This window comes from Hordeum vulgare, chromosome 7H (genome assembly GCF_904849725.1).
Source record: "Hordeum vulgare subsp. vulgare chromosome 7H, MorexV3_pseudomolecules_assembly, whole genome shotgun sequence".
Classification (NCBI taxonomy): Eukaryota; Viridiplantae; Streptophyta; class Magnoliopsida; order Poales; family Poaceae; genus Hordeum; species Hordeum vulgare.
Window position 1 is genome coordinate 163279891 of NC_058524.1, and position 72089 is coordinate 163351979.

Consider the following 72089-nt stretch of genomic DNA (forward strand, 5'->3'; position numbering starts at 1 on the left):
AACAAAGTGCTAAACGCATACTCCTAGGGGAAGGGTTGGTAGGTGTTAACCATCGCGTGATCCCAACCGCAACACAAAGGATGACAATCAATAAATCAATTATGCTCCGACTTCCTAACATAGTGGTTCACCATACGTGCATGTTACGGGAATCACTAACTTCAACAAAAGTATTTCTAAACTCACAACACCTTACTAACATGACTCTTGATATTACCAAATCCATGTCTCAAAAGTAATTGAGAGGAATCAGACTTCTCTTTCTAATCAATGCACAAGAATATGGAAGTTTTATTGTATCCTCTTTGGACGCCTATGATCTTTAGGACTACTTTCATAGCACAAGCCAACTACCAAGTTACTCAGAGAGAGCACTCTCAAAAAGATATAAGTGAAGATTGAGAGTTCTTATTTCTCCAAAATATGACACCGCCGTGCTCTAAAAGATCTAAGTGAAGCACTAGAGCAAAGTTATCTGGCTCAAAAGATATAAGTGAAGCACATGTGAGCTAAATTGCCTAACTCAAAAGATATAAGCGAAGCTCAATGAGTATTCTAGCAAATTCACGATGAGCGTATGTCTCTCTCAAAAGGTGTGCAGCAAGGATGATTGTGACACAACAAAAAGAAAAGGACTCCTATAATACACGACGCTCCAAGCAAAACACATATCATGTGGTGAATAAAAATATAGCTCCAAGTAATGTTACTGATGGATTAAAGACGAAAGAGAGGATGCCTTCCCGGGGCATCCCCAAGCTTAGGCTTTTTGGTGTCCTTGAATTTGGCTTGGGATGCCTTGTGCATCCCCAAGCTTGAACTCTTTCCACTCTTTATCCCTTTGTCCATGAGAACATCATCCAAAACGTGAAAACTTCACAACACAAAACTTAAACAGAAACTCGTGATATCATTAGCACAAGAAAACAAACTACCACCTCTTTAGGTACTGTGGAAAACTTGATTTCTATTTATATTGGTGTTAGATTACTTTATTCTCACTTTTCCATGGCTAGTACCCCCCGATACTATCCATAGTTTCATCAAAATAAGCAATCAACACAACAAAAACAGAATCTGTCAAAAACAGACCAGTCTGTAGAAATCTGTATACTTCTTATACTTCTGGTATCCCAAAAATTCTGAAAAATTCCGACAATTTGAGAAATTGGCATATCAACTAGCAGCAAAAAGAATCAACTCAAAAGCTCTTTCTGGATAAAAATGGAAAATAATTTCGTTAGCGAAAATTTTCTGTCTTTTTCCAGCATGATCAAACAACCATCATCAAAACTAGTCATAAAGGTTTTACTTGGCTCAAACACAAAAAGAAACACAAAAGACACAATCATAACAGAATTATGATGGTGTGGACGCAACAAAACACAAAACAAAAAGCAAAGATAAATTCATTGGGTTGCCTCCCAACAAGCGTTATTGTTTAACACCCTTAGCTAGGCATAAGGCGATAGAATCACGTATCGTCGTCTTTGGTACTCAAACCATAAGTAGCCATCATCATGGATTCATAAGGCAATCTTATTTTATTTCTAGGAAAATGTTCCATGCCCTTATTTAATGGAAATTGAAATCTAATATTCCCTTCCTTCATATCGATGACAGCACCAATAGTCCTTAGGAAAGGTCTACCAAGAATGATAGGACATGTCGGATTGCAATCAATATCAAGCACAATGAAATACACGGGTACATAGTTCCTATTTGCAATAATAAGAACATCATTGATCCTTCCCATGGGTTTCTTAACAATAGAATCCGCAAGATGCAAATTAAGAGAGCATCCATCAATCTCAATGAAGCCTAGAACATCACATAAAGACTTTGGAATCGTGGAGACACTAGCACCCAAATCACACAAAGCATTGCATTCATAGTTTTTGATATTGATTTTGATAGTAGGTTCCCACTCATCATGAAGTTTTCTAGGGATAAAAACTTCCAACTCAAGTTTCTCTTCAAGATATTTCATCATAGCATCGACGATATGATCGGTAAAGGCCTTGTTTTGGCTATAAGCGTGTGGAGGGTTTAGCATGGATTGCATCAAGGAAATACATTCAATCGAAGAGCAACTATCATAATTGAATTCCTTGAAATCCAAAGTAGTAGTTTCATTACTACTCAAAGTTTTGATATCCTCTACTCCACTTTCAATGCTTTTAGCATCAAGATAGATGGACTCCGAATCATTGGGGCGTTTTTCAACCATAGTGTCCGGCCCCATCATCATTAGGTTTGACACTAGAAAACAAGGATTCAATGGGAGTCACACCAAGCACTTTAAGATCTTTGTGATTCTCATCACGAGAACACACCTTTTTAAGCCATTCATGTCTAGCACGAATTTGGGCGGTTCTTTCTTTACTCTCATTCATGGAAACACGCATAGCTTTCAAAGTTTCATCCATATTGATCTTGGGAGGAGCACATCTAACTTTCAAAGCATCAATATCAAGAGACATTCTATCAACACTCCTAGCCAAATCATTTAGTAGTTTTTCTTCTGTGGACGCATTGAAAATCTTTTGCGAGTTGATAAACTCTTTAATATTACTCTCTAGATCAGAGGGTGATTTATTGTAATTTCCATGAGCATTGTTGTAGGAGTTTCCAAAGTTATTAGAGGGATTACTAGGGAAAGGCCTAGGAATATAGTTTCCTCTAAAAGCATTGTTGTTGCCAAAATTATTCCTGGCAACAAAATTAACATCCAAGCTTTCATTGCTACTATCAATCAAGGAAGACAAGGGTATATCATTTGGATCTAAAGGAGCACCTTTACTAGCAAACAATTTCATTAACTCATCCATCTTAGCACTCAATGAGTTAATTTCTTCTATAGCGTGTACCTTTTTACTAGTAGGTGACCTTTCAGTGTGCCATTGAGAATAGTTTGTCATGGTATTGTCTAGGAGTTTTGTGGCTTCTCCTAATGTGATTTCCATGAAGGTTCCACCGGAGGCGGAGTCCAAGATATTTCTAGAAGCAAAATTCAAACCAGCATAGAAGATTTGTATAATCATCCAAAGACTCAAGCCATGAGCGGGACAATTTCTAATCATCAATTTCATTCTCTCCCAAGATTGTGCAATATGTTCATGATCAAGTTGCTTAACATTCATGATATCATTACAGAGAGAGATAATCTTAGCCGGCGGAAAATACTTGGATATATAAGCATCTTTGCACTTGTTCCAAGAATCAATACTATTTTTGGGCAAAGATGAAAACCAAGTTTTTGCTCGATCTCGCAATGAGAACGGAAATAGCTTCAATTTAATCACATCATTATCCACATATTTCTTCTTTTGCATATCGCATAACTCAATGAAGGTATAAAGATGGGATGCGACATCTTCACTACGAAGGCCGGAGAATTGCTCTTTCATAACAAGATTCAGCAAAGTAGCATTGATTTCATATGATTCCGCACTAGTGGCGGGAGCAACCGGAGTACTAATAAAATCATTATTATTAGTATTCGAGAAGTCACAAAGTTTGGTGTTTTCAGTCATGGTGACTTCAGCAAGCAGACAAGCACACAAGCGAATAGAAAGCAAGCGAAAGAAAAGGGCGAACAAAAAAGGGAAATATTTTTGTAAATTTTTGTTTTTCAGAAGTGGGGGAGAGCAAAACGAGAGGCAAAAAAAAGTAAATGCAAGAGATGAGTTTGCGACGGTTACTTGGATAAGCTTCACTTGATGCTCCCCGGCAACGGCGCCAGAAATTGGCACGTTGATGGGAGACTATTCTTGACTTGATCCTCCTCCCCGGCAACGGCGCCAGAAATTCTTCTTGCTACCTCTTGAGCTTGTGTTGGTTTTCCCTTGAAAAGGAAAGGGTGATGCGGCACAGTAGCAGTAAGTATTTCCCTCAGTTTGAGAACCAAGGTGTCAATCCAGTAGGAGTATCAAGCCAAGTCTCCACCGTACCTGCGCAAAAAACAGCAAACTTGCACCCAACGCTACAAAGGGGTTGTCAATCCCTTCACGATTGATTGCAAGGTGAGATCTGAAGGTGAAAAGTGCAACAAAGTAAAAGTGTAAGGCTGAAAATATGATGTGAAGTAGACCCGGGGGCCATAGTGTTCACTAGAGGCTTCTCTCATGATAGCAAATATTACGGTGGGTGAACGAATTACTATCGAGCAATTGATGGAACCGCGCAAAATCATGACGATATCTAAGGTAATGATCATATATATAGGCATCACGTCCGAGACAAGTAGACCGATACTTTCTGCATCTACTACTATTACTCCACACATCGACCGCTATCCAGCATGCATCTAGTGTATTGAGTTCATGACAAACAGAGTAACGCCTTAAGGAAGATGACATGATGTATAGGGATAAATTCATGCAATAGATATAAACCCCATCTTTTTACCCTTGATGGCAACAACACGATGCGTGCCTCGCTACCCCTTCGGTCACTGGGTGAGGTCACCGCATGGTATGAACCCAAAACCAAGCACTTCTCCCATTGCAAGAATCATAGATCAAGTTGGCCAAACAAAACCTCCAACTAGAAGAGAATTACAAGGATATGAAATCATGCATATAAGAGATCAGAAGAAACTCAAATAAGATTCATAGGTAATCTGGTCATAAATCCACAATTCATCAGATCTCGACAAACACACCGCAAAAGAAGATTACATCGGATAGATCTCCATGAAGATCATGGAGAACTCTATATTGAAGATCCAAGAGAGAGAAGAAGCCATCTAGCTACTAGCTATGGACCCGAAGGTCTATGGTGAACTACTCACGCATCATCGGAGAGGCAATGGTTTTGATGAAGAAGCCCTCCGTGTCTGAATCCCCCCTCCGGCAGGGCACCAGAACGTGCCTCAGATGGGATCTTGCGAAGACAGAAGCTTGCGGCAGCGGAAAAGTATTTTCGTGGCCCTCTCTCGTGGTTTTGGATTTTTCGGGTATTTATAGGTGGAAGAAGTAGGGCAGAGGAGCCACAGGGGGCACACAAGCCTGCTAGGCGCCCCCCAGGCCATGGCTAGGGGGCTTGTGGCCTCCCCTGGTGCCCTCTGCCTTGGTTCTCAAGCTCCCTGTGTATCTTCTGTTCCAGAAAAAAATCTTTTTGGAGGTTTTATTCCGTTTGGACTCCGTTTAATATTCTCCTCTGAAAAGGGTCAAAAACATGGAAAAAACAGGAACTGGCACTTGGCACTGAGTTAATAAGTTAGTCCCAAAAAAGAAATAAAAGGCATACAAAACATCCAAAGTTTGACAAGATAATAGCATGGAACCATAAAAATTATAGATACGTTGGAGACGTATCAGTGCCTCCCATGGGGGCTATAGGCCCGGGGTGGGCCGTTGGGCCTAGTTGTGTCGGCTCCTAGTGGTGGGGGGGATGGGCCCCGGGGGAGAGGGGGTGGCTGGGCCGGCCTGGGTTGCACCTGTGGTCTAAGGCCCACACAGAGAGGGGAGCTTTTGTTTTATTTTTATTTTTAGTTTTCTTTTTAATATATTCTTTCTTTTTTATTTAATTCTAATGTCAAAAATACTTTTATAAAAATATGGGACTTGGCCCATAATTAGTGTTGTAATCTTATACACTACCACAAAAAGTTTGGGAGGTATTTGCAAAACTTAGGATTCTCCTTAATAGAAAAGGCATTTAATTAAAAGTTTTGGCCTCTCTTTTAATTGTTTTGAGGCACTAAAGTGCTTGGTAAAATGTTTGTTTCAATTTTATAAACACCAGGAGAATATTGTAAGCCAAACATAATTTTTGTTTTCAGGTTTGCCAAAATATTAATTCCACTTATGATCTGAATTTTGAATTTCAAAAAGGAATTTGAAAGAATAGTTATCAAACACTGTTTAGAAGAAGGTCCATTAGCTTAACCTGAGAGGTTACTATAGCTTAACTACAAGGATTAGTGTAGCATAATTCGGGGATGTCACCCTCTTCTTTGTAATATGATGAATTGTGATTGTCTCAATAACTAAGAAATAGTTTGTTGATTGTCAACAAAGTTTATGCTTCATACTTCAACAATTTTTAATAGATTGTTACGTATTTATGAGAAGTCATGTGATGAAAAACTTGTTGCTATGTTAATATTCATGATGCTCTCATGTCTGTATTTTGTTTTTGACACCTTCTTTGAATTTATGTGGTCATTATTATCGACTTCGGCTTTCACTTAAGGACAAGCAAGGTCTAAGGTTGGTGGAGTTGATACGTCCATTTTTTACATCATGCTATTGATGTTTATATTATTTTTGGTCATTATTCCACTTTATGATACAATTATTATGCCTTTTCTCTCTGAATTTACAAGGTACATCACACAGAGGGAAATTGCCGGAAACTGGAATTCTGGACCTGAAAACCAGGAAAAAGGTTGAAGATTCACTCGACTCCAAATGATGTAAAAATATACCAGAGGGGGCACCTGTTGGTGTCAAGCCAACACGGCGCGCCCACCCCCTTGGCGCGCCCTGATGGCTTGGGACCACCTCCCATGTGCCCTAGTCTCTCTCTTCTGCTATAAGTTGGGTTTTCACCTAGAAAAACTAATAAGATACTTTCGGGACGAAGCTCCGCCATCTCGAGGCGGAAACCTGGGCAGATGCTCTTTTGCTCTCTCGTAGAGCGATTCTGTCGGGAAAACTTCCCTCTGGGAGGGGGAAATCAAAGCCATCCTCATCATCCACGCTTCCTCCTTCGTGGGAGGATAAATCTTCATCAACATCTTCATCAACACCATCTCGTCTCAAACCCTAGTTAATCTCTTGTATTAAATCTTTGTCTCAAAACCTCAGATTGGAACGTGTGGGTTACTAGTAGTGTTGATTACATCTTGTAGTTGATGATAATTAGTTTACTTGGTAGAAGATAATATGTTCAGGTCCTTATTTATAATTACTGTACCTCTGATGTTGAACATGGTGATGATTTGTGAGTAGTTACTTTTGTTCCCAATGACATGGGAGAAGTCTTATTATAAGTAATCATGTGAAGTTGGTATTCGTTCGATATTTTGATGATATGTATGTTGTTGCTTCTCTTAGTGGTGTCGTGTGAACGTCGACTACACGGCACTTCACCATGTTATGGGCCTAAGGGAAGGCATTGTGGAGTAATAGTAGATAATGGGTTGCTTGAGTAATACAAGCTTAAACCCTAGTTTATGCATTATTTCATAAGGGACTGATGTGGATCCACATGTTTCATGCTATGGTTAGATTTATCTTAATTCTTATTTTGTAGATGCGGATGCCTGCGAGAGGGGGTAATCATAAGTAGGTTGCTCGTTCAAGTAATAACAACACCTAAGCACCGTTCCACACAGATATCAAAATTATCAAAGTAACGAATGTGAATCAACTCAACATGAAGGACATGACTAGACAGAAATTCCCATGTGTCCTCGGGAGCACTTTTCCTTATATAAGAGTACTTTCAGGCTTGTCCTTTTCTACAAAAAGGATTGTACTATCTTCTTGCGCGCTTACTACTATTGTTAATTGACACTCGTTACAAATTATCTTGTTACAAAACTATCTATCATTGTTACTCACATCACTTGTAGAGAATATCTTGCTGAAAACTGCTTATCACTTCCTTTTGCTCCTCGTTGGGTTTGACACTCTTACTTATCGAAAGGACTACAATTGATCCCCTATACTTTTGGTTCGTCATTACACTATGACATAGGTTGCGTTCATTATCAGGATCCTTCATATGAAAACATAAACCATATGACTAACATGACATTCAACATGATTTTCATATATTGAATCTTGCTTTGCCTCATGCAAACTTTTTGAAATCTTATGTTGATGCCAAGAGAGCTCTTCCTAAGATTAGTCGTGGTTATGAGATAGTTCATGTATGTAAGTATGAATGCATTTTGTGTTGGGAAGACAATGTCAATAATACTCATTATCCCGAGTGTGGTACATAAAGGAGGAGGCACGTCGATTTGAAGAAAAAGGTTTCTCACAAGATCCTTCGATACTTTCCTATAATCCCATGGTACAAAGATTTTTTTAGGGTTTGCACTACCGCTTGGGTATGAAAAATGTATTCACTTTATCAGTTCAAGGCAAAGGTGAAGGTCTAGCCATGTTCTCAGATGAGCTCTATTCTTTGGAATCAAATAAATTTGGGAATCACCTCATCGACGTGTATATTCACAATGTGGATGGATCTTCATGGAGATGCACCTTTGTTTATGGGGAGCCGAAAGAGATTCAAATGTACGTTATGTGGGATCTTTTAAGGCATGTCAAACCTCTTAGTGTTGGTTCGTGGTTTTTAGTCATTGATTTTAACGAATCTATGTGGTAGAATGAGCACTTTTCTTGTCATAAAATATTACCTCGACTTATGGCTAATTTTAAGGAAGTCATATCAGATTGCAATTTATTTGACTTGGGTTATCATGGTATCCCGTGGACGTTCGATAATAAACAAGAAGGCAATGATAATATGAAGGTTCGTCTGGACTACGTGGTGGCTTGTCCTCCTTGGTCTTCTATTTTTCCTAAGTGCAAGATACCTGATATTATCGGCTCCAGCCGAGACCACTGCCCTCTATTTATTGAGATGTTGGGTCTCCTTCCTCAGGACGGTCTTTCTTCTAAACAATTGAGATACGAGTCCTATTGGGAGAGGGGAGGTTCTGTTTTGGATGATCAAATTAAATCTCTTGGAATTCTGGGCATTGGATTAATGATCTAAATAATGTGGCTGGAAACTTGTACGGGTTAATGAAATCCCTTCATGGATGGAGTCGAGAGCATGTTGGTTCTCTTCCTAAAATAATAGATGGGGCTCATAAGAGGTTATTTTTTGTTTCTAATAAAAATGATCGGTCTATTTTATCAAAGAGGAAGAAAATCTTTAGGGAGATGGATGAGCTCCTTGTTAAGGAGGAGCTTGTGTTGAAGCACAGATCTTGTTCGGATAAAATGCAGTGGAGTTCGTAGAAAGGCTTCTTGGAGAGCAAAAAATAATAATATGTCTTCTCTCAGGAAAAGTGATGGAACTCTTATGGAGAATTTGGAGGAAATCAAGTGTATTGAGAATTATTTATTCCGCTTGTATTATCCTGCTTATACAACCTTCGGTGAGTGATGATAGGTGTTTTATAAACCTTGCTCGGAGTAGGAGATTAGTGAGGCTTTCTTCCAAATTGGGCCTTTGAAAATTCAGGGTCCTCCTGGTTTTCCTGCAAGCTTTTTCAACGAAACTGGGTTATTTGATCAGGCTACTTTGGCAAAACAAGAGTAGCTTTTATTGATATTTCTGGAGTCACTTGGTGAACAATTTATGAAGGCAAAAGTTACATTCGAGGTCATCTTCTTGACACACTTTTCCCTGGTCAACTTTGGTGACTTGGCAAGGTATTATGCATGGTATTGATCTCCTTATAAAAGGTGTTATCTAGAGTTTTTTTATGGCTACAGTATAAATATTTGGAGATATAGCCGTCTGCCTAGCATTTCGAACTAAAAATATCAAAGAAAACGAATAGAACCCAGATCAAATGGGTATCAGAATTATTCATGACCAGATCAAGGAGATGGGGTGTAAATTTAGCGAATCACTTATTTTATCCACATGATGTTGATGAGGTTCTAAAGGTGCTTATTCAGTCCTCTCATGAGGGTGATTTTATTGCTTGGCTCTTTGAAAAGAATGAATTGTCTCTGTAAAAAGTGGGTATAGTTTGGCACTTAATATCAAGGAGGAGAAGGGGGGTGTGGACAGTCTAGTGGAGATGCCTATGGGGAAAGGAAGCTATGGAATGACATTTGGAAGGCCAACGTCCCTCGAGAAATGAGAATTTTTGTGTGGCGTGCGACGTGTGATAGCTTGGCGGTTCAGGTTAATAGAGTTAAACATCATCAGGTGACTTCGGTCTTATGCTCTATTTGTGGATTGGAGGATGAAAGTATGTTTCATGCTTTGGTGTCTTGTGTAAGGCAAGAGTTGTGTGTATGGAGTTGAGGGGCGTGTGGAATACGTCGAGGGAAGAGGTTTACAAATGCCGAGGGCCTGATTGGCTGGTTATCTCGTTGGATCAATTAACCCATCCAACACGTGAAAAAATCTTATTCATGTTCTGGAGAGCTTGGCACTTAAGCAATGATTGATTAACCATTTCCTAAGGGATAGGAGTCTGCTTTGTGGATAACTATTAGATGATGTACTAGTCCTACCATTTCAATGTTGAGTTCGTGCCTAGCGGCAAAGGAAAGGGAGTTCAAGAGGATTTAAAGTCTCATGGTGACCTTCTGAGTATCGACGAGGTATGCCAGCCTTCGCCTTTTTAATCATATTAGAATTAACGTGGACACCAATTTTGTTGAAAAGCAATTGTACTGTGAGTGTGGAGGTCGTTCCGAGAGATACGGCGGGCGAAGTTATTGTCTCCTCATGGTATCATATTGGTTTATGTATCAGCGTTGATGAAGCGGAGCTTCGGTCGTGTCTCGTAGGTCTTTGTATCGGCATCACTTTAAATAAGCATGTTATTTTGGAATCGAATTGCGCTTTTGTGGTCTCCTTCCTTGCACACAATAAATTAAAAGGTCTTCTCTCCCATTTTTTTTGGAAAAGGTCTTTTCTCTCATTAATTTAAAGAAGGAAGTTGTTGCCATAATCAATATTTTTCCAAATTTTAAGCTCGCGAAGATTAGCAAACATGCAAAGTTTGGTTTTGATACTAGGTCTGATGGTTTTCTCTGTAATAGTTTTCCGCCTTGCGTAACGAGTGATGTAAAGAATGATTGTATTCAACCATTTTATAATTTTAATATGTGAGGCTTTTCATAAAACATTTTTTTTACCATGGTAATCCCATGGTTTCGATATTTTTCGATAATCCTATAGTTACAAGGTTCCTCACAAGACAAGGAGTGTGGTACATCAAGGTTGTCCGGACTGTACCCTGTAGCCAACAAGCACAATGTTGATTGTAGCAATGGTATCCCGCTGCAACTACAGTACCCACTATAGATATAAGGCTTGCCTCATAGAGTATGCAAAAAGATCTTGGCCACGACATGAAGAAGCCCTGGAACTAACGTAAAATGTGTTGCGAGGCCAAGAATTGGGGTCCAGCGGACGCAAATCATTTGTGTCATATCAAAATCAGGAGGATAGGCTTTTGTGTTTTAACTGCCAAGCTGTTCTCACATTCTCGCTTTATTAATGGATGCGGCAAGCCTTTTGCCCTTCCAAAGCAAAAGAAAAACCAAAGGAGAGAGGAAGCCATTTTTTCTTTTGCAATATAGAGGAAGCGACCTTGCAGGTCCGTTGCAGCGACCAGTAGTCTTTTTGTTTTTATTTTTTGCGGGGATACCGCCAGTAGTGTGTAGTTGTGTACACAAAGGACACCACAGAATCATCTACAGAGAAGCAAGGCCAGTCTGATGGCTGATTTTGTCCGATCTCCAAGGGAGTGCACCTGCGGCGCATCATATGATTCTTCTTATCCATGCACGAACTACGCATCTTGCATGTGGCTTTGGCCGCTTTGGCCGTCTCCATGCTTGGCTGCGTGGACTGGCCACCCGGTAGGTAACACAAACGCAAATGGATACTGAAATTCTGTATTTGTTTTTGGTCCATACTAATGTCCGTACTCGCTGTGCATACGATTAGCAGAATCCAGAAAAGGAGAAAATCAAGAAGATTTTTCCAACGGAAGTTTAACGATCTCCTACGAAATCCAGGGGAAAGCTCATTTTTTTCTAGTGTTATTTTTAGAAACAGCTCAAAATAGTTTTCTTTTTTGGACGTGACTATGCAGCCGCGCCGCACGCAAGGCTTGCCATGCGACAGCCACTTCCCTAATTACAGATTCAGTGCGATCCGGTTAAAACCGAGTTCGTGTGAACGTCCTCACCTAATAAAGCACAAAATCATGTGCTTCAAAGACCAAATAGCGTATTGGACCCAATGCGGCACATGCACAAGACAACAAATTTCCATAAAAAAGAAATTGCATGCGCTCCACGTCATGAGCCTGGACGTCCCTTGCAGCTCTTATTTAGAAGAAACGTGTCAGCTACTTTCCTCTTGTCGCATTTACCTTCTCTCACAGTGTCTATGACCATGCAATTTACATAAAAATACCCACTAATGCTGATTTTTGTTACTGTTTGCCTATTCAACAAAAAGTTGAAAATTATATTAGACTTTATATTTATATATTCAACCAATGTTTTTATTTACACCTATATTTATAACTTGACATGTTATTTATATCTAATTGTCAAGTTATTTTTTCCAGTTGTCAGTTAAGTTCTCATTTTTATTTCATATAGTGTGCAAAACTTCTGCACGCTCTAGTTGTCAGTTTTAATTATACCATGTTGCCATTTCTATTTCAAATCGCTTACCAATTTTTTTAGACTTTAGTTGTCATATTTAATTGTGCGTAGTTGCCATTTGTTTCATATAGATTGCCAAATTTTTTTTACATTATAGTTGTCAGTTTTAATTGTGCCGAGTTGTCATTTTTATTGCATATGGCATGTCAAATTTTTTACACTCTACTTGTCAGTTTTAGTTGTGGCGAGTTGTCATTTTTATTTCATATAGATTGCCAATATTTTTACACTCTAGTTGTCAGTTTTAACCATGCCGAGTTATCATTTTTGTTTCGTATAGCTTGCCAAAAAATTTCACACTCTAGTTGTCAGTTTTAACTATGCCTAGTTATAATTTTTATTTCATATAGCTTGCCAATTATTTCACACTCTAGTCGTGGCTCCGAGTTGCCCTTTTTTTAATATAGCTTGCCAAAAAAATTGTGCCCAATTGCCAAATTATTTGTGTGTTTGCCTACATGGTCAATTGTGTTAAGTTGGCATGAAACTTGACGTGTTGTTTATCCTTGGCTGATTTTTTTTGAATAGATAACAAACAGTCAAACTATAATGATCTAGGTACGATGGCAACACACCAAACGGCTCTCCAGAGAGAGGAGTCCAGGAGTGGGGAGGCAGGATAAACACCCACACCTCATCCTTCATACTTACTCTATGCATTCCCAGCTAAATGGTGACTTGGTCTGGTCTTGAGACAATCATTATCCTGTAAATATAGAAGGCGTGTACTAATTGCAAAAGAAAATCATTGTAGACTTCAGTAGAAAAAGTAACCACTGTCACTGGTTGATGTGCGTTCCATTGCCTGCAGCAAATTCCACTATTATTCCTTTTTTAAGAAAAAAGTTAATAATGTAGCGTGTGCTCTGTAGAGAATGACGTTTTGGAGGCCGAGTTTCATGGAGGCCTTTATTTTTGAAAAATTCAAATTCAAATTTTTATGGTTCAAAAAATTCTGAAAAAAATATATGCATGTGTGTAAGGATGTAACCGACATGTGTGTAAAATTTCAGGTCAAAATACTTTAAAACGTGATCTGTACAAAAAAGACAAATTCATGGTCTGAAATGATGAATAGTAACATGTGTTAAACAGCCTCAGATTTGTCTTTTTTGCACAGCCCTCATTTCAACGTATTTTTTTCTGAAAATTTACACACTTGTGTATATACCTTCATTTATCTATGTATTTTTTTTCAGAATTTTTTGAAACATTAAAATACAAATTTTCACTAAATTTGAAATTTGAATTTAAAAGCCTTCAGTGAGCTCGGGAGCCAAAAGCAATATTCGGCTCTGTACTAGGCATGCCAATTGTAGTTTGTAGGTCTATACCATGCAAAAGCACTGTCCTGAAGTATGTGCGCGGATGTAGACATGCAGCATGCAACTCTCTAGTATTTCCACACTGAGCAGCACTGCAGTGGAAATATATACCGCACGCCCGTCGCACGGGCGTCGTAACATAGATTTTCCTTTTTTTTTTAGGCAAATCAGTTCAAAATAGATAGAACTAGGAAAAAAAGGAAAAGCAAATAGGGACCAGATGGGCTTCAACTCTGCCTGGATTCAGACAGTTGGGCTCTCGAATTAGGCTAAGCCGCGCCCACGTGCCGTCGTCTGGAGGATTTTTTCACTGTTTTAACCCATAAGACGAATGAACTCGATCTGAAAGTATTTCTAGATCTGATCCTTTTTAAAAACGCCAGAGCCCGTGGCGTTGCTGCTCCACATAGAAACGAACGCGTTGCAGACCATAAGAGAAACGCCATGGGCCTTCGTTTCCGTGCAGGCTGGAAACGTCATGCAGCCTGGCGTTGCAGCACACCATCGCTATCATTACCAGCTGCGTCGCCTGGGCCGGCTTCTTCGTCCTCCAGGTACATATATACTTCCTCCGTTCCTAAACATAAGACATTTTAAAGATTGCACTATAAACTACATACGGATGTATATAGACATATTTTAAAGTATAGATTCAGCTTTGTATATAGTCTCCTAGTAAAATACCTAAAAGGTCTTATATTTTAAAACGTCTCCTATGCCAGGCAGGCAGCTGCATGCCATTAATGGCGGCAGCAGCAGCTAGCTTTGTCCTAGCGTATGGGATGCATTCACCCATGTGAGCGAACAGTGCATTCAGGAAACACTCCAGCTGATGGAACCGGGCGTGGGTTGGCTCCTAGCGTAGAGACTAGCCTTTGCCCGAGCACACACATCGGGACCTCGAAGCGCATGGCATCCTGGACCGATCGGTTTCCCCGAGCACACACATACACATCGCCGCGCCCGGATTCACCGCTCCTGCATCGTTCCTCGCTACAGTGGCCCGCAAGTGTGGCGAGTGTGATGAAACGCCAGCAAGTATGGCGTTTGGCCCTTGGGCAGCAACGCCAGTTACAGTGGCGTTTCGGCTTGGGCAGCAACGCAATCTAGTTTGGCGTTTCCATATGAAGCACCAACGCGGTTTAGATCGGCGTTTCTATGTTTGGCAGAAACGCTACGGGCCGTGGCGTTTCTAAAAAGGTCAGATCCAAAAATACTTTCAGATTAAGTTTATTATATGAATTTTTTACAGCATGTGGGTTAGAACAGTAAAAAAAACCTCGTCTGGAGCGGGACCGAGGAAAAGAAGGGAGCGGCTTAGTACCACCTCGGCTAGCGACGAGCAGGCGTGCCCCGGTGTTTCAACTGATACCTCTTTCTCGGTCTTCTGACTAAGATCAAGTGTAGTATCTGTTCTTAGAGCATCTTCAATAAATGGTTCAAAACTGAAGATGTAAAATTTGGATCGTCAAAAAGTGCGCTTTAAAGCTCCGAAAAAAGCTCAACTTCAACAAATGATCCAAATTGATGGTCCAAAAGAGCAACTTCAATAGATGGTCCAAAATAAAGATGTAAAATTTCTTAAAACAACAAACTAGTAGTCCATTCAACATATTTCAAACATCAAATTCAACATAGTTTCATACATGAACTTCAACTACTACTTCAAACTACTAGATAAAGTACTCCTCATCGTCGGAGCTGCGGAACTGCTTCCAGAACTCCTCCTTCTCCGGGTCGTCGCACTCCTCCTCCTCCGAGAAGTCTGCCCAGTCCTCCTCGAAAGAGGACTCGATGGGGATCACGGTCGAGGGACCGACCTCGTCCTCCTTCTTCTTCTGCTCCGCCTCACGCTTCCAGTAGTGCTCCAGCTCAGCCTGGACGTACTCCGGATGCTCTCGAGCAAACGTCGCCATCGCCTCCTCGTCGGTCTCACCGGCATTGACGACAACCGACGGCTTCTTCGTCGTCTTCTTCTTCGTCGTGATCTCCTTCATCTTGATGCCCTGCGGCACAAGCATCTCCGCTTTCACCCGACTCTCGATCTCTGGGAAGTTGAGGTGCTCCCGAGGCCTCTCGGCACGCCACACCGCCACGTCGTAGGCACACGCGGCCTCGTGGGCGGAGGGGTACGTGCCGATCCACCAACGCCTCCCGGCATCGAAGAACTCCACTCCCCAGTTACTGGAGGGCTTCTGCCTCACGCCAAAGAAGCCCGACTTGCCCTTCGGCGTCTTCTTGGCGCCATCGGAGAGCGGTGAGAGTGGTGGAGCGGCGGCGGTGTGCGGCCGGAGCGGTGGCGGTGGCGGACGGAGCCGGGCGGGGCGGAGCTGAGGGGCGACGGACGGGGCGGGGCGGACGGGGCAGGTCGGAGCTACGGCGGGCGGGGCCGGGCGGAGTTGCGGCGGACAGACGGGGCGGAGCTCACGGGGCGGCGACGCACGGGGCGCCCGCGACCGGATCTGCGGCGGACGGGCGGCGTGGAAACAACGGCGGGGGAGGCGGGCGTGGTCGAATCTGATGCGGGCGGCGTGCGGCGAGGCGGCGGCGGACGGGCGGGAGGTCGCGAGCAGGCGGGCGGGAAAGGAAATAAAGTGGCGGTTGGGCATTCGCGGACGGCGGCTGGTTTTGGACCAGATGCATCTCGTGATGTAAATTTACACCGCGAGGTGTTGCATTTTACATCACGAGGAGGCCGCGGTTCAATTTTTTTTACATATGGACCGTCTGTTAAAGGTGCGTTTTTGTCCTCAGACGGTCCAAAAGTTAGTTACTTTTACATTTAAACCATCTATTAAAGATGCTTTTATCAGTTTAATATTTGATCTGTGAACCATGTGCCTACAAGGATATTAAATTGATTTTTTATGGGAAGGGTCCATCGCAATGGCTTGCGGCTGGGTCCCTCACCTGTCCCACGCGTTACACTGCTGCCTGGTCCCGGCGCACCCCAACCAAATCGAATTACAAAAATTTGTTTCTGAATATTGTTTGCTGTTTTTCGTCAACAAAATCAAATAACAGTAAAAACGACCACTATACTTTGAATTGACTAGCAAAAGGACCCATGCGTTGCAACGGGAGAAAGAAATACCACACGGCACACGCTCTTAATTTATAAAAAATGTCTATAATTTGAGAATTTATATTTACGATACAAATAAAGATGGTCTTATCCTATAAAAATGCAGTTTAAAATTTCACAGGTCTTCTATTTTAACACGGCTTGCATGTAGATTTAATACGTACAAAGAATCAGTCAAGTGACCTTCGGTTTCATCTCTAATCCTGATTTTGTTGACGTGTTCATTCCCAACCCGGATGAGTAACGGTATGAAAGAAAGACGAATAATGACTTATTTATTAAGATTGCACCTAGATAGTATTTTATTTAAACGTTTAACAGATAAAATAATATCATATTTAAATTCTACATATTTTTCTAATCAAATTTCATGTATAATATGTTAAATTTGGAGTTACGGTTTAAAAGATATGAGTATTTAAAAAAATATTTAATATATACTACGAGTTTAATGTCATAAATAGTAAGGGTTTTTTTGTAAAATCATCTCGGTGGGTTTTCCGACGGAAGCGATAGCCTCTTTATTATTAGGTAAAGATTCAATAAATAAAGATAATCCAAACACACTGCCTGAAGAATCTGACCAGCAGCTGTCTTTCTTTCCATGGTCCTTCGGAATGCCCGGCCTAAGCTCATGTATACGTTCGTAAAAGCCCAACAATGAGCCCATTGTCGTTCCGGGCCTTTTCTGTTATGAACTCGTGGGCTTTAGCAGCGAGTCCAATCGACTGCGCGGTGGGTCGCGCCTCCACGCAGCCATCGTGGTGGAAGTAACTCACGCCTCCAGTACCACCACCCGCCTCCGCCCCCGACCATGGCAGCCTCCACGCCGCCGTCCTAATTAGCAGCCACCCGCGCGACCTACCCAGCCGCCCCCGCGCTGCCCCGGGATCGCGCGGATCAGATGCTATCCCTGGGCGCCCTCCGCAAGCTCTGCGCCGCCTTCGACGCCGTCGCGCTCACCATCATCGCCGCCGGCCTCTCCCACCCCCGCTGCCGCCCCTTCTCCGCGCGCGCGGGCGCGCACCCCCCTCCGACAGACTTCCCCACCATCGCCTCTTGCCGAGCCGCGGTCACCGCCTCCAGGAGCCGCCGCCAGCCCTCTTCGGCCCCCGCCGAGGCGCAGCCGGAAAGGCCCGCCGCGGGCGCCGAGGCGTCGGTGCTGGTCAGGATCAAGAGCGAGCGGGACCCGGTGCGGCTGTACCAGCTGTTCAAGGCCAATGCGGACAACCGCGTCCTGGTGGAGAACCGGTTCGCCTTCGAGGACGCGGTGGCGCGACTGGCAGGTGCTCGACGGAATGACCTCGTGGAGGAGATCCTCGAGCAGCACAAGGCGCTGCCCCAGGGAAGGCGGGAGGGGTTCGTCATCAGGATCATTGGCCTGTACGGAAGGGCCCGGATGCCCGAGCACGCGCTCCGGACGTTCAGGGAGATGGAGATGTACGGCTGCGAGCGCACTGTCAAGTCGCTCAATGCCACCATGAAGGTGCTGATGCAAGCACGGCTCTTTGATGATGTCTTGCGGCTGTTGGACGAGGCATCGCCTAGATACGGGGTTGAGCTCGATGACATTTCGTATAACACAGTGGTGAAGATGGCGTGTGACATGGGGGAGCTCCATGCGGCGTACCGGGTAATGCAGGAGATGGAGAAGGAAGGAGTGCGGCCAGATGTCATCACGTACACGACATTAATGGCTGTGTTCTATAAGAATGGCCACCGTGAGGTTGGGGATGGCCTGTGGAACCTCATGAGGTTGAGGGGTTGCATGCCCACACTAACCAGTTACAATGTAAGGATTCAGTTCCTCATCAACAGGAGAAGGGGCTGGCTGGCAAATGATCTGGTGCGGAAAATGTATGCAGCGGGGATCACACCAGATGAGATCACATATAACTTGGTTATTAAGGGATTTTTTGTGATGGGTGAGCATGAGATGGCCAAGACGGTCTTTGGTGCTATGCATGGGAGGGGATGCAAGCCAAATGAAAGGATTTACCAGACAATGGTGCATTACCTATGTAAGCGAAGGGAGTTTAATTTGGCATTCAGATTGTGTAAAGACAGCATGGAGAAGAACTGGTTTCCGAGTGTCGATACCATTCACCATCTGCTGAAAGGCCTTATGGTAATTAAAAAGGACAGGAACGCCCGAGAGATAATGAGGTTGGTTGCCGAGAGAAAACCCTCCTATTCAGTTGATGATGTGAAGGCCTTCCAAGACATATTGTCTCATGGGAAGACTGGAAGATAAGACGAAAAGTTTTGCTGTAAATGCACCACATGTAACTGTAAGGCTGTTGTTGACACTGTTCCATTAATTTTGTTTTTATGGCCAAATTAGAATAAAATAGATTGAAAAGGTTTTCGGTGCTTAAATTATTCTTGGAGAGATGTCAGATAGTGGCATTTACTCAGCTGCTGAACTTGTGTAAAAAAATCGCAAGAGAACCTTGACCTCTAATGAAAAATCATGATCACTGTAAGAAGAGTGTGTTATACGCTGTCATAAACTAATGCTTCCAGATTCTCAGACTATTCAAAATAGTTCAATATAGCGAAATATAGAGGAGTTGTTGATGAATATTGCAAAAAAGATGAATCAAGATGTATTTCAAGTTATGTTTGGGAAAATCTAAGGATTTTCTTTTTCTATACCAGTTTCACAAAGAATAAGGTAGAAGATTGTCGACATCTTGTTTTTACTGTTTGTAACAGTGTTTCTCGCTTGAGATTGAGGGTTGGCATACACAATAAGCTAAAGTCATTTTGATTATTTATTGATGAGCCATATGAAAGTCCATGCAGCATGTTTTATCTGATTGCAACTTTTGTACCTAGGGTGTTGTCTTTTGTGCAACTTTCTCGCTTTTGAAGATGTGTGATTTCCAGCTCATGGGCTGTATAAACTATGGTTGTAAACTTGAAATGATTCACTGGGGTAGTGGGTATTGGTTGCACATGTTTTCTAACTTTTTTTTTGCGTGTGTTGGGGGGGGGGGGGGGAATAGTTATCATTTTCCTCCTAATCTTCATCAAGTTAGATCCATGTTTTATATTTGTAGCTGTTTTAGAAGGCTTCACACGAGTAATCTCAGGAGTGAGCTCTGTTTACTGTTGGTCTGACATGTAACTGAAACCGCGGTTGCTCAATATATGTGAAAAAACCTAAAATATCAATTTGAAATGTCTGTTCTTGAATCATGTCAGAATTTTTCTCAGTTTGAAATGATATTTATCTTTGACAAAAGGAAAGGGATACATCCAGGGGTGAAGATAGGCCAGATGACCACTGGTGTGTGGTGTCATGTTCATTGCAATGCAGTCATCTAGTGCCATAAATGAATAGCAGTAAGCACTTAATTTAGTTAAGGATTTTTTTTGTTTTAGTGTGTTGGTTTGAACCCATGCACCAAGCCAGCCATGCCTCTGGATACATCAATCATGAAGCACAAACATGACAATTTGACATATATATGCCATGTTTACTGATCCTTTCAGTTCAATGAATTATGCTAGTGATCGCTACTGCAACGGTGTCCTTCTTTGCAGCTGGCGCTTTTGCCATGCTTGGTTGAAAGGAGAAGGCAACGAAGAGAATAATGAAAGTGCAGAACAATAGACGTTGAGGAGAATGGGATTGCATGGTCATTCAAGCAGTATTTGTTACCAGAACCATTGTAAGTACTAAGTACAATGTAGGAGAAAATGGTACTATTAGTAACTGCGCCGATCCGAGATATTTCGTCACTGCCCATCCCAAAAAATATGATCATCTTGATATCCACTTCACAGAACTCATTTCTCTTGATTCAAACAAAGCAAAGTCAATAGGGCTCCCTTGCCCTTCATACGGCGATCTTTCTGATTCTTGTCAATGTTAGATCTTTCTTGTCCAATATGTCGTAAATTGTAGAGGTTTCTTTATTGGCAGTCTGTCTGCTGAGTTGCACTTGATCTTACATAAACACAGAAGCATAGTTCCTCTTGCTTGCTTATTCTTAATCTAGCAATAAACCATTGATCATCCGTGCACGTAATAATGCACATTTGGCTACCTAGAGCGCTGCAGTTTTTGCTCCATGACAGTAGATCAACTAGTCATCGTCTAATCTTTTCCCCTCTTCACAGGTAGACTTTTTCCAAAGCTCTATCAACGTTGTTGCTTGGAGCATTTGGAGGAAAATAAGCATATTGATCATCCGTGCAGCGAAGTGAGCTTTCTTCTGCCCAGGTTAGCAACAGATGGAGCAATTTGCAGCTTCGTGCAAAGCAGCAGCATAGCCAACCAGAAGAGATTTATGCCAACAGCCCGGTAGCATACATATATACTGCTACTGGGAGACACATACATTGGTACGGAGGGAGTATTTACTTAGTTAACTTAGTATATCATGTTCATGCCACTACTACCACAAATTCACAACATTCATTGTCCGATTCTTCATGTAGAAAATCTATCATTGGCATTATGTTGTATTCTCGCTGTTTCTACTAAATCAACTGCATGACACATGTGGAACAATATATAACATGTGTTAGCACTGTATTCTATATACTTGGAAGTGCAGAAAACTCAATCAAAAATTTTGAAAAATGGAAGACGGTTCAAAAGCTTGCGCAATAAATAAAATATATGCCGTGTTCCCCTATGTTTATTGCTCCTCATAAATTCAAAACACTACAAGGGCGGCTGTTCCATGCATCCACCCAAAGACGAGACAGAAACTCACTGGCAAGTTTTCTAGCCAGATCCATTTCTCCTGGGAAGGACCGAAGGAGACCGATCTTTATACCGTCTCCTACTGTGGTCACACAAGAACATCAGATGCCTCACAACTATCAGCCAGATAAATATTAGTCCTACTCTACAGACGCTTGTTAGCAACTATTCACTTGACTTTATACCTTATACAATTCTACAATGTACAACAGCTACAGAGGTTATCATATAAACCTCATATGCAGCAACTAGATTCCTATGTTGTTTGCTTCCAGAGATCATTTCAACGCAAAATTGTTGGCAGACATATGTCTAATCTCTGCTGGCTGGAGCCGCTTAATGTAGTATTTTGATCCGCGTGAGAGGTTGATTCGTTTTCGCCTCTTCAGTGGGATGGACTCCATTGAGCATTCCTTGAAGCCACGCCGGACAAACCTGTTGAATTTCAAGTGTAAATATGAGAAACATCCAACATCGCATCTTTACGACATGAATATATTTTCACCACCAGAAATGAAATGCACTCTAAAAATATGAGCAGATATAGCAGGTTTTATTGATGCATCAAGAAAGATGGTGGGGTTGACTCTTAATCAAAGGGAACGTAAAGTATTCCATGATTGACCACACATGGTCATCAACAATGAATATTATGAAGCTAAAGATTATTAAAATGTCTACACATAGGTACCAATTTGACCACAACTAGAACATAACTACATACCAGTCCGCTGTCCGTGTGGTAAGCAAGAATATTTTCTCAAGACCAAGGGATAATGCCTTCTTCTCAACATAATCTGCAGGAGTAGATCAACGATGATAAGTAAGAGTATTTGATAAACACTAGTCCATTGCAGTGCACAATTAATGCTTGAGAAAGATGAATTTAATGGTGACAACATATAAGGTGGAGACTAAGTTGTGGTTATTTTGTACTATAAGTTTCTTGGTTTACACACAGAATTAATGGGAAACATCCCCAAGAAAAACTGAGGTAGTTCTCAGTTAAGCAAAATCTCTCTTCCAAATACCAGATTTAATTCATTTGGTGTTGGTAGACTAAGATCACAGAAGTATAAATCAAATCAAAAGTAGTTAACAAGGCTAAGCAAAACAAACAGTATGCCAACGCCCTAGAGGTTAAATGTTACCAACCTTCATGCTTTTTACTACTGTGCAATTGTAGGCTGCGTTTAGGATCACGTTGGATTCTTATAATCACGTTCATCCCACCCGCTTTATTCTATTTTAGTGTCTGTTTGATGCGATTTTGCTACTTTCATGGTTTATTTTTCACAGCAGATATTAAGTTAAGCACGACACAGCATGGTTTCAGCAACCACAAGATTAGATGTTTGCAAGATAGAATTAAACTTTAACATGCACTTTTTGTGACAAATAATTGAAAGTAGAGGTTTGCGTACAAGACTAACGAGGTGAGTTTGCAATAGTCTTACCAAGTAACTTGTCTCCTTGACCCTGTCCTCGGCATTCTTCAGATACAGCTATAGCAGCAACTTCCCCAGATTTATCCTCAAAAAAGGGAAAGAGAGCAGCACATGCAATGACTGAACCATCTCTTTCGACGACAATAAATGACTTCAGTGCTTCCAAAAGCTGTTAAAAGATAAAAGAGAATGCTTTGTTCAGTTTCATAAAGAGGCATGTGTTAACTGAGGCTATTGGTATTTCCACTTCTCAAAGTTCACACAATAGGTACCTCTTTATCTGTTCTCTGCACTAGGACACCGGATTCTTCTAGGGGACGAATGATTTTTCTAATACCAGAAAAATCTTCCTCTCTAGCCGTTCTTGTTCCTTCATACATATCTCTGTTAAATGAGCGGAAAAACATTATTTTCCTGCACTTTGCTCCTATGTGTGTGTGTGTGTGTGTGTGTGTGTGTGTGTGTGTGCAGTAAATGTGTCCTAATCCAGATCATAGGCATTCTCAATAGCGGCGCATATTATCTGCTGTGCATTGATAGCATGCATGATTTTTGAGCAATTCGCAGAACAACTTATATAGATCAACAAATAGCTCAACAGACATATAGGTGCATTGCAAGTACGCAATTGTGGGCTTACACATCAAGACTAATGTTTCGTGACAGCTAGGAAAGAGCAAGAGTTTCAATATACCTTGCTATTAGTGTTCCTGCACCATCTCTTGTGAATAATTCTAGTAACAATGACCCCCCAACAGTGCCATCTATGATATGAACTCTTTGGACACCACCCTGATATGTAAAAATGAGAATATCCTAATCAGGAAAAAAGGAACAACAACAGCAATGCATCAATATTACAAAAAATACATGAACTGGTGTACATCATATACTTTTGCCCCGTGAAAACAGAATATTCCAAGGACCATAGTAGATATGATTCCCGGAGAAACATGGCATATAGAAGTGCCACTCGGGTCAATAAACAAGATATATTCAGTAAAAAAAAATGTGGTCTGAGCATGATAGTTGTCTAACATCATGATATGTATAGGACATTTTTTGGTGAGGAATGTGTATAGGACATCATGGTGCACACTGATGAATGTACAAAAATTGCATCTGGTGTACTAACATGTATTCATACACTAAAAGCAGTTTGAAAGATACGAGTATCCTATAATATTCAAGTTTGGTGTTAACAATGTTGGAACCCTAGAAACCATGTAATCTAGTCCAGAAGTAGCAACTTCAGAGCTCAGGGTTATATACCTCCTAAATCCAACTCAAGAAAGAAGCGAAAACTTACATGGCATACGTATGCTGCTGCAGCCAACTCTGAAAGGTAGCCATTTGACCTGCTCAATCGCTCTGCCCCACCAATAGCAAATCCTTGCTCACCAGACAGACCATTTCCATTATTGAAACCCACACCATTCCGAAAGGATGCAGTGTAATCACTAACGAAATCTCTTCCAACCCATACTTGTTCTTTCTCCTCTTTGATAGGAAAATTGTGGGCATAACTATTGTCCTCCTCCCCTACAACCTTTACATAATTTGCAGCAGTTTCACTCTGCTTAGCGCGTGTTCTGATCAGCATATCTGCTTCCTCGATAGACATGAAACGATTGACTCGGCCATGCTCATCATATATTTGGCCATCGACAACACAGATAAGCTTGTCCGCCTCGATAGCCAAAGCACATGCCGTCGCAACTTCGTATGTGCTGAAAGTCAGTAAAAGTAACATTAATATCAGATGTTGTTGAAGATAAGAATGTTGCATCTGTCTCATCTTGTATTTTATAAAAAAAATCCTTACGTGAAGGTATGTGAACTGTTTGATAGTGATTTTTAGAAGTGTTACTGCACAATAAGAAGAAAACTACAAAGTGAATGGGGTAGACATCATACTTGCAATTTAACACCTCTCCTGCACTGGAGTATCCCATATTGCTCACGACAACTATGCTATCCCTATCAAGTCTTTCTTTTATCCGCGAAACGTCTATTTTCTTAACTTCACCAGTGAATCCATAGTCAATGCCACCAACAACTCCTCGTCTCTGCCACAAGAAGAGAGAGGTATTTCAGTTCACTATTTCAGAACAAGTATACAAACCCACTCAAAACATCATTATCTCAAGACAAGCAAAAGAAAGATGCCACATAGAGGTTCATAATCTTAATTTCAGCTTTACCTAAGTAGTTCCAAATTCCAAAACTTGACACTCATATGAGTACATAATATTAATACCTCCCAATGGGTTCAGTTAGTTATTTTATGTCTGATCTTATGTACCGTCCGATGTGTGACTTGGCGGTTCTGTTAGTTATTAAGTTATGTCTGATCTGATGTATAGTCGATGTGTGCATTGGCATATTGTCCCTTTCAACTGCATCTATCATTGGACAGTCATACTTATCTGAGAATAAGTTGACAGCCCCTCGTGTACCACTAGGGGTGCTTAACGCCACTTCGCTAACTGGCCTCTACACTTTGCAGTGGCCACTTTGCCAAAAACAAGTTAAGAATACACCTCCAACTTTCAGGGTTAATCTTTCAAGCGTCAGATGGGTCCCCTATATCTGCCTTTCACTACTCTTAGTAATGCTTTTTGCATCTAGAAATAGATGAAACGGATGATATGGTACCGAAAACCAGTATAGTATGCCAAGCTAACCTTAGCACCTAGGAAGTTCCCGCTTGCAACATTGTCAGAGATTTCGTGCCAGCGACCATTAACACCATGTCGACGAAGATCTAACATTGGGGGACCAGGAGATAGCTTTGCTTCTATGGTAAGGCGTATTCTGCCAGCTGCCTCCATCGCAGCATCTAATGAATCAGAATCTGTAATACGGTAACGACCACCATAATTGGCCTTCTTTCCTGAGAAATTCATAAAGTGAGCTCCTTCACCACCATGCACACACGTAGTACAATCACCAATACTAGTTAAAGAAAAGATATATGCAAAGACAGATCATCAACCACGGTATCAATACAAAGTGCAGCACTGGTTACGTCACAAGCTTTTGCTTGCAGTACTTCACCAATCATGAACACTATTAAGAACCAATAAATGACTTCAATACTTAATCTCCATTTCCAAAAGTGTGTGCTGAAGCGAAAAATGGAAAAAACCATAAATGAGATGAGACAAACTATGACCGGAACGCACCTCGATACTTGTGCTATTAAATTGACTGGATACATATTTCTGGATATGCTATATATATGCAAAACAAAAATTAGGGTGTTCGTCTCTACGTAATCTTTATCCAGAGCTCACCCAGCCCTGCTTATCCCAAAAAACACTCCCTACTTTCCTTATATGCCACCCAATATCAAATACAGCATATAGAGAAGAAAAACAAATAGGGTAAAATATATCAATGAACTTGTGAGTTTTGTGGGGTGGAAGTAGTTTATTCTGAACAATCCTTTTTGTTTTGTTCCAACTGTAAGCAAACACAGTCAATTCCAATTGAGTGGGCGCTCATTATACAAAAAACAAGTATCTACTCAAAGCATTTTACAGTATATAAAAGGGTAAAAAGTGCAAATCTTCAGCTAACCTCTATCAGCCAAGAGCTTATCGATCTGAACATGTGTTCCAGGAACAAGAACAAATTTGATCCCAAGGCCATGTAGAAGCGATATATCCTACATGTTGAAGTAATATTAATTTCATGGAACTACACATAAGTTGTCGAAAGTATATAAAAAATACCCCCTCTTTCCCAAAATAAGTGTCTCCAGCTTAGTACAATTTTGTACTATAGCTAGTACAAAGTTGAGACACTTATTTTGGTACGGAGGGAGTACATTTTAACAAAAAACAAAAATCAGCAAAACTACACTCTTTGCATTAACACAGAACTATGCCTTTAGTGAACTGTCATTTCAGCCAATGAACACTGACTAAGCCATATAGGAGTGTATATGGAACAAATGGTAAACTCTAGCCATCATGGTAACGTCATGAAAGCTAACACCTCAGAAAATCTTTATTATTTATAAATCTTGTTTTAGAAAGAGGAGCAGGTCAACCCATCCAAACCCAGGCTCAGCTACCCGGGTGCAAGATTTTTCTCTTGGTAATTTAAATGTACAGTATAGTGTGTGACACTTAATCATTAGATGGAACATGTGTGGTTTTACACCGGGGTACCAGGTCATTTTCTCTCTGGGTCCGCCCCTTCCAAGATATTGTAAGCAACAATATCCAACAGAACTGTTTCGATGACAAGGACTGTCAGGCACAGTGAAACTAACACGAAATACACGTGCAGCTGTTGATTTATTCTATTATCTAATCCAACATATCAGTGAACGATGCAGGGCTGGTTTGAACTTGGATCAAACTAGCTTAACCACCACTCATATTGTAAAGAGCCGTGTTTCTCTCTTGACTTTGCTCTCAACTTGGCAGCACAATTATAACAAAGCAACTGTGCCGTCCAGCTCGAACAATGACATAGCACGAAATCTTGTCAGCTAGCCTCTTGATAATAAGGCTTCCCAACTCGCGTGTTGAGAATTCGGAACAAATCGGGCGAGAAGCCGTCTCTTGTTAAACGATCCCGTCAAAACGGCATCAGAGGCAAAACCGAAAACCAAGCAATCGAAACAGCGAACAGGCATGCGGAATCGCTGTCACCGGTCAGCCCACACCACCGAAATGCGAATCATCCATTTCCGCGAAAGCAGACGGGGGACCATCCGGGGGGAGAGAGAGAGAGAGAGCGACGGGTACCTGCAGAATGCCGTCGAGATGGGGCCCGGCGACGACCTCCCCGGAGATGACGACGACGAAGGTGCTCCCCCGGTGGCCCCGGATGTACGGCCAGGCCTCCCGGAACCACCCGACGAACCTGCCCCCTTCGTCCGCCTCCGCCGCCTCCCCGCCCCCCAAGGCCCCGTCGCCGCCGAACAGCCCCGCCCCTCCGCCGCAGCGCGCGCCCGTGGCACGCCGTTGCCGCGGCTCGGTGGCGCGCGTCGGCATCGGGACCCTCCTGGGCCGCGTCGATCCCGCCGGCGCCTGGGAGCGCGCGGCGGCGCGTGTGAGGGAAGCTGCCGCCGCCATCGGAGGTTGGCAGGCGAGATTCAGCGGGGGGTGGTACATGATGGGCTAGCTTGGCGTGGCGTGGCGTGGCGTGGCGCTCAGGCCGTACGCGGCGAGACGAAATGTAGAGGGAGAGAGAGAGGCAGGGAGAGTTGGAAGCGGCGATCGGCGAGCGATGTGGCGCGCGGAGACGGGGTTTGGGTCTGGGTTTGGGTTTTGGTTCGAAGAAGAAGTGGGATATATACGCAAGGGCGAGGGCGAGGGCGAGGTCGTGTTGACTGGCGTTTTTGTTTCTTGCGGTGGTGACTGTGATCCGACGGTCCGCGCCGGCGGCCTTGGCGTTCGCGTCTGGTGGAGGTGGGTGTGGGTCTTGGAGGGGCGGCGTCAGCCAGTGCCCATGCGCGCGGTAGGTGAGGTGAGGTGAGGTGAGGTGGGAGACGCGCGGCTTCTGCGCACGTGCAAGGGTCAGGCCGAAGGAGCACACTATTAGGAGTACTTATTATCCTCCGGACACGAATACGATTTTGTCGACACTTGCGCTCGGTCGGGTCATGTCACCGTGACAAATTGTCTTTCTTTTACATTTGCGTGCACGGTTTTTTACCCCCGGCCCTCGTGGCTGAAGTCACGATGTATTTTTACTCTTTTCTTAGTTGTGAATCAATGTTAAAAGAGCCAATAAAAGCAACTTCAATAGGATGACCAAAGGAACCGTGATTTCATCCGTTTTTTTCGTTTGGATCGGCCGTCCGTCCGGCGTCCATCCTGTTTTAGATATGGGTCGACAGCGCGCCCAACGCGTCGACCCATATATGTCCAGCTGGTCACCTTGTTTTGCATGAATTATCATAGTTTGAATCAAATAGCATAATTTGGACCGAATAAAATAGCATAGCTATTACAAGCCGAATAAAAATAAAAATGTCTCACATGGTTTTGCAAAGGAAATTATGAAAAAAGAACTCGTCGGCGGAGTTCATTTTGTACCTTGGCAAACTGTCGAACGGCTTGCGGGAGTCGACGAAGGAGATGGCCGGCGAAGGGAGTCGCGGCGCGCACGGACCAGCTAGCTGCCCTGCCGGAATTCGACGAGTGGGTCGGCGTCCGACGAGCGTGCCAGTGAGGATCTGGCCGGGCGGCGAGACGGCTTCTTGGTCGGGGGCGGGCTGTGTGGTGGTGGGGGGGGAAGCAGTCGGCTCCCCGGCAGCGGGCGATGTGGGAGTGGGCGGCGTTGCTGGGCGGATGTGGAGGCGCCGGCAGCTGGCATAGTCGCTGGCAAAAATAGGCGGCGACGACGACGAAGGAGGCGGGCGAGGGTTGGATGGGGGGAGGCCAATGTGCCACCGACCAGCGGACCCCGGGGAGGAGAAGGCAAGCATGCGCGCGCCCGTCGCATGTCTGCGCCGACCCAAATCCGGGTCAAAAACGAACCAAGAATGGGTCGCCCGCGGACGAAAACCGGACGCGCGTCCGTTTGGATCGGCGTGTTGGGTCGTCTTTTGTGTCCGCGCCGACCCAAACGGACGGGGCCGGACGAAGTAGATCGCCCCATTGAAGTTGCTCTAACCATCTGATAAAAGCAAGATGCCATCACACATTTCATGATCATAAATTGGGTCATATAGTCACATGCATGTATAAGTAATGAAACTGATGATGTCAACAGAAATTTTTCGTCTATTCAATTATTAAAATGTTTTGTCTTTTAAATAAAAAATTCAATTGAATTTTTTATCTTTTAAATAAAAAATTTGATTGAAAACCTGTTTTAACCATTAAATTCGTTGGGACGAGTTTTTCAAAACTATATCTCATATCAATATGTTTCGACTACTTCTTTTGTTTAAAATTTATCATATATATTGCACATAAATTGTCATCATGACTATAATGAAGTTGACATGATATATTTCGACTATTACTTTTTCTTTTATGTTTAAAGTAAATTTTGACATGTTATAAAAAAGGAATTAAAAACTAAACTTCTCAGGATGAATTACTAAAATTTGTCATGATCCATCAAATAATTTTGATATGGTTCATAAGTGAAAAAGAAATATGTCATCAATTACTTTGAAAATGAATGTTAAATGGCTCAAATTTGTCATGAACTATAAACTAAAATTTACACGGTGAATTACTTAAATTTACAATGATACATGCAATAAAATTTGCCATGGTTCATGCAAAAAATATTTCCCATGTTTGAAATAATAGAATTGCCTTGATCAAAATACTAAAATTGCCATGATTATAAACTCAATTTTTCATGATGAATTACTAAAAATTGTAATGATCCATGAACTAAATTTTCTGTGGTTGATTGCTAAAATTTACTATGGTCAATTAATATAAATTATCGTGAAAAGTAGTTGAAATATAATGACAGTTTTAAATCTAAAAGAAAAAATCGAATGAAACATGTCGTGGCAACTTTATTGTAAACACTACGACAACTTCTATATAAACATCGTGGCATCTTTTGGCTCACGAAGAGATGGTCGAAAGACATCACTATGGGATCTATTTTTAAAGATCTCGTCAAGATAGAATTAATGATGAAAATGAATTTTCAATTAAATGATGTGTGAACTATGTTACCTCGTATCACATGTGTGAGCGTTATCATTTAGGTTGTTAAAAGAATCGACGTAGTTCTTGGAGGTAGAATATAATTGTCTATCATTGGGGTTCTCACTACAGGGGTAAAGACACAGTAGACGGGGCCATCCGCCATGTTGATGTGTCTACTGTCGGGATTCTCAGTGATACTCTACCATCGGGGGTCCTTTCTTGGTGGTAAGGTTTTAACCCCCAAAACCCTTAGTGGTAGGGTTAGAGCATCTTCAGTCGTTCCGCCCCCAGGGACTTGAATTAGCGTCGCCTAGGGGCGCACTCACGAAAAAGTCGGTGGTGCGGGGGGTTCGAGTTACCAGCCGCCCCCAAGTCGCCCCAGCCGCCGATTTCGCCCCACTTTTGGCGCAAATTGGGCCATTTTTTGTGCAAATTGACTCACTTTCAGCGCAAAATTGGACCAATTTTGATCCATATTCGACGTGCGTCGGCATAAATTCAACATATGCTTATTTTTTATCACATAGTTCATCACATAAATCAATATAAATCAAAATAGTTGAACAAATCAATACAAATCAAAATAGTTCAACGGATAAAAACTTATAATTCATCACACATCGAGTTAGGCGTTGCCTTTGAGCCTTCATAGGTGCTCCACCAAATCATGCTGCAATAGGTGCTCCACTAGGGAAATGTTTCCCTCCGAACCGCCGGCCGAAGCGACGCGCCGACCGACTCGTGATCGCTAAGAGCATCTCTAGTCACACCCCCAACAGCCCCCAAGGCCCTTTTTTGTCACCGGCACGAAAAAAAGGCCCAGTCGCGCCCCGAGAAGCCTGTTTTTCGCCGGTTAGGGCCGATTTTGTCGCCGACGAACCGAGGCCGAACCCGACACGCTGGGGGAGGGGCGTCGGGGAAATGTTTTCGGTGCAAACTCTTTGCGGACCCGCCGAGTCAGCGACTAGGCGCGGTCGTCGTTCTTATCGCCTCGTTTTCCCCGGGGAATCAATGCGGAGGCTGCCGCCGGTCAGCCTTCCATTGATTCCTCACGGGTGGCGCAGTGAAGGCACGCCGACGTAAATCCCGCACCCTCCCGCCACACGTACACATGTGTGCCGCCCGCTTGCCGCACACCCGCGACTATATAAGTCGTCCCTCCCTTGCTGGTGGCCTCACACCTCTCACCACAACCCTTCTCCCTCTCTCATCACTGACGCCCCTCTCCCCTTTCGCTGCCGACGCCCCATCTCTCCACCACCATGGTCGAGCGCTACCTCAGCGACGGAGCGGCGGCAAGCGACTTCGGTTGCCGCCACCTGCATGAGTCTGAGGCCCGCCTCTTCTACAAGGCGGACTACCTGGCGCCACCGTACATGCGGGTGTCGGGCTCATGGAAGCTGAGCGCCGACGGAGTCCTGGTGCCACCGTGACCCTCTGGAGCTGGCCGGCGCATGGAGATCGCATGCATCCGATCGTCGTTGCCGGAGAGCTTGTGGAACCAGCCGAGGTACACCCCCGATAGCAATACGTTGTGGACGGCGTACTTCGAACGCCGCCATGTCGAACAGCTCACCGCCACCAATGGCGTTGAACCCCGCGACCGCTTCAACTCCAAGGGGCGACGCCTATGGTGGGGCGTCAACGACCGCACTCTGGACACTGTCCTTGAGCACATCGAGGACGACAACTTGTCGCGGTTGAAGTACCCGACGCCCCCTCCTTCTCCCGCCGTCGCAGTAGTTCATGGACGATGAGGCGCATGGAGACGGCGTCCTCCTAGTCCGGCTCCCGTTCCTCTGGGTCGTCGGCGCTCCTCCCCGTCAAGCTGGAGCCGCAGGAGACGCAGCTCGGGCGGCACACACTGTAATGCCCCAAGTGTGTAACTTGCCATATTTGGAACCTTCTCTATGTGGGTCCACCTTGTCATTGCAATGAGAGCCTATGCATGTGTTATTTCACGTGTCACCTTGTTTTGTTCTTCCTTTGCATGCATGCATTCCATCCATTCCATGCTTTGTTTTGTTGTCCTTGTGATGGACGTTGTGGTGTGATGTCATGTGATGATATGTGGTATATGTGAAGGTGTGGAGTAGTGTCGTTGAAAGTAGGAAGCATGTGGTTTGCACTAGGGTTAAAAAAACCTTCTCCCTTTCTCTATTTATCTCAAGCCAATATTTACTTGCCCCATCCCTATTTCAAAAAAATGCCCATGATTTAGTTTGTTTTGTGGTGGATGTGAAGAGGTGTATTGGCTGTTTTGTAACTTAGTTTTAAAGGTGCAAATAAATACAAAATAGATCCATTAATGTTGTTTTGTAAATATTTAGTTGCTCCAAATATTTCTTTTCTATTTTATTCAAATAGGTCATAATTTCTTATGACCAGGGGTACCTTTGCTTTTATTTTTAGCATTATCTGATTAGCCCGTGCATTATTTTCTTTGTCTGGTCTTGGTTTAAATAAGAAAACCCCAGAGGTTTTATTCTCTCTTATCTGGCGCCACTAGTGGGCTTCCTCCCACTAGCAAGCCCATCGCTCTCTTCTCTGTCCCCCCCCCCCCCCGTGGCAGCCCAGCTCGCTCCTTCTCCTTTCTCTGACGTCGTTCCTCCCCCGTGTCTGCTTTCCGTCTAGCATCAGAGAGAACGAGAGGCATGACAGCGCCGTCCCATCCGAGGCCCCATATAACCTTGGCGTCTGTGCCCCTTGGCCTAGGGTTCCACGCTCCCCCTCTAGCGCCACCACACCTTCCTCCCTCCATCTCCTCCTCCCAGGTAAGCTCTCGGTAGATCCATTAGCAGAGAGAGAGAGGTAGCACACCGCCGACGTCCACCGTGCTTCCGTCGTCTCCGGTGCCGGCCAGCATGTCCGGGGGCTCGGGGCAGGACCCCGTGATCCATTCCCGCCGTCGTTAAGGTCGGGGCGCGACCACAACGACGGGCAGGACCACGTCGCCGGCGTGTTCCCGGTGGACTCCCTCCCTGCTTCGGTTCGGCGACACAACACCTTCAATCTTCTTCGATTCTGCATCTGGTTCTTCTTCAGGCAGCTCCTGCAACCGATCGGTCCCCTCCTTCCCATAGGTGAGAGCTAGCCTCCTCCTCCCTTTGCCATCAGTAGTGAGCAAGTAGGGCTCGTCGCCGTGCTTCTCTGATCAGAGAAGAGAACGGCAGGTTGCAGGTGTTGTGTCAATCTTGTGTTGTTGTGCTCGGGCTCGTCGTGGCTCAGGGTCTCCAACTACGCAGTAGTGGTAGTGTAGATGGATCCCCGCGGCGCAGCAGCAGTAGTGGTATAGGTAGGCTTCGGTGGCTTGTTGCCGTCGGCGTTGCTGCCGGCATCTCTGTGCGTAGCAGAGCACGTCATCCGCGTGTGTTTACCTAGTTGGATGCTTCTGTTATGTCGAGATCCGTAGCGTAGCGTAGTGGTTGCACTGTGGCTAGTTGATGATGAGGTGCCGTGTTCGAGTCCCCGCGGCGCCACTGTTGGGGAATGTCGCAAGGGAAACACTGTCCATCTACGAGGGGGATTTCCGATCTACGTACCCTTCTAGATCGCACAGCAGGAAGCGTTAACAAACGCGGTTGATGTAGTGGAACGTCCTCACGTCCCTCGATCCGCCCCGCGAACCGTCCCACGAACCGTCCCGCGATCCGTTCCACGATGTCACGCCCAAGATGCGACCCTATCCTCAATTTGGCACGAAGGCCTCATCAGGGATAGAAGCGCATCTCGTCGTGTCGCAAGAATGGATATCGTTACAAGTACATGTATTGAAAAGAAGAGATATATAATAGAGTTGGCTTACACTCGCCACAAGCTACATCAGAGTCACATCAGTACATTACATATTCATCAAGAGTAAGAGCATGGTCCGACTACGGACGAAAACAAACGAGAAAGGAAGAACGACGTCCATCCTTGCCATCCCAGACTGCCGGCCTGGAACCCATCCTAGATCGATGAAGAAGAAGAAGAAGCAACTCCAAATGAACAATCAACGCGCTTGCGTCAAATAACCCTTACCTGTACCTGCAACTGGTGTTGTAGTAATCTGTGAGCCACAGGGGACTCATCAATCTCATTTCCAAAGGTATCAAGACTAGCAAAGCTTAATGGGTGAGGTGTGGTTAAGTGGTGAGGTTGCAGCAGCGGCTAAGCATATATTTGGTGGCTAAACTTACGAGTACAAGAAATAAGAGGGGGAGTGCTTTACGCAGAATGGACGTGAACCACTGATGATCAAATGAATGATCCTGAACACCTACCCACGTCAGACATAACCCCACCGTGTCCTTGATCGGAGAAGGAACTCACGAAAGAGACAGTCACGGTTACGCACACAGTTGGCATATTTTAATTAAGTTAACTTCAAGTTATCTAGAACCAGTGTTAAACAAAGTTTCCATGTTGCCACATAACCGGGGGCACGGCTATCCGAAAGATTTAACCCTGGAGGGGTGCTCCAACTAGTCCATCACAAATTATCACAAGCCGCATAGAAATCCTCAATCACAAAGCTCGCGATCTCGTCGGATTCCCTAGTGGAAAACCTGAACTCTGAGATTACCCAAAGCATCACCAGAATCCCGATGCACAAGATATTTCGTCAAAGGTAAAACTAATCCGGCAAGGCCGCCCGACGTGTCGACGATCCCGATAGGAGCCGTGTATTTCGTTCTCAGGACACGACGGATGAGATAGACGTCGGGATCGCTAAACCTCTTGGTGACCAGAGGAGCACCGGACATCGCTCAGGTGGGACCAACACTCATGCGGAGCACTGGCCCGGGGGTTGATTAATTATCCTCGGGGTCCGAAAAGTTCCTATGCAATTTTATTAGGTTATTAGGCAAATGTAGTACCAAAGTTGGGCCTTGCCAGACCAGCTTTAATCTAAAACGAATTATCAAGGGGGTCCCCATAACAACCCCGATCGTGTTATGAGCGCTCAATTATGGAACATAACACTGGTAGCCAAAACTAAGGGGGCAAAGGTGGAACAAAACACCAGGCTAGAAAGGTCGAGCCTTCCACATTTTACCAAGTATATAGGTGCATTAAATTTAATAGCATTTAATATGGTGATATAACAAGGAACCCATGTTATCACATGGAAGCAATTGCACCTGCAACTAGCAACGCTAACACAGGGTTAAGCAAGCAGTAACATAGCCAATCAGTGGTTTGCTAGGTTGAACAGGTTGAAGGTTTCATGGCATTGTTGAGAGGCTGATATTTAACATGTGGTAGGCAACGAGACATAATCGATAGAAGCGATAAAACTAGCATGGCAATGATAGTAATGGTATCTGGGGAAATGGTCATCTTGCCTGAGATCCCGCTTGGAAGAAGAATGCCTCCGTGAAGCAGACGAACCGACGTAGTCGAACGGGTCCTCACATCCGACACGCTGCGGAACTCTATCGAGACGAAGCAAACCGGAAACACAAATCAACACACGGAATTCACCACACGATGCACAACACAAATGATGCATGAGGAGCTGAATACATGCAAGTCACGGCATGGCAATTCACGTCAATCAAACACTACACATTAAGTGAAGTTCAATATGCAACGAGTTGCATATTGACGAAACTCCATGTTTATTTATTTAGTTCTATCCCGATTAGATACACGGCAATATTAAATGTGGTTAAACATGGCAAGAGGTGAAGCGTAATTAAACTACCTATCTAGGCATTTTAAATGAGGTCGGAAATGACATATAGCATCTCCGAGACGACCTCACATGTTAATTTACAATTTTGTCCAGATCTTAACTAACACATATAATTAGTTGTTAAACAGCAAAACAAATAGGTTCACGTGATTCTACGCATCGTTACAAGCAATTTACACATAGAGATCATCTCCAACGGAGCTACGGTTCAAAAGATACAAACACCGCAAGATATGATGGCATGAATGCAATATGTGTGCAACAACGTTCACGAGCACTTCAAAACATACAACCATCAAGAGAAAATTAAACTACACGAGATTCTAAGCAAGTTCCATATAAGACACGATCAAATCGGAGCTACGGTTCAACAACTACGAGCAAAACAAGTAATCACTACAATCTGCCCAAAAGAGCCACATAGCATATTCTACACCCCACAACTACGAGCTACACAACTCAAATATAATCAACCAAGGCATGTCACGAAAGAGGGCAAGAAGCACTACAACAAACAACTAACAACAACTAGCATGGCATCATGGATCACTAGGAAAAGAAGTCACAAAATGGCTTCTCACACACAGATTCAGACTTAGTGAAAATTACACTTCATGAAAGTGCAGTTTTCGATCTGAAGGCATATTGACAGCAGCAAAACCAATAGCTACAGGACTCCAAATGGCATGAAAATTCACAGCATGTTATAGAATCACAAAGTCTACAACTTACTCCATTGCACCAACTCAAAAGAGCTACAGATCACAAGATAGAAGCAAGACAAGACAACAACAAAATATAACAGATCCCAGACTTAGAAATATTTCAGCATCTCTAAAACTTCACTATTTCTAGCAACTTGAGAGCAAGCAAACCACACCTAAACATGCATTTCTATTGCAACCAAAATTACCAGGGGCTAGACTAAACACCCAAGAACAACTCTCTAGTTGACAACTCCTTCAAACGAAGCACGGAATAAATCCCACGGAAAAGACAAGAGGGCAACATGGCAAAATATCGCGTGAACTAACTTGCTCAAAAGCAAAAAATAAATACACAGAAAAATCACATGGATTGTTCTACCCCGAAAACATATAAAACATGTGGGGTTGCAACACGAAAATATTCCCACACGTAAATGCGCGATAAAACCTAAACACGGTAAAATAACTAGCGGCAAATCCCTACACGTAAAAATACCAACGACTAGTCTAAAATATGTGGCGAAGGTGTTCCTAAAACATGGACATTTCTACTACGGCATTCGAGCAATCCGGGCACGCACGAGAAAATATACGGGACGAAACCTATTGTAACAGCACGTAAAACTATGCATTCGGCACGCTAAACAACCTCAAACAAATATGCAAGTTGCACAAACGTAATCTACACGCAAAAATACACGAAATCCATATGCTACACGCCTCGTTCCGACACACGGTTTAAAAGTTACGGTCACCTAAATATACGTCTAAAATCTGGAATTAATAAATTCCGAAAACTCTAAAATAATAATACTATCGGGCCTAATGCTATTGGGCCGAAACAGGCATGGCGGCAACAAATTATGTTGCGCCTAGGGCGCGGGTTTGGGCGGCAGGCTAGCTCACCTAGGTGGGCTCGGGGAAGACATGGGCCGAGGCGGGAGGAGGATGGGCCGCGAGGAGGAGGCAGGTCCTCGGCCGGCCGGATTGGGCAACTGGGCCGAGGCGGTTGGTAGCGCCGCAACGAGCGTCGTCGTCCTCGTCGTGCCCGAGGACATGGCCTGGCGGCGGTCGACGGCGAGCTCGGGAAGCACGACGAGGCGCTCGCCCGGAGGTCGAGGAGCGGCGGCGGCGGATAGATCCGGGGCTGCGACACCCGTTCCCGGCGGCGGCGGCCGGCGACGGTGCTCCGGCACGGGACGACGCACACACGAGGCGAGACAGGGGCTGGGGCGCGCGCTCAGTGGCTGCCTGCACGCGGGGATGGACCCGACCGGGGGCATGCCTACTCCGGCGGGCGGCAGCGGCACACCGACAGCCGAGGTTGACCGGAGGTGGGGCACGGGGAGCTTGGGGCTACGCGGCAGCGGGTTCCAGTTGGAGCTGGCGGCGGGGATGAGCTCGGCTGGAGCTGCGGGAGGCGCCTGGGCCGTTGGATCAGAGATCTGACGGTCCAGATCAATGCCCTGGGCTGGATCAGATCTGGGAGGAGAGAGATGGCTACTAGGGTTTCGGGAATTGCACGCTTTTCGAGGTAGGGTCTAGGGTTTGTCTAAAAAATAGGAGGGGGGGGGGTCTATATATAGAGAAAAGGGGGGCTAGGTTAACCGAAAATTCGTTCCGGATCCAACCGTGGGGTCAGATTCGAACGATTCCGCACGCGGGAACGGGTACGTGGCTGTGAAGAGTGGTTTACCGGAGACGAGAGGGAAAATGGGCGGCGCGGCAACGAGTTTTAAAACACCAACGAACGTCCGACGAATAACCGAAGACAGCGCCGCTACGGTCGACCGTTCGGGAACCAGACGGTCTCCGATCGCGACAAAACTTTACAGGCGGCCTACCTATATTAAAATAACTCCGCACGTCAAATCTCACCCCAATCAGAGAAAGTTTTACGCACACTTTAAAAACAGGGTTACGATGGTGCCGCGGGCGCGTGCGTGTGCTCTCGGGCTCAAAACGGACAACGACGTCAACCAGCAACTAACAACAGATGCAAGTTTTGAAAACTGGCGGCAACGGAGATGCCAATGCAATGCTGATGATGCGCATGATGCGATGATGATGCGACAAAAGGAAATAGACACACGACGAAAACGGAATAGAAGGGGAATCTTCTGGAACGTCGGTCTCGGGTTGTCACACACGATCCGCTCCGATCTAGTGCCGAACGGACGGCACCTCCGCGTTCAGCACACGTACACCTCAACGATGATCTCGGCCTTCTTGATCCAGCAAGAGAGACGGAGAGGTAGATGAGTTCTCCGGCAGCGTGATGGTTCTTCGGAGGTTGGTGGTGATCTATCTCAGCAGGGCTCCGCCCGAGCTCCGCAGAAATACGATCTAGACGAAAAACCGTGGAGGTATGTGCTCGGGCTGCCGTGGCAAAGTTGTCTCAAATCAGCCCTAATACCTCAGTATATATAGGAGGGAGGGGGAGGGACCTGCCTTGAGGCTCAAGGGAGCCCCAAGGGGTCAGCCGAACCAAGGGGGGAGTCCTCCCCTTCCAATCCTAGTCCAACTAGGATTGAAAGGTGGAGTCCTTCTCCACCTTCCCACTTCTCTTTTTTTTCTTTTTCTCTTTGATTTCTTTATCTCCTGCACAAGGTCCCTCTTGGGCTTGCCCTCCAGCCCACTAAGGGCTGGTGTGCCCCCCCAAAACCTTTGGGCTTCTTCCCGGGTGAGCTGGCCCCTCCCGGTAGAACTCCAGAACCCATTCGTCATTCCCGGTACATTCCCGGTAATGCCCGAAAACCTTTCGGTAATCAAATGAGGTCATCCTATATATCAATCTTCATTTCCGAACCATTCCGGAAACCCTCGTGACGTCCGTGATCTCATACGGGACTCCGAACAACATTCGGTAACCAACCATATAACTCAAATACGTATAAAACATCGTCGAACCTTAGGTGTGCAGACCCTGCGGGTTCGAGAACTATGTAGACATGACCCGAGAGACTCCTCGGTCAATATCCAATAGCAGGACCTGGATGCCCATATTGGATCCTACATATTCTCCGAAGATCTTATCGGTTGAACCTCAGCGTCAAGGATTCATATAATCCCGTAATGTCATTCCCTTTGTCCTTCGGTATGTTACTTGCCCGAGATTCGATCGTCGGTATCCGCATACCTATTTCAATCTCGTTTACTGGCAAGTCTCTTTACTCGTTCCGTAATACAAGATCCCGTGACATACACTAAGTCACATTGCTTGCAAGGCTTGTGTGTGATGTTGTATTACCGAGTGGGCCCCGAGATACCTCTCGGTCACACGGAGTGACAAATCCCAGTCTTGATCCATACTAACTCAATGAACACCTTCGGAGATACCTGTAGAGAATCTTTATAGTCACCCAGTTACGTTGTGACGTTTGATACACACAAGGCATTCCTCCAGTGCTAGTGAGTTATATGATCTCATGGTCATAGGAATAAATACTTGACATGCAGAAAAACAGTAGCAACAAAATGACACGATCAACATGATACGTTCATTAGTTTGGGTCTAGTCCATCACATGATTCTCCTAATGATGTGATCTCATTATCAAGTAACAACACTTGCCTATGGTCAGGAAACCTAGACCATCTTTGATCAATGAGCTAGTCAACTAGAGGCTTACTAGGGACAGTGTTTTGTCTATGTATCCACACAAGTACTGTGTTTCCAATCAATACAATTATAGCATGGATAATAAACGATTATCATGAACAAAGAAATATAATAATAACTAATTTATTATTGCCTCTAGGGCATATTTTCCAACAGTCTCCCACTTGCACTAGAGTCAATAATCTAGTTCACATCACCATGTGATTTCAACGAATCCAACACCCATATAGTTCTGGGGTCTGATCACGTCTTGCTCGTGAGAGAGGTTTTAGTCAACGGTTCTGAAACTTTCAGATCCGTGTGTTCTTTACAGATCTTTATGTCATCTTATAGATGCTGCTACTACATGCTATTCAGAAATACTCCAAATATCTACTCTACTATACGAATCCGTTTCACTACTCATAGTTATTCGGATTAGTGTCAAAGCTTGCATCGACTTAACCCTTTACGACGAACTCTTTAGCCACCTCCATAATCGAGAAAAAATCCTTAGTCCATTTAGTTACTAAGGATAACTTTGACCGCTGATCAGTGATTCAATCCTGGATCACTCTCTGTACCTCTTAACAGACTTGCTGCAAGGCACACATCAGGTGTGGTACTCAGCATGGCATACTTTAGAGTCTACGGCTAAGGCATAGAAGACGACCTTCGTCTATTCTCTTTATTCTGTCGTGGTCGGCTTTTGAGTCTTACTCAAATTCACACCTTACAACACAGTCAAGAACTCCTTCTTTGCTGATCTATTTTGAACTCCTTCAAAAACTTGTCAAGGCATGCATCTTGTTGAAACTTCTATTAAGCGTCTCGATCTATCTCCATAGATCTTGATGCTCAACGTTCAAGTAGCGCAATCCAGGTATTCCTTTGGAAAACTCCTTTCAAACAACCTTTTATGCTTTACAGAAATTCTACATTACTTCTGATCCATAATATGTCAACCACATATACTTATCAGAAATTCTATAGTGCTCCTACTCACTTCTTTGGAAATACAAGTTTCTCATAAACCTTGTACAAACCCAAAAGCTTTGATCATCTCATCAAAGCGTATATTCCAACTCCGAGATGCTTGCACCAGTCCATAAAGGATCGCCGGAGCTTGCATACTTGTTAGTATCCTTAGGATCGAAAAAACCTTCTGATTGTATCACATACAATCTTTCCTCAAGGAAACAGTCGAGGAAACAATGTTTTGTCTTCCTATGTGCAATATTTCACAAATAATGCAACAACTACTAACATAATTCCAACAGACTTTTAGCATCGCTACGAGTGAGAAAGTCACATCATAGTCAACTCTTTGATCTTGTCGAAAACATCTTTGCGACAAGTCGAGCTTTTCTTAATAGTGACTTATCACCATCATCGTTTGTCTTCCTCTTAAAGATCCATCTTTCCTTAATAGTCTTACTACCATCAAGTAGTTCTTCCAAAGTCTACACTTTGTTTTATACATGGATCCTCTCTCGGATTTCATGGCCTCCAGCCATTTGTCGGAATCCGGGCCCACCATTGCTTCTCCATAACTCGTAGGTTCATTGTTGTTCAACAACATGACCTCCAAGACAGGGTTACCGTACCACTCTGTAGTAGTACACGACCTTGTCGACCTACGAGGTCTGTAGTAACTTGAGCTGATGCTCAATGATCACTATCATCAGCTTCCACTTCAATTGGTGTAGGCGCCACAAGAACAACTTCCCGCGCCCTGCTACACTCTGGTTGAAGTGATGGTTTCAATAACCTCATCAAGCTCTACCATCCTCCCACTCAATTCTTTCGAGAGAAACCTTTCCTCGAGAAAGGACCCATTTTCTAGAAACAAACACTTTGCTTCCGGATCTGAGATAGGAGATGTATCCAACTATTTTGGACATCCTATGAAGATGCATTTATCCGCTTTGGGTTCGAGCTTATCAGACTGAATTTTTTTTCACATAAGCATCGCGGCCCCAAACTTTCAAGAAACGACAGCTTAGATTTCTCTAAACCTCATTCTATACTGTGTCATCTTAATGGAATTACGCGGTGCCCTATTTAAAGTGAATGCGGTTGTCCCTAATGCATAACCCATAAATGATAGTGGTAATTCGATAAGAGACATCATAGTATGCACCATATCAAATAGGTCGCGGCTATGACACCATCACACCATGGTGTTCTTGGTGGCATGAATTGCGAAACACCTTCCACATTGTCTTAACTGTGTACAAAAAACTCACAACTCAGATATTCATCTCTATGATCATATCGTAGACAGTTTATCCTCTTGTTACGACGAACTTCGCTCTGAAACAGAATTGAACCTTTTCAATATTTCAGACTTGTGATTCATTAAGTAAATACTCCTGTATCTACTCAAATCATCATTGAAGTAAGAACACAATGATATCAACTGCGTGCCTCAGCACCCATTGGACTGCATACATCAAAATGTATTACTTCCAACAAGTTACTATCTTGTTTCATCTCAATGAAAACAAGGCCTTGCTCATGTGGTATGATTTGCATGTCGCAAGTGATTCAAAATAAAGTGAGTATAAAGATCCATCAGCATGGAGCCTCTTCATGCAATTTATACCAACATGACTCAAGCGACAGTGCAACAAGTAAGTGGTACTATCATCATTACCTTGTATCTTTTGGCACCAATATCATGAACATGTGTAACACTACGATCGAGATTCAATAAACCATTGAGGGTAATTATTCAAGCAAATAACTATTATTTTCTTTAAATGAATAATCATATTGCAATAAACACGATCCAATCATGTTCATGCTCAACGCAAACACCAAATAACAATTATTTAGGTTTTACCACCAATCTCGATGATAGAGGGAGCGTGCGATGTTTGATCACATCAACCTTGGAAGCACTTCCAACATGTATCGTCACCACGCCTTTAGCTAGTCTCCGTTTATACCGCAGCTTTCATTTCGAGTTACTAATCACTTAGAAACCGAACCGGCATCCAATACCCTCGTGCTACTAGGAGTACTAGTAAAGTACACATCAATATCATGTATATCAAATATACTTCTGTCGACTTTGCCAGCCTTCTTATCTACCAAGTATCTAGGGTAGCTCCGCCTCAGTGACCGTTCCCCTCATAACAGAAGCACTTAGTCTCGGGTTTGGTATAATCTTGGGTCTCTTCATTAGTGCAACAACTGTTTTGCCGTTTCACGAAGTATCCCTTCTAGCCCTTGCCTTTCTTGAAACTTAGTGGTTTTACTAACCATCAACCATTGATGCTCCTTCTTGATTTCTACTTTCGCAGTGTCAAACATCGCGAATCGCTCAAGGATCATTGTATCTATACTTGATATGTTATAGTTCATCACGAAGCTCTCACAGCTTGGTGGCAGTGACTTTGGAGAACCATCACTATCTCATCTGGAAGATTAACTCCCACTTGATTCAAACGATTGTCATACTCAGACAAGCTGAGCACACGCTCAACGATTGAGCTTTTCTCCTTTACTTCATGGACAAAGAATCTTGTCGGAGGTCTCATACCTCTTAATAAGGGTACAAGCATGAAATCACAATTTCATCTCTTTAGAACATCTCTTATGTTCTGTGACATTTCAAAACGTCTTCGGCGCCTTGCTTCTAAGCCATTAAGTATTTTGCACTGAACTATCGCATAGTTGATAACCCACAAGTATAGGGGATCAATTGTAGCCTTTCTCGATAAGTAAGAGTGTCGAACCCAACGAGGAGCTAAAGGCAGGATAAATATTCCCTCAAGTTCTATCGACCACCGATACAACTCTACGCACACTTTACGTTCGCTTTACCTAGAACAAGTATGAACCTAGAAGTACTTTGTAGGAGTGAAAGGATAGGCTTGCAAGAAAGTAAAGAACACGTAAATAAACTAGGGGCTGGTTATAAAAAGAAACAAATACGAGTGTCTAACGAGTGTAGAAAAGTGGTGGTAGGAGTTGCGGAATTGTCCCTAAGCAATTGATTACGTTACTAGATCGATAGCAAGTATTATGTGGGAGATGCCTCTGCTAGCATGTCATCCCTTACTTGGAATTCTATGCACTTATGATTGGAACCATTAGCAAGCGTCCGCAACTACTAACGTTCATTAAGGTAAAACCCAACCATAGCAATAAGATATATTGGTCCCCCTTCAATCCCATATGCATCAATTTCTATGCTAGGTCTGAAGCTTCTGTCACTCTAGCCTGCCAATACATAGTCCTATCAACATACAACTAACCCTATGGTGTGATCTACGCGTGCAATCATATGATGGGCACCAAAGGACAGCAACATAACCACAAGCAAATTAAACCAACCATAGCAATTCATCAATCACCAATAGGACAATGATAATCTACTCAGACATCATAGGATAGCAACACATCATTGGATAATAATATGTAACATAAAGAACCATGTTCAAGTAGAGGGTACAGCGGGTTGCGGGAGAGTGGACCGCTGAATATAGATGGAGGAAGGTGATGGATATGTTGGTGAAGATGATGGAGGTGTTGGTGTAGATCGCCGTCACACGATGATGTCCCGGGCGGCGTTCCGGTGGCGTCGGGAGAGAGGGGGAGAGAGCCACCCTCCTTCTTCTTCTTGCTTGACCTCCTCCTTAGATGTGAGAAGGGTTTCCCCTCTGGTCCATGGTCTCCATGGCGGCGGAGGGGCGAGAGCCCCTCCTAGATTGGATCTCTCTCTGTGTGTCCTTCTGTTGCTGCGCTCCCAGATTCTGCGTTTCACCGTTTCTTAAATTCCCGGAGATACGTAACTCCGATTGGGCTAAAATTTTAACATGATTTTCTTCCGGATATTATCTTTCTTGCGGCGAAAGAAGGGCACCAACGGCCTTAAGGAGTGGACATAAGGCTGCCTGCCGCGGGCCCACCCCCTGGCCACGGCGACAAGGCTTGTGGGCACTCCGTGCATCGCCTCGCGTTGATTCTTCTTCCCAAAAATCATAAGTATTCCAAAAAAAATCCCCGTAAGTTTTTATTACGTTTGGACTTCGTTTGGGATGGATATTCTACGAAACAAAAAACATGCAACGAAGAGGAACTAGCACTGGGCACTGGATCAATATGTTAGTCCCAAAAATAGTATAAAAAGTTGCCAAAAGTATATGAAAGTTGTAGAATATTGGCATGAAACAATAAAAAATTATAGATACGACGGAGACGTATCAACATTCCCAAGCTTAATTCCTGCTCGTCCTCGAGTAGGTAAATGATAAAAAAGATAATTTTTGATGTGGAATGCTACCTAGCATAATCTTGATCATATAATCTAATCATGGCATGAATACTAAAACACGAGTGATTGAAGCAATAGTTTATCATTTGACATAAAGACAATAATATTTCAAGCATACTAACAAAGCAATCATGTCTTCTCAAAATATCATGGCCAAAGAAAGTTATCCCTACAAAATCATATAGTCTGGCTATGCTCCATCTTCCCCACACAACGTATTTAAATCATGCACAACCCCGGTTTTAGCCAAGCAATTGTTTCATACTTTAGTGTTCTCAAACCTTTTCAACTTTCAAGCAATACATGAGCGTGAGCCATGGACATAGCACTATAGGTGGAATAGAATATGGTGGTTGTGGAGAAGACAAAAAGGAGGAGATAGTCTCACATCAACTAGGTGTATCAACGGGCTATGGAGATGCCCATCAATAGATATCGATGTGAGTGAGTAGGGATTGCCATGCAACGGATGCACTAGAGCTTATAATTGTATGAAAGCTCACAAAAGAAACTAGTGGGTGTGCACCCAACTTGCTTGCTCACGAAGACCTAGGGAAATTTTGAGGAAGCCCATCGTTGGAATATACAAGCCAAGTTATATAATGAAAATTTCCCACTAGTATATGGAAGTGACAACATAGGAGACTCTCTGTCATGAAGATCATAGTGCTATTTGAAGCACAAGTGTGGAAAGAGTATAGTAGCAATTGTCCCTTCTCTCTTTTCTCTCACTTTTTTGTGGGCTCTGTGGCCTCTTTTTTTGGTGGGCATCTTTGGCCTATTTTTTTATAAATGGGCTTCGCTGGCTTCTTTTATTTACTCACATGGGACAATGCTCTATTAATGATGCTCATCACACTTACAACTCAATACTTAGAGCAATGATGACTCTATATGAAATGCCTTAGGTAGTGTACCGTGACAATGATCTAGCATAGCAATGACATAAAAAAATGGACAAGCCATGGAAACATCATGCTAGCTATCTTACGATCATGCAATGGCAATATGGAAGTGGTGGCACATGTCATGAGACGGAACGGTAGTAGTTGCATGGCAATATATCTCAGAGTGGCTATGAAAATGCCATAATAGGTAGGTATGGTGGCTGTTTTGAGGAAGGCTATATGGTGGGTGTAATGCACCGGCGAAAGTTGCGCGGTACTAGAGAGGCTAGCAATGGTGGAAGGGTGAGAGTGCGTATAATCCATGGACTCAACATTAGTCACAAAGAACTCACATACTTATTGCAAAAGTCTATTAGCCATCGAAACAAGGTACTACACGCATGCTCCTAGGGGAAAGGTTGGTAGGAGTTAACCATCGCGCGATCCCGACCTCCACACAAAGGATGACAATCAATAAATAAATCATGCTCCGACTTCATCACATAACGGTTCACCATACATGCATGCTACGGGAATCACAAACCTTAGCACAAGTATTTCTACGAATACACAATTACTCACTAGCATGACTCTAATATCACATATTCATGTCGCAAAACTATTGCAAGGAATCAAACATATCATATTCAGTGATCTACAAGTTTTATGTAGGATTTTATGACTAACCATGTGAATGACCAACTCCTGTTAACTCTCTAAATAGGTATAAGTGAAGCATGAGAGTTTAATTCTTTCTACAAAAGATATGCCCGCTCTAACAAATATAAGTGAAGCAAAAGAGCATTCTACAAATGGCGGTTTTCTATATGTAGGGAAACATGCAATCCAAACTTCAAAAGATATAAGTGAAGCACATGAAGCATTTTATAAAGCCAACCAAGGACTATCTCATACCAGCATGGTGCAAGAAAGAAAAAGGAAAAATAAACACGAAAGATGCTCCAAGCATTTGCACATATCATGTGACGAATTAAAATATAGCTCCGAGTAAAAATACCAATAGATTGTAGACGAAAGAGGGGATGCCTTCCGGGGCATCCCCAAGCTTAGACGCTTGAGTCTTTCTTGAATATTATCTTGGGGTGCCTCGGGCATCCCCAAGCTTAGGCTCTTGCCTCTCCTTATTCCTTCATCCATCGTGCTCTCACCCAAAACTTGAAAACTTCAATCACACAAAACTCAACAAAACTTCGTGAGATCCGTTAGTATAATAAAATAAATCACCACTTCAAGTAATGTTGTGAACTCATTCTAAATTCATATAAGCATTATATCTACTGTATTCCAACTTTACCATGGTTCGTACCCCCGATACTACCCATAGATTCATCAGAATAAGAGAACAATGCATAAAAAACAGAATCTATCAAAAAAGAACAGTCTGTAGCAATCTGTATATTCCGTATACATCTCATATCTCAAAAAATCTGAAAAATTACGAACTTCTGGAAAATTTGCATATCAATCAGAAGCAAAAAGAATCAACTCAAAAGCTCTTCCAGAATAAAAATGAAAATTAATTTCGTGAGCAGAAAGTTTCTGTCTTTTCTCAGCGTGATCAAACAACTATCACCCAAACTAATTGTAAAGGCTTTGCTTGGCACATTATTTTTAAAATACAAAGGCATTGTATAAGGGGATAATTATTTTTTTGAGAAACTTCCATGAAAAATTCTACATTGTTTCCATGAGCATGAACACAAGTGTTCAAGGTCGACCCTCACTTCCGCAACGCATCTCCTTTCAATCGCTTCTCTTTTTGAAAAAGTTTTAAGTTCCCCTCTATATATTTTTTTGTTTTTAAACTAAATAAAAGCACTCAACAGAAATAAATGACTCTCTAAAACTTCCGTGTTGTCTCCTAGGCAGCGCTTTCTTTAAAGCCATTAAGCTAGGCATAAAGTGCTCAAGTAATGGATCCACCCGAATCCCAAGGTATATCAAAGCCAATTTTAATTAGCAATGATTTGAAATTTAGTAGTGAGCACAAGGTAACATATATCATGCAATGACGAAGTCTAACTCTCTTCCTTTGCATTGGCATGTCATAAAATAACAATTCATGCACAACAAGTAAAGGCCAATACATAGCATAAGCAGTTTCTTGCAATTTTATCGTATTGGAAACATAGAGAGGTGGAGATGTAGTTCCTCTCTCATAATAATTGCAAGTAGGAGCAGCAAGAACATGCATATTATATCCATCAAAATCATCATGTGTAACATAAGGAACTATAGCTAGCTCATCTTCATAAGCATCATTCATATGGGCATCATGGCCACAAGCCTAGCAAGCATCAAATTCATCAAAAAGGGATATCTCAAACGAATCCAAGGGATCATAGCATTCATCCTTCGGTAAGAACGAAGGGAAATTAAATAATGTATGAGTAGAAGAGTTACTATCATTAGAAGGTGGAAACGGGTAGCTAGTCCGCTCTTCCTCCTTTTGTTCTTCGCTCTCCTCTTCATCTTTTTCATCAAATGAGCTCACAATTTCAACATTTTATTTTTCCATAGTTTCCTGCAAAATAATAGTCTCTTCTTGGGCAGCATAGGATTTCTCCTTAAATAGTTCAATATGGGCATTGTATTCATAATTAGTATAACAATAACGAAGCATAGCCAAATTTTTAGATCGGTAAGGAGCATCATCATTATCATCACACCTTTGAAACAGAGCCTCAATTTCATAAGCACCCATAAAAGCAACAAACTCTTCTATTTGATCCACATCGTAGTACTCATATATACCATTAGCATAAGAAGCCAAGTTTCTATGATCATTAAACTCACAAGAAAAGGGAAGGTGTGGAGCCTTCATCCTAGAGCAACAAGTAACACCATGTCTCTTGCATAGTTCCCAAGCATACCATTTCAACAAATGGATTTGATCCCATAAAAGTTTCCCTTTTTGAGTCAAGCGATAATCCCTAAAGTATTCACGCTGATCCAACGTGTATCCCATTATACAATTGAATGGGGCTTTCTCAGGATTATTAAAGAAGTGCATAATATTTTCCACATAACGAGCATCGAGGGTTTTAGGAGGTTCCCCATCTCCATGAGTAGCAAGTACACCTAATTTTTTTGGTATTTCGTGTTCCATATCCATAACTAAAGATAGAGAACAACTTAGAACAACAAATAAATCTACTTAGTGATAAAGCAAACAAGCACACACGAGGATATTCACCCCACACTATTGCTCCCCGGCAACGGCGCCAGAAAAAGGTCTTGATAACCCACAAGTATAGGGGATCAATTGTAGCCTTTCTCGATAAGTAAGAGTGTCGAACCCAACGAGGAGCTAAAGGCAGGACAAGTATTCCCTCAAGTTCTATCGACCACCGATACAACTCTACACACACTTTACGTTCGCTCTACCTAGAACAAGTATGAAACTAGAAGTACTTTGTAGGAGTGAAAGGATAGGCTTGCAAGAAAGTAAAGAACACGTAAATAAAACTAGGGTATGGTTAGAAAAAGAAACAAATACGAGTGTCTAACGAGTGTGGAAAAGTGGTGGTAGGAGTTGCGGAATTGTCCCTAAGCAATTGATTACGTTACTAGATTGATAGCAAGTATTATGTGGGAGAGGCCTCTGCTAGCATGTCATCCCTTACTTGGAATTCTATGCACTTATGATTGGAACTATTAGCAAGTGTCCGCAACTACTAACGTTCATTAAGGTAAAACCCAACCATAGCAATAAGATATATTGGTCCCCCTTCAATCCCACATGCATCAATTTCTATGCTAGGTCTGAAGCTTCTGTCACTCTAGCTTGCCAATACATAGTCCTATCAACATACAACTAACCCTATGGTGTGATCCACACGCGCGATCATATGATGGGCACCAAAGGACAACAACATAACCACCAGCAAATTAAACCAACCATAGCAATTCATCAATCACCGATAGGACAACGATAATCTACTCAGACATCATAGGATAGCAACACATCATTGGATAATAATATGTAGCATAAAGCACCATGTTCAAGTAGAGGGTACATCGGGTTGCGGGAGAGTGGACCGCTGAATATAGATGGGGGAAGGTGATGGAGATGTTGGTGAAGATGACGGAAGTGTTGGTGTAGATCGCCGTCACACGATGATGTCCCGGGCAACGTTCCGGCGCCGCCGGGAGAGAGGGGGAGAGAGCCCCCCTCCTTCTTCTTCTTCCTTGACTTCCTCCCTAGATGGGAGAAGGGTTTCCCCTCTGGTCCATGGTCTCCATGGCGGCGGAGGGGTGAGAGCCCCTCCTAGATTGGATCTCTCTCTCTGTGTCCTTCTATTTTTGCGCTCCCAGATTCTGCGTTTCCCGTTTCTTAAATTCCCGGAGATCCAAAACTCTGATTGGGCTGAAATTTAACACGATTTTCTTCCGGATATTATCTTTCTTGCAGCGAAAGAAGGGCACCAACCACCTTAAGGAGTGGCCACAAGCCTGCCTACCGCGGGCCCACCCCTGGACACGGCGTCAGGGCTTGTGGGCACTCCGTGCATCGCCTCGCGTTGATTCTTCTTCCCAAAAATCATAAATATTCCAAAAAAAATCCCCGTAAGTTTTTATTATGTTTGGACTTCGTTTGGTATGGATATTCTGCGAAACAAAAAACATGAAACAAACAGGAAGTGGCACTGGGCACTGGATCAATATGTTAGTCCCAAAAATAGCATAAAAAGTTGCTAAAAGTATATGAAAGTTGTAGAATATTGGCATGAAACAATCAAAAATTATAGATATGACGAAGACGTATCAGTAGTCATCAGAAACGTGTATGTCAGATGTTCACAATATCCCCAGACGACGCTCGAGGTGCAGCACACCGAGTGGTGCATTAAGGACATAAGACTTCCGCGCAGCAACGAGGACAATCCTGAGTTTTACAAACTCAGTCCGCAAAGTTTGCTACTATCAACTTTCAACTAAATTTTCTCTAGGAACATATAAAAACAGTAGAGCTATAGCGCAAGCTACATCGTAATTCGCAAAGACCATTAGACTATGTTCATGACAATTAGTTCAATTAATCATATTACTTAAGAACTCCCACTCAAAAAGTACATCTCTCTAGTCATTTGAGTGGTACATGATCCAAATCCACTACCTCAAGTTCGATCATCACGTGAGTCGAGAATAGTTTCAGTGGTAAGCATCTCTATGCTAATCGTATCAACTATACGATTCATGCTCGACCTTTCGGTCTCATGTGTTCCGAGGCCATGTCTGCACATGCTAGGCTCGTCAACCTTAACCCGAGTGTTCTGCTTGTGCAACTGTTTTGCACCCGTTGTATGTGAACGGTGAGTCTATCACACCCGATCGTCACGTGGTGTCATGAAAAGACGAACTGTCGCAACGGTGCACAGTCGGGGAGAACACAATTTCGTCTTGAAATTTTAGTGAGAGATCACCTCATAATGCTACCGTTGTTCTAAGCAAGATAAGGTGCATAAAGGATTAACATCACATGCAATTCACAAGTGACATGATATGGCCATCATCAAGTGCTCCTTGATCTCCATCACCAAAGCACCGGTATGATCTTCTTGTCACCGGCGCCACACCATGATCCCCATCATCATGATCTCCATCATCGTGCCGCCATCGAGGTTGTCGTGTATGCTATGCTATTACTACTAAAGCTACGTCCTAGCAATATAATAAACTCATCTGCAAACACAAACGTTAGTTTAAAGACAACCCTATGGCTCCTGCCGGTTGCCGTAGCATCGACGTGCAAGTCGATATTAACTATTACAACATGATCATCTCATACATCCAATATATCACATCACAAGCATACCCTGCAAAAACAAGTTAGACGTCCTCTAATGGTTGTTGCATGTTTTACGTGGTTGCCATGGGTATCTAGTAGGATCGCATCTTACTTACGCAAACACCACAACGGAGATGTATGAATTGCTATTTAACCTCTCTCCAAGGACCTCCTCGGTCAAATCCGATTCAACTAAAGTTGGAGGAACTGACACTCGCTATTCATCTTTGAGCAATGGGGTTGCTCAAAGCGATGAAACCAGTCTCTCGTAAGCGTACGAGTAATGTCGGTCCGAGCCGCTTCGATCCAACAATACCGCGGAATCAAGAAAATACTAAGGAGGGCAGCAAATCGCACATCACCGCCCACAAAATTTTTTGTGTTCTACTCGATATGACATCTACGCATGAACCTAGCTCATGATGCCACTGTTGGGGAACGTCGCAAGGGAAACAAAAAATTTCCTATGCGCACGAAGACCTATCATGGTGATGTCCATCTACGAGGGGGTTTTCCGATCTACGTACCCTTTTAGATCCCACAACAGGAAGCATTAATAAACCCAGTTGATGTAGTGGAACGTCCTCACGTCCCTCGATCCGCCCCGTGAACCGTCCCATGAACCGTCCCGCGATCCGTCCCATGATCCGCTCGATCTAGTGCCGAACGGATGACACCTCCGCGTTCAGCACACATACAGCTCGACGATGATCTCGGCCTTCTTGATCCAGCAAGAGAGATTGGTTGATTATTTTTAACGTCTCTAATTCAAAACCAAACATGAAATTTTCGAGAGGTAGATGAGTTCTCCGGCAGCGTGATGGTGCTCTGGAGGTTGGTGGTGATCTATCTCAGCAGGGCTCCGCCCGAGCTCTGCAGAATACGATCTAGAGGAAAAACCGTGGAGGTATGTGGTCGGGCTGCTGTGGCAAAGTTGTCTCAAATCAGCCCTAATACCTCAGTATATATAGGAGGGAGGGGGAGGGACCTGCCTTGAGGCTCAAGGGAGCCCCAAGGGGTCAGCCGAACCAAGGGGGGGAGTCCTCCCCTTCCAATCCTAGTCCAACTAGGATTGGAAGGTGGAGTCCTTCTCCACCGTCCCACTTCCTTTTTTTCTCTTTTTCTCTTTGATTTCTTTATCTCCTGCGCAAGGGCCCTCTTGGGCTTGCCCTCCAGCCCACTAAGGGCTGGTGTGCCCCCCCAAAACCTTTGGGCTTCTTCCCGGGTGGGCTGGCCCCTCCCGGTAGAACTCCGGAACCCATTCGTCATTCCCGGTACATTCCCGGTAATGCCCGAAAACCTTCCGGTAATCAAATGAGGTCATCCTATATATCAATCTTCGTTTCCAGACCACTGCGGAAACTCTCGTGACGTCCGTGATCTCATACGGGACTCCGAACAACATTCGGTAACCAACCATATAACTCAAATACGTATAAAACATCGTCGAACCTTAAGTGTGCAGACCCTGCGGGTTCGAGAACTATGTAGACATGACCCGAGAGACTCCTCGATCAGTATCCAATAGCAGGACCTGGATGCCCATATTGGATCCTACATATTCTCCGAAGATCTTATCGGTTGAACCTCAGCGTCAAGGATTCATATAATCCCGTATGTCATTCCCTTTGTCCTTCGGTATGTTACTTGCCCGAGATTCGATCGTCGGTATCCGCATACCTATTTCAATCTCGTTTACTGGCAAGTCTCTTTACTCGTTCCGTAATACAAGATCTCGTGACATACACTAAGTCACATTGCTTGTAAGGCTTGTGTGTGATGTTGTATTACCGAGTGGGCCCCGAGATACCTCTTGGTCACACGGAGTGACAAATCCCAGTCTTGATCCATACTAACTCAACGAACACCTTCGGAGATACCTGTAGAGCATCTTTATAGTCACCCAGTTACGTTGTGACGTTTGATACACACAAGGCATTCCTCTGGTGCCAGTGAGTTATATGATCTCATGGTCATAGGAATAAATACTTGACACGTAGAAAAACAGTAGCAACAAAATGACACGATCAACATGCTACGTTCATTAGTTTGGGTCTAGTCCATCACATGATTCTCCTATGATGTGATCTCGTTATCAAGTAACAACACTTGCCTATGGTCAGGAAACCTAGACCATCTTTGATCAATGAGCTAGTCAACTAGAGGCTTACTAGGGATAGTGTTTTGTCTATGTATCCACACAAGTATTGTGTTTCCAATCAATACAATTATAGCATGGATAATAAACGATTATCATGAACAAAGAAATATAATAATAACTAATTTATTATTGCCTCTAGGGCATATTTCCAATGTCCACACCCCCTTTTTGTGATTTATTCTATACAGTAGCCTCAGCAGCGCAGAGAGTAGCCTTACCTTGCTTGTCATCCCTCTACTGTCAAGTGTTCGAGCAATGGCAGAGTGGTTGCTGTGGTTGTGACGATCAGGGTGTCTAGGGTTCGATCCCTCCCCCATTTCTTTTATTTTTTTTGTGCTTTTCTTTTCCTGTTTGGCATTGCTTGCTTGCATACTTGCCGTGGGTGCTAGATCCAATCACGTGGCATTTATTTTCCTCACCACAGCTTGCATCACCTTGTTTATGTTAGTAGATATGCATATGTAGTGATATGTGAGAATGTATGTGTGTGTGTGCTAGCCTATGTGCGTGTGTGTTTAACATGTGTGCTTGCTATAGGCTAGTGATGCATGTGTATTATTTTGCTTTCCTCCAAACAATAGGTGGCCTCTAGTATTTTTGCTCTTGTGTAGAAATGCATGTATAGGGTTGAGTGCAAGTGTAATTGTGAGCTAGATGATGTATGTGTGGGTGAGTTTTGTTGTGTGTGCATGTGTGATAGTGTATGTGTGTGGTGTCACACACATGCCAATGCATGATGTGCCTTGATAAGCACATGTGCAAGTATATGGTAGATGTAGAGGTGCTTGATGTGAGTGTAAGCTAGTGTGGTGTGTTAACTAGCATGTGTAAGTGATATTTTGCATGTGTTTGATGTATGTGTGTGTGTGGTGGTGTGCTAAGGCACATGAACATGAGGTACACCCCTCATGTGCACCATTGTACTTGTGAGAGTGCGCATATGCTTGTGTAGGTGGTGTTCTAGTGAGAAGCACATGTGATGATCCACTATTCACCCTATGTGATTCCATGTAGATTTTCCTTTCTAGTTTGTGCCCATTTTTTCTATGCAAGTACATAGGTATTATATATGTTTTTGGGGGTAGAATCATACGAGGAATCCATTGGTGGAATCAGTTTTGCCTTTGGAACACTTTATGTGAATGTCATATTTCAGTTTTGTTCCATGTTTAGAGCTTGGTTCCATGTGATGTGATGAGCCCAAGAGGTTGATTCTTTGTTGTGGCAGTAGAGGGTGAACCCCTCTACCACATGTTGGTTTTGTTTTATGCTTAGTAGTTAATATGTGCAAGTTGTGCCTAGTAAAAGTAGGCATGTGGCTGAAAATTCCAGTTTAGTGAAAATCTGTGATTTTCACCAAGTCTGAGAATCTGCTTATATTTTCTTCTCCTCTTGTTGTGCTTGTAGAGGTCCATGTGTTGGGAATCAACCCTTGCTATCAACTAGAAAGTTGTAGCTTTTGTGTTTGTCTAGCTCTTTGTCAATTTTCATTCCATTTGGAATCCTGTAGATATTGTTTTGGGTGCTGTCAAAATGCTTCAGAGCATAAACAGCTAGTGAGAATCTGGAATTTTCACTAAGTCCCTGAAAACTGATATTTTTGTCCAAGTTAGTAGCTATGTAACTTTCTGTGTGAAACTCCTTTGTATTAGCTTTTTGCTCATGCTTGTAGAGATTTTGAATAGCTTCTGCCACATATCCTATTTGGCATATTTGGGTGGCTGTAGGTGCTTTGCATGTACCCCTCAAACTCCCATGATGTTGTTTATGGCAGATTGTATAGTTTTGATGTTTTTGGTGCTTGTGAGTGCATAGTTGATGGTGTGGTGATATTCCTTGCACCACCCCATCCATACTTGTTTGTTTTGTGATATGGCAACCTGGGAATACCAGAAGTATGCCATTGGAGTGTGTTGTGTCGGATTTGATACGTAGGACTTCATTTCTTGTTTCGTTGTTTCCCGTTGATCCATAGCTCCGTTTGTAACGTTCCTTATAAGGTTTTGCATTGTTTTCGTGTGACACATCTGTTCATGATATCCTCATGCATGTCAAGATAGCTTAGGGTGTAGTTCTGTCCAGTAGCTTGCATATTCTTCTCATGCATGTGCAAGTGAGTAGAATAGAGATGCATGTTCATCTTCATCTCATGCATCATGTGCTTGTTGCATCTTGTTGTGCTGTTGTTCATTGGATGCTATTTTAATATTGTGTAGCACCGGGATCAGAGAACGAGTATGTGGATCCGGGAGAGTACGTGCAGGATGAACAAGAGCAGTTCCAAGCTGAGGACATCACAGGTAAGATGATATGACCTTGATTCCATCTCTAGACTTGTTATGCTAGATTCACGTTCTTTCATCATATGCTTGCTGCCTACCACTAAAATAATTGCCTCCTGAAATTGCCATGAAACCCAAACACTTTTCCCCTCCTAGCAAATCTGAATGGCTAAGTAGGCTTGCTCAGCTACTAATGTTAGTGTTGCTAGTTCCAGGTGCAATTGTCTCATGTAATAACATGAGTTTGATATCATTATGTTAAATCTGTTATTTAACTAATGCACCTATATACTTGGTAAATAACGGAAGGCCTAGCCTTTTGCCGGGTGTTTTGTTCCGTTATTACCGCCATAGTTATCGGCTACCGGTGTTTGATTCCATAACGGATCGCTCCTAACACGTTCGGGGTTGTTATGGGGACCCCCTTGATAAATCGCGTAGTGTTAAGACTTGTCTGGCAGGACCCAACCTTGGTGTTAATTTGCTAATCACTTAATAATAATCTGCATAGGGAATGGCCTCCCCGAGGAATTTAATCAACAACCCGGGTCAGTGCTCCTCATGAGTGTTGGTCCAAACTAGAGCACTGTGCGGGGCCAACTCAGGGCAACTTGAGAGATTTCTATCAGGCCACTGTACGCGTCGCTCATCCGTCGTGTCCTGAGACTGAGATACGCGGCTCTTATCGGGGTTGTCGACACGACGGGAGGTCCTGCTAGTCTTGTCTTACCTTAGCGATATATCTTGCGTATAGGAATCCCGGTGAAGCTTTGGTTCTCCCCAGAGTTGAGGTTTTCTTCTAAGGAATCCGACGAGACCACGAGATTCGTGATAGAGGATTACTTTGCGGCCCGTGACTGTTTGTGATGGACTAGTTGGAGCACCCCTGCAGGGTTTAATCTTTCGGAAAGCCGTGCCCGTGGTTATGTGGCAACTTGGAATACTTGTTAACATCCGGTTCTAGATAACTTGAACATAATCTAATAAAACTGCCAACTGTGTGCGTAACCGTGGCTGTCCCCTTCGGAGACCTGTCTTCGATCGGGACACGGTGGGGTTATGATTGACGTAAGTAGGTGTTCAGGATCACTTAGTGATCAGATAATCGTCGATCGCTAGTGTAGACCACCTTCAATACATGTTCTACATAAGTTAGCCACCATAAATGCTTAGGATGCTGCAGCCTAAACACTAAACTTTCCTTACCTAATAACTTGAATAGTTCTGGCACCGAGGTTATAGATTGCTGAGTCCCCGTGGCTCACAGATTCCTTCAACACACCAACAGGTATAGGTACCCTCGACACAGGTGATCCTGACGGCACGCAGCTGGCGTGGCAGTACGATGAGGAGAACGACCGCCTGTATGTGAACTATCCAGAAGACTGAGGCGTGGTCGTGATCGTGGGCAAGCATGCAGGGTAGCATAGCCATTTCTCATGTTTTGTAGTCCGTAGCGGAACTACCTTGTTTGGATGCGTGATGTAACTCTGATATTATTTATGAGATGACAGTTGAATCCCTAATTGTCATTCTATTATTATGTATGTGCTATGTTACCGTGCTTGCGAAACGCTTAGATGCGCTTCTTTCCTCTTTGGGGCCTCGTTCCCCTAAACCGGAAAGAACCACATCTTAGTCGTCACACACACACGCAGCAACGTCCTCGCATCAACGAGGCCTCCTCCTCCCACCTCGTCAAGCCGAAGACCGAGCTGACGCTCCTCCCCGGGAAGAAGCACGAGGCCATGGCCGCCGACGAGGAGACCACGCTCAAATGGACGCAGGACGACTACGTCGGGAGATGGAGCGCCAGCGCCGCGCCCTCGAGGAGATCGCCGCTCGACGCCGCGGCTGCGAGGAGGGCGACGTCGTCATCCTCGACTACATCGACAAGGAGGCGGCCGGGCCGTCCAAGCCTGTCCACCATGGCGACCCAATGGAGGGGTGCAGCAAGGACGACGACGACGGAGTGTAGGACGATGACGACGATAACACCAACTTCTACATGCTTCCCGGCATGTAGAAGGTTCAAGGCAACGGCAGGCGTAGTAGTAGTTTTTTAATTTCCGTTTTAAATTATGTTTTTAGTTAAACTAGCAAAGTGGCTCTCGCAGATGCGAGGGCATCATTTTTAGGATGTCGAACTTCAAAGGTGTTATTTTTAGAATGGTGAAATTGTTTTACATTTTTTGTAGCTCATAGTATTTGTTTTATATTCATTTTTGATTGATACTAACACATTAGTAGATACAATCAAAGTTCATAACCGTGGCTAGGTGATATGTTTTGCGTGATACTACATGGTTAAATAGTAGTTTAAGAATCCTAAACATTCATACAATAATATTTCAATCCTTTAAAAATGCATTGGAGTCATGTAGGATATCACACATTCTTCGTGATTTTATATTCACCTCAGTTTCTCTGTCAACATAATGTCGCACATAATATAGTTAGACAAAGGTATATATAATAAATATGAAATGTTAATTTGATGTTTAATATGCTACTAGTAATTATCTCTTTCAATGTTATAAACTAAGTACACTGTTTTTCATGTAAAATCCTTGAAGGACTTGGAACTTCGATAAAGAATGGTACATAACAAAACATAATATTTTTGCCTTTAATAATGTATTTCTGAAAAGAATTACTGAAATAACCATGAAATGTTAATGAGAAATAACGGAGAATAGATAATACCTAAATGTATGTATGGGTCTCGCTAACCCTTAAATCTTATAACCCAAGTACGTAGATTATACATGTCATCGTGTCTCCCCAAAATATCATAACCCATTTTTTTTCTAAATTTCACAAAATATTAGAGAAAAAAATTGGATTACAATCTTTCAAAAGAATAAAAAAACAGAATTGTTTCAAAAGAACTTAATATTTGGCCAAACAAAAGAAGAAAATTGTGAACTTCGATAAAGAATCTCACAATCACGAACACATACTTCTTGTTTTTATATCACAAATAACTCTAGCATGGAAGACTTCTGTGAAAGCTCAAGGATACAGTACACAAATAGAAATATAACATAGGCTAAAACAAATATCGACAATGTGTATGATTGCTCAACGGATACACCCAGTACTTGCTAACCCATGGAAATGGTAAGTCTTTGTTTGGGAGAGAGATCAACGAACTTTGTCTAGCAACAAAAATAAATTTTTCTGTCATTGCCGAGTACACAATTGATTCTTGTGGCTATAATATATGCATGTTTCTTATTTCCTAAATTTCAAGCATACACGATGCAGTCTCCTTTCAATTTTTTTTGTGGTGCTCAAATGCATTTGGCCTAGAAATATATAAACCATGCGTGAAATTTATAGTGAAATTTCTAAACCATGCGTGATAATAAAGCTTCAAGGCCTAAACACACTTTGATCTATCTTCAAAAAGATCAATACTGTTAGACTTAGAGATATATTCTTGTTGTAATCTCAATCTATCTCTATCTCCTCCTTAAACGAGTCCTAGCCTGTATTCCTTTCTTGTAACCCAAGGCAAGGGTTTTGCCCAATATACATAGACACCGCGGCTCCTCTCGAGGAGTAGGAACGCTTCTATCTGACATGGTATCAGAGCCAACCTCTTCCCATCTATCTAGCCACACCAGAAACCCACCGATCGACAAAACCGATCGCCATGTCCTCTTCTTCGGCCACCGTCGCCCTAAACCTTGGAGCGCCGCCCGCCGAGAAGTTAACCAAGGGGAATTTCCTCCTATGGAAAGCCCAGGTAATGCCAGGCCTGCGAGGAGCGCAGGTCACCGGCCTCCTGGATGGATCCGATGCAGCCCCCGCAGAAACAATGGAGCAGCAGCAGACGGACAAGACAATGATCACGGTGCCTAATCCACTTTATGCACCGTGACTGGCCAGAGACCAACAAGTTCTCAACCATCTCCTCAATTCCTTATCAAAGGAAATCCTCGCCCAAGTTGTGAGTAAAGAAAATACCTTTGATCCATGGACTGCCATCATCACCATGTTTGCTTCGCAGTCCCAATCTCGGATTACCAATCTGAGAATTGCCATCGCCACCACCAAGAAGGGCTCCATGTCGAGCACCTCCTACATCGCCAAGATGAAAAGCCTAGGTGATGAACTTGCTACCGCAGGTCGGCCTGTCTCTGATCCAGAGATGGTGGACTATGTCCTTGCCGGTCTAGATCGTGACTACGACTCGGTTGTGGCGGCGATCGGCGCCGTCAAAACCTCCATCACCGTCGACGAGCTCTTCGCTCAAATCTCCGCCTTTTATCAAAGAGTGGAGATGCTCGGCGATGGACCAGAAGTTGGCTACAACACCTCTGCAAATATGGCGTACAGGGGGCGTGGCCAGTCCCGTGGCAGAGGACGCGGGCGCGGCAGCAGAGGCCGTGGTCAAGGGAGACGCTCACCCTCGTCATCCTCTCCAAACGGCAACGGCAGGAGAGGCGGTCGGTCCCAGCAACAACAACAGCGTCCACCGCACCGAGACTACCCCGAGTGCCAGATCTGTCTCAAGCATCATCGCGGAGGTGCCCGTGAATGCTGGGATTGCTATGAAGAAGATGAGTACGAGGACAAGGAGGCCAATATCGCCTCAGACTCCTACGGCATCAACACCAACTGGTATGCCGACTCTGGCGCCACCAACCACATCACAGGCGAGCTGGACAAGCTGACGATCAGAGACAAGTATCGCGGCCATGATCAAGTCCACACTGCAAACGGATCTGGTAAGAAAATCACTCACGTCGGAAGTTCAGTTGTTAAAACCCCCATGAAAAACCTTCATCTTAACAAAGTCCTATATGTGCCCACAACATCAAAAAACCTTCTTTCTGTTCATAGGTTTACTCTTGATAATCGTGTTCTCATTGAGTTCTATCCTTATTTCTTTTTGGTAAAGGACTTGGACACGAGGAAAATACTTCTTAGGGGCAAATGCGTGGGAGGTCTCTACCCACTCATATCTTCATCAACACCATCCAATAAACAAGCTCTTGCTGCTGTCAAGCCCTCTTCATCAAAGTGGCATAGTAGACTAGGTCATCCCTCCTTAGTTATTGTCAAATTTGTTCTTAACAAGAACAATCTTCCCTATTCTCATGAGTCTAGTGTTGAGTCTGTTTGTGATCCATGTCAGCAAGCTAAAAGTCATCAGCTACCATACCCTATTTCTACTAGTATTTCCACTGCTCCTCTACAACTTGTGTTTTCAGATGTATGGGGGCCAGCCCCCACCTCTGTCGGCAGACACTCATATTATGTTAGCTTTATTGATGATTTTAGCAAATTCACATGGATCTATCTTCTCAAAAAACGTTCTGAAGTTTTTCATGTCTTTAAGAATTTTCAGAAGCTTGTTGAGCGCAAGCTAACCACCAAAATCATTGCTATGCAAACAGATTGGGGAGGTGAATACAGAAAATTAAATCTTTTTTTTCAAGAGCTTGGTATATCACATCATGTTGCATGTCCTCATGCACATCAACAAAATGGCTCAGCTGAGGGAAAACATCGCCATGTTGTCGAGGTAGGACTAGCTCTTCTTGCAAATGCATCCATGCCACTAAAATTCTGGGATGAAGCTTTTCTAACAGCCACCTACGTGATAAATCTTCTACCTAGCAAAGTCATCAACCTTGAGACACCCATCACTCGCCTTTTTGGCATCTCCCCTGACTACAAGTCACTTCGTGTCTTTGGTTGTGCTTGTTGGCCCAATCTCAGGCCATACAACACACGCAAACTTGTGTATCGTTCGAAAAAATGTGTCTTTCTTGGATATAGCCCCATTCATAAGGGAGTCAAATGCCTAGATGTTTCCACTGGCCGAGTTTATATCTCACGAGATGTGGTCTTCGATGAGTCAGTGTTTCCCTTTGCAAGTCTCCATCCCAATGCCGGAGCACTTCTCAAACAAGCCATCCTTCTTCTTCCACCACATCTCCAAAATTCCGATCATGGGGGCGACAATTGTACTAATCCAACTGATGATTGTATTACCAGAGAGTTGTCTCCATGTGTGCAAGACCCTACAGGAGAAATCGGGGCAGAAAACGGTGGAGAAAATGATCAAAATTTTGCAGATTTTCCACCTATATTGCATGTGGCAGAAGAAGACAAAGGTGGCGCAGAGCACGAGGAAGATCTTGCAGCGGTGGCAGCACCTGGAACTCCTGTGCGCGCGCGAACCCGTACGCCAGTCAGCGCCTCCACCGCCCCGCACCAATCAACGAGCTCCACGTCAGGCGGGAGCACACCGCATCCCACGTGCGGGCCGACCGTTCCAGTGGCGCGCCCCACGAGCGAGCCGACCGCGCCAGGCACGACAGCGACAGGAGATTCGGTGGGGCCCGCGTCGGGATCTCTGCCCCCTGCACGCATGCATGCGGCGGTTGGCAGCGGCGGATCTTCTGCGGCAACTTCTTCAGAGACATCAGCCACACCACAGGCAACACAAATGTCCTCCGGATCTGCTGTGAATGGCGATCTGGACAGGGGCTCGGGATCGTCTGCGAGCGAGACGACCGCGTCATCTCTTGTACCTCAACCAGCGCAAATACGAAGAAGTAAAACCCAGCCGGCTACGGTTGCAACTTCTCGTGTCACGGCTCGGTCACAAAGAGGTATAAAAAATCCAAATGTTCGAACTGATGGCACTATTCCATATGGCATGTTATGTGTAGGAGGGGAACCAGCAAATTTGGATGATGCACTCAGAGATCCAAAATGGAAACATGCAATGGATGAAGAGCACTCAGCACTCATGAGAAACAAGACTTGGCATCTTGTTCCAGAAAAGAGAGGTAAAAATGTCATTGATTGCAAATGGGTTTACAGAATAAAGAGGAAATCGGATGGCTCCATTGACAGGTATAAAGCTCGTCTAGTTGCAAAAGGTTTTAAACAGAGATATGGTTTGGACTATGAGGATACTTTTAGTCCTGTGGTTAAAGCTGCAACTATCAGACTTGTGTTAGCTATATCTGTATCCAGGGGATGGAGCTTGAGACAGCTAGATGTTCAGAATGCGTTTTTGCATGGTGTTCTAGAAGAGGAGGTTTACATAAGATAACCACCTGGGTATGTTGACAAAAAGGTACCTCATTATGTGTGCAGGCTTGACAAAGCACTCTATGGTCTGAAGCAAGCACCAAGGGCATGGTACTCAAGGTTAAGTTCACAACTAAAACGTTTAGGCTTTATTGCATCCAAAGCTGATACTTCTCTGTTCATTTACAACAAGGCAAACACAACTATATTTGTGCTAGTATATGTTGATGATATAATAGTTGCAAGCTCCTCAGAAAGTGCCACCAATGCTCTCCTACATGATTTGAGTTCAGAGTTTGCCTTAAAGGATCTTGGTGATCTACATTTCTTCTTAGGCATTGAGGTTAAGAAAATTCAAGATGGCATAGTGTTAAATCAAGAAGAGAAGTATGCCACTGAACTTCTGATTCGAATGGGAAAGAAGGACTGTAAGCCTTCACCCACACCTTTATCATCCTTAGAGAAACTATCAGCTTTTGAAGGTGAGCCACTGAAAGAAGAAGAGATCACAAAATATAGGAGTGCAGTAGGAGCACTGCAGTACTTGACACTGACAAGACCTGACATTTCTTTTGCTGTTAATAAAGTTTGCCAGTATCTTCATGCACCTACTAGCATACATTGGACTGCAGTCAAAAGAATTGTAAGATACCTAAAACATTCTGTGAGCTTGGGTCTTCAGGTAAAGCACTCTAAATCCACTCTTGTTAGTGCATTCTCTGATGCTGACTGGGCAGGATGCAGTGATGATAGAAGATCAACAGGAGGTTTTGCAGTATTCTTTGGTTCGAATCTTATATCTTGGAGTGCCAGAAAATAAGCCACAGTGTCCAGGTCAAGTATTGAGGCCGAATACAAGTCATTAGCAAATGCAACTACTGAGATCATTTGGCTTGAATCATTGTTAAAGGAACTAGGAGTTAAACAGCATCGTGTGTCATGCTTGTGGTGTGACAATCTAGGAGCCACATATCTCTCTGCAAATCCAGTGTTTCATGGCAGAACAAAGCACATAGAGATTGACTTTCATTTTGTCAGAGAAAGAGTTGCAGAGAAGAAGTTGGATATACGGTTCATTCCCTCGAGAGATCAAGTTGCAGATGGGTTCACTAAAGCCTTGCCAGTTAAACCATTTCGAGGAATTCAAGAGGAATCTTAATATAGGATAGTTGAGATTAAGGGAGGGTGTTAGACTTAGAGATATATTCTTGTTGTAATCTCAATCTATCTCTATCTCCTCCTTAAACGAGTCCTAGCCTGTATTCCTTTCTAGTAACCCAAGGCAAGGGTTTTGCCCAATATACATAGACACCGCGGCTCCTCTCGAGGAGTAGGAACGCTTCCATCTGACAAATACACATATCCACTTTGCCGTAACATCGTGCTTTTCTTGTAAGCAATAAGATTATCCACATTAGGATGTCTACACATAGTTCAGCAGGGGAAATAAAAAAAATGAACATAAACCAATATTTAATCTGAACATACAATAAACACATATATAACTAAGTAATCTATACTAATGTTTAGCCTTAGATGTGACTAACATAATTTATCGCGAGATCTGCATTGTATGGCGCAAAATATAGAAACAATGGATTGCAAAGATTTTAGCAAATTATGGTAAAATATTATTATGCGAAAAATAACTCTCTAAACACAGTTAATATTCTATAGCCGGCACAAATACTAACTGCAAAGTATCATGGTATGAAGAGAATAACCTTTATATCATTAATTAATTGTATATTTCACAATCGTGTAATTCATCTGGTATTTTCATATTAAAACGACATCGACTAAAAAGACATGTGCATAAGATACAAACATGGAAACAGATTCAAGTAGTCGAGATTCATGCATTTGCTTGAAGGATGAAACACATATTTTCCAGCAAACGCCAAACGGAATACCTATATTTGTATAAGAAATCAAGTACTCTTATCTACAGAAATATCCCTTCCTGTCAATGGCGTGGTTCTCAATTCTGAGTATATCAATTGTTTCCTCGTTTTCATAGCACATTAGAGCAAATTTGCTAAGAGTACTATTTAGTTGAGGGAAAAAAGCAATATTGTACAGAACTGGAAGTTTCCAATATGGGCTATCTGTTTCTTGCATATCACTATATCTACATATCCATGACAGATTACACACATCGATCTTGTTCTTTATAGCCGATGCCGATGTTGACAAAAGTTACTATGTTTTGTTATGCATAAATAGATGGGGCTATACAAATAACATGCTTGTCAGCTAGTAGTACCTATCTTTGAGCTGTGTGCATTGAGGCATGTCCAAGGACCGATCTTGTAGCTTTTTTTGAGATTACGATCTTGTAGCTGTGTGCATGAGGCACGTACTCCTTGTTGTATCTTGTATGGATGCATGTATGACCCAAGTTCGAAATATGAGGTCCGTCATGATACACGCGTAGACAATCGGTTAACCCACTGTTGCTACGGAAGGAAAACCGCGTCGGCAGCGACGGCCGGGCTACATCAGGACGTCCTCTGTATGGATGCATGCATGAAACACGTTTGACACCTGAAGTGGGTGATGTGCATGCAGCGGACACCCAATCCTCGGGACCAACGACGGCGGCAGCGGATGCCCACGGAAAGGCAAGGCGAGTCCTGAAGCCATCGGATACATATAGCGCCTCGCTGTTGGATGGATGCATGAGGCTCAAGTTTAAATCGCGAGGTTTCTTGTAGTACACTTCATGGAAGCTAAACGGGCCTTTGGATCACTAAAGACTAGAGACTAGAGACTAGTAGTAGTCATCTTTAGTCAGTAAGCCTCCAAACATCCCTGACTAACGGGTGACTAAAACTACTTTAGTCCCTAGTCACCCCATCCCTAACTTTTACTGACTAAAGTCTCTTCTCTAATTAATTGGCGGTCCCATTCTGTTGCGGGCTCATCCTCCCATGCGGGCACGCCAATGGAAGGGAGATAAATGAGAAGATAAATGGAAGGAAGAGAGAATAATTTAATACTGAGACATTTAATGCTGACTAGTAGTAGTCACTTTTCAAACAGGGCCTGACTACAAACTTCTAGTCTGACTACTACTAGTCACATGACTAGAGAGTATCCAAACACCCTCTAAATCGACCAGCCGTGAGAAGCTAAGAAAACATAGCAGCGTGGGCCTATAGTAGCTAGGGTAATCTGTAATGTTTTGCTAGGGATCCCCGGCTGCGGTATTCTAATTTACTTAATTTGATGATGGCAATAGTGGGTAATTTTTTAACTTTAAAGTATATCTAACGGTTGTATTTTCCTTATGTACAAAATTAAAGGTCGTATGTTTTTGATTATTCTGGGATTTTATAGACTAATTCTCTATTTTTCATCCCTATTTCCTTTTCTCTCCCTAATAATAATAAAGCGTCGACTGCTTCTATCGTCCGTCGTGCCACTTTTACAAAAAAGCCCCTGACATTTCCTGAAATCAACCCGCAGTCCGGATTTAAGTCAAAGAACGAATCGTTTTTTACATTTTACATAAAACACCCTATATTTAATCGAGACTAATCCGCAGTCCCCCGCCGCCGAGCGCTGCCACCGCCTACCCTCCTCCCATCTGGATTCCCTCGATCCAAAATTCCATCCACCCATTCCTCTCATCGATTTCCAAATCCATCCTACCGGCAACCTTCCTGTGCAGTCGTGTCCCTGCGCCTTTGCCTCACCGAGCGCTAGACCCGACCGTCGTTCATCGGCAACACCCGCGACTGCACTTTCTAGTGCCGCCGCCCCTGCCAAGCTCCGCCGCTGGAGGATCTCCACCGCCCGTGCCAAACACGTCCCTAGCGGATGAGCTGCCAGGGGGATCCGTGTCGGGTGCCTATGGATGCGCCTCTCCCTTGATTCCCTTTCCTCTCAATGGCGGCACAGGTCAATGGCCTCTCAAGCTCTCTCTTCATTCCCCCTCCTCCACCTCGCACGACATGTACGATGCTGCCTCACCTTCCACAGGTCCCCTTGACGTCGGCTAGATGAGACAGGCAAGTAGTCGCCGCCTCCCTCCCACCGCGAGGAAGACGGCGTCAGATTTACGCCAGACCAGGCGGCGGCGCTGGGCTAGTTGTACGCCAAGCCTCCCTCAGCCAACTGCTGCCATCCTGCGTACTGACGCTCCGCCCTCTGTTTTGATTGGCTCTGCTCCAATTTTTACTGACGGCTGGTGCTCCACCTCAACCTGCTCTGCCCCGTTCTAAACATCAGGTAGCGGCGAGCTCAGGTCGGGGTCGCAGTCCAACGATGCAAGGAGGGTGGGACTGCCAAGAAAAGGAGCCTCTCTGGTCTAAGGGAGGAGATGATGAGGGCCTCCACCCGCATGGTCTGATGGCATTGCCATATTTAAAGTGTTTTCAGTTTCAGGCACACTCCCAACAGGCCTTCCCTCTCAAAGTAGATCTCCGAACTTGCTATTGATGGGTAGTATGATGATCTGAGATGCACCTCTGTTTGGTAGATACACCACATGAACAGATGGACAAAGAGGAGGAAAGAAGAACTAGTTCATGAAATCACGATGCAACTGCGAGCACCCATGTAAGGAATAATGCGGAAAAAATGTCACATGTAGCCCTGTCACAAATATGTTTGATATAACCACAATTATAAGAAGTTTCAAATTGTACGAAAGGTTGTTTTAACTGCTCTAAATGTATTTACTGAGGAATTTTAAACTTACCGTCGGCTTGATCAAGTAGCCTGAATTTGAGGCCTCGTCTATTAGATCTGCAGAATCAGCTGGCATTTGGCTGCAACCTCCATCCCAAAAATTAATTAACAATACAACACTTTGGTTATTCAGACCCATTAAGACACAATTACTTACAAATCGTTCAACTCCAACCGCACTTGTCAAAACTTCAGAACAGTACCATGCTACTAAGTTAGAACTTACAATATGGCACTCTCACCAACTCCCCAACCAAGACAAGATGGGAATGGTGGTGCCTATTTGATTAATTCTGCTACCACTACATTATTAATTATCTTTAATCGTCTCCATGCTGGTTCATTTAGCAAATTATTGATTTGTATGGTTTTGAAATTGATGAGATATTGGATTTATTGATGGGGAAATTGTCTATTCGAATTTTCTATGTTTGTAGATTACTAGCGACAACAAGGCACGATGATGACAAGTGGTGGAGGAGAGATTCAGCCTTTTTAGCTATGCAATCGACCACTGAGTATTAGAAATGTTCATGAATTCATAAGTATTCACGAATTTGAAAATGTTCACGATTTGAAACATGTGCACGAGTTTTAAAATGTCTATGATTTCATGAAATTGAATGTGATAGTGTATTTCGGTGATGTAGCAAAATGAGTTCATGATCGTTGGAGATTATGACTATTTTTTCTCTCGTTGCAACGCACGGACCTTTTTGCTAATAGTATATAATATATTTATATAAATATCAATGAAAACGTCTGAATTTTCTCCAAATTTATGTCGGGTTTGGTCAAATTTTGATCCAGTTTGATTTTAAAAAAACATCTAGGACATGACCCCCGCTGATTCTTTTACCAATACGCCACAAGACGACGCTATTTTATTCCGTGAGGACGTCCAACGGATGAAGATGCTCTAACTCACATGCCTTTGTGCCCCATGATGCAGGAGCGGGCCGCACAAGGACGTGACCCAGTATTCACCACAGGACCTTATCCCTTTCCTTCTCCATCGATTTCTTCTCCACCGAAACAGAAATCGCTCTCGTGGTCTTCTCCACACAGCAGACACCACGACAAGAACTCCATCGATCCCCACCTCTTCCCATCTCCTCTTAATCCTGCCTCATGTGCCGTGTGCCCCTCGCGCTGGCCGTCGAGCTATTTTTTTTGCCAGCGGGAGCGCCCTCCCCTGTTTCTCACCTCTTTTCTTGTATATGCGAGGACGCGCGGAGCGGTCACCGCCTGTGCTACTAGCCGACGACGTGTTGCTGCCACGAGCGGCGACTCACGAGGTGCAGGACGACCAGCGGCGACGCGAGGTGCGGGGGTGCTGCAACCGCATGCACGCCTACAACCGGCATGCGGCCATGCTACAATCAGCGCACGGCGGCGACGATCACTGTTGTCAATTTGCTACAATCGTGGTGTCTATAGCTGCAACTGGTGGCAAGAAATGCTACAACCGTTCACAGCGATGTTGTAGCCCGCGTGCGAGAACGGCGCCGCGCAAAGGTGCTCGAAGCGGCGATGTTATCTTTGCTGGAAGCGGCAATTTGGATTGTTGGACTGTGGTCACCAGATGTTACGGCGACTCCTAGATGCTACCACACGTGAGCTCTTTTTTTTTCACGAATAGGCATAGTGCATATCATTCCATTGATACAAGGGAGAGAAATTATAGTGCAAGCCTCGTTGAGCGTTCATCACAAGGATGTCATTGAGCAGCGGGTGGAGGGGTTGCTCAGCCTCGATTACAAGTGTCAAGTTACAGCGATGATGATACTAAGTCATGTGGCGCCCGCTCTAGCCTAAGTGCGGGCCTCTTCATGGATGTTGCATAGCAAGTGACCGTAAGAGGGTATCGCTCTGTCAAATATGCAAGCATTGTGGTGTTTCCAGGTCATCCCTGCGGTGAGAACGATGAGGGAGCTGAGGCCCCTGCGGTGGCTCGCCAAAGATACACTGATTGAGGAGGACCACCAATCGAAGAACACCGTTGTACCATCGGGAGGTTGCGCGGTAAGGCGGCACGAACGAAAGACGTTGTGCAAGACGGAGCGGGAGACGACGCAGCCAACAATAAGGTGTTGCATGGTCTCGTCCTCCTGGTCGCAAATGATACATACCGAGGTGTGCGGCAAATCGTGGCGGGCGAGGCGGGCGACAGTCCAACAACGATCGAGGTCGGCCAGCCATAGGAAGATCTTTGCACCCGCGGGCCCCCAACTTTTCCATGTATGTGTTGGAAATATGCCCTAGAGGCAATAATAAAGTGGTTATTATTATATTTCCTAGTTCATGATAATTATCTATTATTCATGCTATAATTGTATTAACCGGAAACCGTAATACATGTGTGAGTATATAGATCACAATGTGCCCCTAGTGAGCCTCTAGTTGGCTAGCTCGTTGATCAATAGATGATCATGGTTTCCTGATTATGGACATTAGATGTCACTGATAACGGGATCACATCATTGGGAAATGATGTGATGGACAATACCCAATCCTAAGCATAGCACTAGATCGTATTGTTCGTCTGCTAAAGCTTTTCTAATGTCCAGTATCATTTCCTTAGACCAGGAGATTGTGCAACTCCCGGATACCGTAGGAGTGCTTTAGGTGTATCAAACGTCACAACGTAACTGGGTGATTATAAAGTTGCACTACAGGTATCTCCGAAAGTGTCTGTTGGGTTGTACGAATCGAGACTGGGATTTGTCACTCCGTGTGATGGAGAGGTATCTCTGGGCCCACCCGGTAATTCATCATCATATTGAGCTCAGTGTGACTAAGGAGTTAGCCACGGGATGATGTGTTACGGAATGAGTAAAGAGACCTGCCGGTAACAAGGTTGAACAATGTATAGAGATACCGACAATCGAATCTCGGGCAAGTATCATACCGGTAGACAAAGGGAATTGCATATGGGATTGATTGAATCCCGACATCGTGGTTCATCCGATGAGATCATCGTGGAACATGCGGGATCCAACATGGATATCCAGACCCCGCTGTTGGTTATTGACTAGAGAGGTGTCTCGGTCATGTCTCCATGTTTCCCGAACCCGTAGGGTCTACACACGTAAGGTTCGATGACGCTAGGGTTATATGGGAATAGTGTACGTGGTTATCGAAGGTTTTTCGGAGTCGCGGATGAGATCCCGGACGTCACGAGGAGTTTCGGAATGGTCCGGAGGTAAAGATTCATACATAGGAAGTGAAGATTTGGTCGCCGAAAGTGTTTCGGGCGTCGCCGGTAATGTACCG

At 43.7% G+C, this 72089-nt stretch overlaps 3 protein-coding genes and 1 pseudogene across 4 annotated transcripts; 2 read left to right on the forward strand and 2 right to left on the reverse strand.

Moving 5' to 3' along the window:
• The first annotated feature begins 15099 nt into the window (after positions 1-15099).
• LOC123414335 lies at positions 15100-15245 on the forward strand (annotated as a pseudogene).
• Positions 15246-15402: 157 nt separating this feature from the next.
• Positions 15403-16338, reverse strand: LOC123408547 (dehydration-responsive element-binding protein 2A-like). The gene has a single exon (XM_045101629.1). It carries the CDS (start codon positions 16336-16338, stop codon positions 15403-15405), a length of 936 nt encoding a protein of 311 aa, XP_044957564.1.
• Positions 16339-17595: 1257 nt separating this feature from the next.
• Positions 17596-21372, forward strand: LOC123407780 (pentatricopeptide repeat-containing protein At1g80150, mitochondrial). 2 transcript variants are annotated; one of them, XM_045100997.1, is made up of 4 exons: positions 17596-19105; positions 20066-20165; positions 20367-20494; positions 20946-21372. In XM_045100997.1, exon 1 carries the CDS (start codon positions 17719-17721, stop codon positions 19066-19068), a length of 1350 nt encoding a protein of 449 aa, XP_044956932.1. In that variant the 5' UTR covers positions 17596-17718; the 3' UTR covers positions 19069-19105; positions 20066-20165; positions 20367-20494; positions 20946-21372. The 2 variants fall into 2 exon arrangements, with proteins under 2 accessions (XP_044956932.1, XP_044956930.1); XM_045100995.1 differs by lacking the exon at positions 20066-20165.
• Positions 21373-21438: 66 nt separating this feature from the next.
• LOC123407781 (probable amino-acid acetyltransferase NAGS2, chloroplastic) lies at positions 21439-27890 on the reverse strand. Its single transcript, XM_045100998.1, has 10 exons — positions 27752-27890; positions 26571-26658; positions 25673-25881; positions 24903-25054; positions 24295-24715; positions 23680-23777; positions 23258-23369; positions 22995-23154; positions 22262-22334; positions 21439-21972 (listed from the first exon to the last, which is right to left on the reverse strand). Exons 3-10 carry the CDS (start codon positions 25817-25819, stop codon positions 21816-21818), a joined length of 1320 nt encoding a protein of 439 aa, XP_044956933.1. The 5' UTR covers positions 25820-25881; positions 26571-26658; positions 27752-27890; the 3' UTR covers positions 21439-21815.
• Positions 27891-72089: the final 44199 nt, after the last annotated feature.

What these genes read in the sequence shown, in the direction of transcription:
- LOC123408547 (XM_045101629.1), bottom strand. Translation starts at nt 16,338, where the DNA reads ATGCCCAACCGCCACTTTATTTCCTTTCCCGCCCGCCTGCTCGCGACC.
- LOC123407781 (XM_045100998.1), bottom strand. Translation starts at nt 25,819, where the DNA reads ATGGAGGCAGCTGGCAGAATACGCCTTACCATAGAAGCAAAGCTATCT. An exon ending in GGAGAGGTGTTAAATTGCAA is followed by an intron (nt 24,716 to 24,902) that starts GTATGATGTCTA and finishes ACTGACTTTCAG; the next exon opens with CACATACGAAGTTGCGACGG. An exon ending in CAGCAGCATACGTATGCCAT is followed by an intron (nt 23,778 to 24,294) that starts GTAAGTTTTCGC and finishes TTTACATATCAG; the next exon opens with GGTGGTGTCCAAAGAGTTCA.
- LOC123407780 (XM_045100997.1), top strand. Translation starts at nt 17,719, where the DNA reads ATGCTATCCCTGGGCGCCCTCCGCAAGCTCTGCGCCGCCTTCGACGCC.